General features: G+C 35.8%; 5 protein-coding genes and 1 non-coding gene across 8 annotated transcripts; 5 read left to right on the top strand and 1 right to left on the bottom strand.

The window, feature by feature from the left end:
• Positions 1-2,250: 2,250 nt before the first annotated feature.
• Positions 2,251-3,333, top strand: LOC139870044 (uncharacterized). The gene is made up of 3 exons (XM_071857897.1): positions 2,251-2,596; positions 2,810-2,880; positions 2,959-3,333. Exons 1-3 carry the CDS (start codon positions 2,251-2,253, stop codon positions 3,331-3,333), a joined length of 792 nt encoding a protein of 263 aa, XP_071713998.1.
• Positions 3,334-7,035: 3,702 nt separating this feature from the next.
• LOC139872527 (probable E3 ubiquitin-protein ligase BAH1-like 1) lies at positions 7,036-10,994 on the top strand. The gene is made up of 6 exons (XM_071860415.1): positions 7,036-7,342; positions 8,278-8,522; positions 9,112-9,366; positions 9,825-9,962; positions 10,047-10,105; positions 10,851-10,994. The coding sequence occupies exons 1-6, from the start codon at positions 7,141-7,143 to the stop codon at positions 10,954-10,956; spliced, it is 1,005 nt and encodes a 334-aa protein (XP_071716516.1). The 5' UTR covers positions 7,036-7,140; the 3' UTR covers positions 10,957-10,994.
• A 1,571-nt stretch (positions 10,995-12,565) lies between these two features.
• LOC139872507 (uncharacterized protein OsI_027940-like) lies at positions 12,566-15,309 on the top strand. The gene is made up of 6 exons (XM_071860398.1): positions 12,566-12,630; positions 13,654-13,834; positions 13,934-14,087; positions 14,191-14,231; positions 14,309-14,513; positions 15,001-15,309. Exons 1-6 carry the CDS (start codon positions 12,626-12,628, stop codon positions 15,075-15,077), a joined length of 663 nt encoding a protein of 220 aa, XP_071716499.1. The 5' UTR covers positions 12,566-12,625; the 3' UTR covers positions 15,078-15,309.
• A 1,004-nt stretch (positions 15,310-16,313) lies between these two features.
• TRNAV-AAC (transfer RNA valine (anticodon AAC)) lies at positions 16,314-16,387 on the top strand. The gene has a single exon. It is a non-coding gene; the product is annotated as a tRNA-Val (tRNA).
• Positions 16,388-17,458: 1,071 nt separating this feature from the next.
• On the bottom strand, positions 17,459-29,279 carry LOC139872569 (uncharacterized). Of its 3 annotated transcripts, XM_071860471.1 has the most exons (28): positions 29,153-29,279; positions 28,835-29,057; positions 28,584-28,714; positions 27,951-28,073; positions 27,716-27,862; positions 26,995-27,608; positions 25,890-26,011; positions 25,646-25,737; positions 24,981-25,203; positions 24,427-24,490; positions 24,179-24,327; positions 24,003-24,073; positions 23,529-23,702; positions 21,917-21,988; positions 21,645-21,749; positions 21,458-21,547; positions 21,251-21,326; positions 21,076-21,172; positions 20,748-20,817; positions 20,487-20,666; positions 20,281-20,403; positions 19,858-19,941; positions 19,496-19,680; positions 18,642-18,780; positions 18,475-18,534; positions 18,148-18,252; positions 17,790-17,926; positions 17,459-17,646 (listed from the first exon to the last, which is right to left on the bottom strand). In XM_071860471.1, exons 1-27 carry the CDS (start codon positions 29,243-29,245, stop codon positions 17,813-17,815), a joined length of 3,726 nt encoding a protein of 1,241 aa, XP_071716572.1. In that variant the 5' UTR covers positions 29,246-29,279; the 3' UTR covers positions 17,459-17,646; positions 17,790-17,812. The 3 variants fall into 3 exon arrangements, with proteins under 3 accessions (XP_071716572.1, XP_071716571.1, XP_071716573.1); XM_071860470.1 differs by having other exon boundaries at positions 17,459-17,926; XM_071860472.1 differs by lacking the exon at positions 21,917-21,988 and having other exon boundaries at positions 17,459-17,926.
• Positions 29,280-53,805: 24,526 nt separating this feature from the next.
• LOC139870043 (uncharacterized) lies at positions 53,806-54,726 on the top strand. Its single transcript, XM_071857896.1, has 2 exons — positions 53,806-53,943; positions 54,106-54,726. Exons 1-2 carry the CDS (start codon positions 53,806-53,808, stop codon positions 54,724-54,726), a joined length of 759 nt encoding a protein of 252 aa, XP_071713997.1.
• Positions 54,727-72,089: the final 17,363 nt, after the last annotated feature.

Genomic DNA, 72,089 nt, shown 5'->3' with positions numbered 1-72,089 from the left:
AACTTAATGATTTAAAACCTGAAAACACGAAAAACACCGTAAAACCGGATTTACGCAGTCGTAGTAACACCGCGGGCTGTTTTGGGTTAGTTAATTAAAAACTATGATAAACTTTGATTTAAAAGTTTTTATTCTGGGAAAATGAATTTTATTATGAACATGAAACTATATCCAAAAATTATGGTTAAACTCAAAGTGGAAGTATGTTTTCTAAAATGGTCATCTAGACGTCGTTCTTTCGACTGAAATGACTACCTTTACAAAAATGACTTTTAACTTATTTTTCTGACTATAAACCTATACTTTTTCTGTTTAGATTCATAAAATAGAGTTCAATATGAAACCATAGCAATTTGATTCACTCAAAACGGATTTAAAATGAAGACGTTATGGGTAAAACAAGATTGGATAATTTTTTTCATTTTAGCTACGTGAAAATTGGTAACAAATCTATTCCAACCATAACTTAATCAACTTGTATTGTATATTATGTAATCTTGAGATACCATAGACACGTATACAATGTTTCGACCTATCGTGTCGACACATCTATATATATTTCGGAACAACCATAGACATTCTATATGTGAATGTTGGAGTTAGCTATACAGGGTTGAGGTTGATTCCAAAATATATATAGTTTGAGTTGTGATCAATACTGAGATACGTATACACTGGGTCGTGGATTGATTCAAGATAATATTTATCGATTTATTTCTGTACATCTAACTGTGGACAACTAGTTGTAGGTTACTAATGAGGACAGCTGACTTAATAAACTTAAAACATCAAAATATATTAAAAGTGTTGTAAATATATTTTGAACATACTTTGATATATATGTATATATTGTTATAGGTTCGTGAATCAACCAGTGGCCAAGTCTTACTTCCCGACGAATTAAAAATCTGTAAAAGTGAGTTATAGTCCCACTTTTAAAATCTAATATTTTTGGGATGAGAATACATGCAGGTTTTATAAATGATTTACAAAATAGACACAAGTACGTGAAACTACATTCTATGGTTGAATTATCGAAATCGAATATGCCCCTTTTTATAAAGTCTGGTAATCTAAGAATTAGGGAACAGACACCGTAATTGACGCGAATCCTAAAGATAGATCTATTGGGCCTAACAAACCCCATCCAAAGTACCGGATGCTTTAGTACTTCGAAATTTATATCATATCCGAAGGGTGTCCCGGAATGATGGGGATATTCTTATATATATGCATCTTGTTAATGTCGGTTACCAGGTGTTCACCATATGAATGATTTTTATCTCTATGTATGGGATGTGTATTGAAATATGAAATCTTGTGGTCTATTGTTATGATTTGATATATATAGGTTAAACCTATAACTCACCAACATTTTTGTTGACGTTTAAAGCATGTTTATTCTCAGGTGAATACTAAGAGCTTCCGTTGTTGCATACTAAAATAAGGACAAGATTTGGAGTCCATGTTTGTATGATATTGTGTAAAAACTGCATTCAAGAAACTGATTTCGATGTAACATATTTGTATTGTAAACCATTATGTATTGGTCGTGTGTAAACAGGATATTTTAGATTATCATTATTTGATAATCTACGTAAAGCTTTTTAAACCTTTATTTATGAAATAAAGGTTATGGTTTGTTTTAAAAATGAATGCAGTCTTTGAAAAACGTCTCATATAGAGGTCAAAACCTCGCAACGAAATCAATTAATATGGAACGTTTTTAATCAATAAGAACGGGACATTTCACAACAGTCATCCATCAATCAGTTCAACCTACAACAGTCAACCATCAATCAGTACGACCAAGAACACCAAAGTAACAATCAGGTCAACCTACACCACCCATACACTGATCAGTACAACCAACCACATCCATACACAAATAATTCGAACCTACAAAATCAATTTGTAAATCAGTTCAACTTACAAACTCAAACCACAGATGAAATCAACCAACAAATATAATACACCAATTTGTTGAATGATAAACAACCACCGTTTGAAGGTAACGAAGATCCTTACATCGTTGACCTACCTACATCTGATCAAAGCGGATCTGAGCATGATGATATGGAAAATGTGAATCCAATCAAACCAACAAAACACCCTTTTTCTAACTACATAGTTGATGAGGATGATGTTCCTGATAGTGATGATGAATACGAAGATGAACACGTCAACCAAACACAAACTTATGACCAGCCAATTAAGTATAATCCCCAACCAGATGATATATTTTAGAACATGCCACAGTTACTATCGAACACCCAACCCGAAATGAAACCTAGATCAATGACAATATATGAAACCTCAGATCTAGTTAACTTGAATCAGACTTTCGAAAACAAGGAAGATTTTCTTATGCAATTACGTACAAAGTGTGTTACTGAAGGGTTCCAGATAAAACCAAAGTACTCAGACAAGTCAAGGTATACAGCTACATGCATATCACCAAATTGTTCATGGCAAATTACTGCTAGGTGTATACAAGATAGCAACAACTTTCAAGTACGGAAGTTGAATGATCTACACACGTGCTCAAATACCCAAATTCTTCCGAACAATAAGCATGCCACCAAGAAGGTCCTAGGTAATATACTGAAAGAGGTGATGAAACAAGAAGGTCGTGTCTATTGACCGAATGATATAAGGACTGATATGTCGGCGCGATTTAAAATAAGTCTATCATACCACCAAGCATGGAAAGCCAAATGTTACGCAATTGAGATGTTGAGGGGTAGTCTTGAAGATTTCTTTCAAATACTACCTAATTATCTATATGATCTTAGATTGTCTAACCCAGGTAGTGTAACCAACATTCGAACGGACAACAAAGGCAGATTTGTTATGAGTTACATGTCCATTGGTGCAGCGGTATGTTTAATGCTCTCTTTATTTACTTATTAATTTAACTCGTATTTAAAAATAATGTTTCAATACTTTAATATGCAGACACTTTCGTTTGTTAACTATGCACGACCAGTAATCATAGTCGATGGGGCTCATTTAAAAAGTCGTTACTTGGGGAGTAACTTGATTGCTGTCGCTATGGATGCTAACAATGGAATCCTTCCATTAGCCTATGGTATTGGAGCAGGAGAGACCACCAATCATTGGACATGGTTTTTTGGTAATCTAAGAGACTCTCTACAGTCTTCGGGGTGTTGTATTGTTAATCTTACTATTATATCTGACAGGGCACCTGCAATAGCTACTGGCATATCAAACATATTTCCAGAAGTATTTCATGCACTATGTGCTAGACATTTGTTGGGAAACCTCAAAAGTGTGTCTAAAAGGGTTAAAAGTTACGAGTGGCACTACTGAAAAATGTGCAAAGCGTATAGAAAATCTGATTTTGATCACCACTATGCTATACTAGCACGACGTATCCCAGACAGTGCACGTACACTCACTACTGTTGGCCTCAACAGATGGTCTAGACATCATGCAGATCGTGTTCGGTATGCTTACCTAACTTCTAATAGTGCAGAGTCAATGAACGTACTGTCAGTTCATGCGAGGAAACTCCATATTACAATGCTTCTTGAATTCTTTAGAGCTTCAGTTCAACAATGGTTTTGGGAATACCGAAACACTGCTGATGGTTTAACAACACCTGTCACACCATATGCAGAGCGTAAGCTTGGTAAAAGAAATCGTAAGTCTATTAGTTGGACTGTCAAACCGATATCACAAGTTAAGTTTGAGGTATTGGATATGAAAAAGGCGGTAAAGTCAATCTACAAGATAAAACTTGCACATGTAAACAATGGCAGTTTTCCGGTATACCCTGTGGACATGTAATGGCAGTAGCAAGGTATTTTGTCCTACGTAACGTTACTACACACGTTCAGAAGTATTTCCACATTGAAACGTACAAGTCGGCATACATGGAAGATATTAACCCGCTAGATCATATTTCTGAATGGATAGATCCAGGACACCTACAAACCGTCCTACCGCCATTGGTTACAAAGCGACAATCGGGTAGACCGAAGAGTACTGCTCGTATACCGTCCCAAGGAGAGGACAAAGACAATTTCAAATCTAAAAGAAAATGCAGTCGTTGCTTGGAATATGGACATACTAGATCAACTTGCACCGCACATTATGATCTTTCTGAAGGTAAACAAAAGTCCAAGTGTAACTCAAAAACAAAGGCAAAGCCGAAGGGGTTGGTAAATGGCAAGGGTAAAGGAAAACGTGAAGACTCATGCTCAACACAATTTGGCTCCACTTACAATTTGAGTGATGATTAGCTTCTTCTTTGTGTTTAAAATGTGTTTAACAGTCATGAATGTTAGGTATGTGTGTTCGTATATTTTCTGTTTAACTATCGTGTATGTTATATGTCTGTAAGTTGTGTTATTTGTTGTGTAATCCATAAATGTAGTATGAGATAATATATAATATTTGTTGTTCAAATTAAAGTTTATTTCACTAAATTGGATGGTAACACAACACAACACAACACATAATGGTAAATAAATCTCCAAGGTACATTGAAGGTACATTGCTAACACAGTAAACTTAAATAAAAACCTTATCTAAATTCGCAATAATCTTATCTGATATATCTTAGTATGTTTTTATGATTAGTCGACCAACTTATCGGTCGACTTCAAAGCAACTGTGGTCGACTATGTTAGTCGACCGAGTTTAGGCCTACAATTCGGTCGACCCTTAGGTCGACCATATAACTGAAGTAGTCGACCAACAACAATGAAGAATTGAGGTCGACTACCTTGAAAACTAAAGTGGTCGACCGGATAAAGGGGTAGTCGACCCACTTAGTGGTCGACCTAACGGTGTAAATAGACAATTTTTTCCCCGAAAGTATATTTTGGAATAAAAGTTTAAGAAATAGTGTATTTGGACGAATTTCCCTTTCCTTAAACCATAACAATTGTATCTAGCATCTAAGACTAATGAGCCCATTAATCAAGCCCGATAAACCTTTAATCTCAACAGATTCGCCACTGGATTTTTATAAGAGATTTAAACACCCTAAACACTTCAATTCAATAAAGAAATTGAGTACCACTTGTTTTATAAGTTTAATTTATTATTATAAAAAAGCTACGATGTTCATTTGTTCAAAATGGCCACCATCACTGATCAGTGATCACCCATTCACCCCAAGTGGGTTGGTGAAATCATTTTCCCCACGTTTCTTTTTTAGAGTCCCTGTTTTCGTCGCCTACTTCGTAGATTATATAAATACAAATATAAAAGTTGTAAAGATTTACTTTTACTTGTTATAAAAAATAATAAAATTTAATACTTTCAAAAATAAAATCTGATATTTGTATATATTCACATGAATATTGGTATGCATCTAAGGCCACTATAAACTATAGCGTATAGCCCCCTCACGGCCTCACTAAAACACCCACCCACCGTCACCGATCGCCACTCACTGACAACCATAGGCAGCGGATAGCCACTTGGTCCGTCCGTTGGACCTGCAACGGCACTCTCACGAATCATGGTGGGACCCATTGCAATTTCAAATGATTATATTATCGTTTCAAATTTTATTTTATTATTCTTTTTTATATAGATCAATTATTTTACCCTTTAAATATACATATTTTCACATCTATTTTTCTCACTCAATATTCCGACCATTTCATTTCATTTCACTCTACAACTAAAATGTCTTAATCAAACAATAATGACTTTTCCAACCATATGCTCAATAATTCAATCCCGTCACCAAACAATTCGTCATCGAATCAAGCTATCAATTTTTCACCAAGTCAAACTAGTTTTTCACAATTCGCACCAAATCAGAAAGTATTTTATCAACAACAATTCATTCGACCACAACACAACTATCATATCCACCACAACAACAACTATCATTCCCATAGTATTCACAACAACAACAACCATTCTCATACCAACAACGATAAGTCTATTCGCAACAAACACCATATCGGTATTGGCAACCGACGAGGAAAAAACGAAAAGGAATACGAAGACGAAGATACGAGTCAAAATGCTATCCTCCACTTCTCTTCATTTTATTATTATCTCTTGATCCTACCAAAATATATATATATATATATATATCATCCTTTTTGGGGATAAAGGAATAAGTAAATTTATTATTTTTATAACATCAAAATTAGAGTTTAGATTTTTTTTAAACAAAATTCGGGAGTTAATATTTATTGTGTAGATTCGGAAAAAAAATAAAAACATACTTTTTACAACACATTAACATATATTAGATGTATGATAACTGGTTATCATACATCAAATCATAAGTATGAAAACATACATCTGATGTATGTTAACGTTGCAGTAAATTTTTTTTGTTTAATCTAAACAATGAATAATAACTCAAAAATTAAAAAATTTAAATTCTAAACTTTAATTTTAATTTTATAAAAATAACAAATAAAAAGGTATCTCTCATATATATAAATATATAATTAGTTACATAGATACATATGATTAATTTTGTGTATAGCCAACGAAGCATTGCTTCAATGACATCTCCTTCACCTTGTTTATTAGGGCTGGATGTTAGGTCATGGGTTCGAGCCTCACTCTGCTCATCCTATTAATTAATCTGTCTGAAATATAAATGTTCAGATTGACCTCAGGGGGTTTTCTCCCTGATCCATTCAGGATTCGAACCCGGTCCGCCTGCCCCTCAGGATGGTTACATGATCGGGTTCTTGTAATGCGATTCGGGTTCCTTCCGAACGTGTGTGTGTGCAAATGAGTGTCGTTGAAATAAATAATACAATGTGCAAAGCTTGCCGTTCAAACATAAATTAATTCTGTGTATAAAAATGTCTACAATTTGGTTAAATCTTGGTACAAGTTCACAAGAATCACACTTGCCTTTTTGACGAAGCAATATCAAGACAAAATATTGACCATTTCTCAAAGTCTATATTTATCTTGCGAAACGGCAACACACCAGTGCCACGTGTCACCATTGACTATTCACTATACACGTAAAAAAAAAAAACCCCATTCAACACAAACAAACAACAAAGTAATAAAACCACATTCACTTTTTCAATCACCAAGATACGAAAAACAGAGCCTTCATACGTAAATAAATAAAACTCACAAATTACTTCTCAAATAAATTAATTTCATTCAACGATGAAGTTTTGTAAAAAATATGAAGAATATATGCAGATACAAGATCAGAAGAATTACAAATTACCTGGTGTAGGGTTTAAGAATCTCAAGAAGATATTGAAACGATGTCGTAAAGATGATATGATTCGTTCTCAGAACTCATTACTTGTTGATGATACTAATTCTGATAACTCTTCTGCTGCTTGCACCCACCCCTGCCCTGGTATTAATTTTTGTTTATTTATTCTTAATTGTTTATTAACACTTTTAACTAATTCTGTTATTGTATTACGTTGATTGGACGTATGATTATAGCTGTTTGATTCGATGACATTTTTGCTGGGTTTTTACATTCATAAAATTTTCAAATCGATGATTTTTTTATTGGGGTTTTACGTTCATATATTATTTATTTATTGACTTTTTGATTAAGGTGTTTGATATAATGTCACAATTTATTGACTTTGTGATTAAGGTGTTTGATATAATGTCACAAAGAAGCTTGCTTTTATAGCATGGTTCTTTACTTCTTTTGCACAAACAATTTTAAGTTATGTTTTTTATATCAAAAAATGTTGAACTCATAAGTCTTCAACCAAATTCGAAAATCGTTTTTCGATTGACCTAATCATCTAATGCATATATATAAAACCGGATACTGAATTCAATTTTGTTTCTAATTGATACGAAAAATGCTTTCTAAATTAGGTTTGTACCATTGCACGCTTGCCTTACTGGTATCCGAGGCTTGGGTTTAGGTCATGGGTTCGAGTCTCGCTCTGCTCATCTTATTAATCAATCTGCCTTAAATATGGAGCTCCAGATTGACCTCAGGGGGTTTTCTCGCTAGGATCCATTCAGGATTCAAACCCGGTCCACCTGTCCCTCGGGATGGTTTAAGGATTTGGTTCCTGCAATGCGATTCGGGTTTCCTCCCGAAAGCGCGTGCGTGGCATATGATCGCGAAGGTGGTTAAGTCCCTTTGGGTGATGCCGTCAACTTGACTTTAAAAAAAAAATATAGGTTTGTTTTGAATTGGTTTTCATTCGGTTTAATATTTGGATTAAGCGATTTTAAATCTTATAGTTAACATCTCTAATATATTGTGATTAGTTACCAATAATCGATGATTTTATTCTATTTCATGATTTTATGCAGTCTGTGATGGAAGTTTTTTTCCATTACTTATGAAGGAGATGTCTATGGTGGTTGGATGTTTTAACGAACGTGCACAAAAGGTACTTGATGTTCATTTAGCGACCGGGTTTCGCAAGTATTTTGCGTGGTGTAAAGATACATTTAAGGGGAACCATGGTGCTTTTATAGAAGAAGGAAAAGATCTTGTTGGTTATGCTATTATCAATGCCCTTGCTATGCGAAAAATTCTTAAGAAATATGACAAGGTAAAATTCCATTCACAATTAAACACTTGCATTCTTTTTTTTTTTTTTTGCATGCTAATGTGTGTGTTTCGCAACTAAGCTTATTGTTTGGTAGAAAAATTTGTATGACCTCATTGAGAAAATAATCTTTACAAAAATAAGCTAGTTGAAATAATTTCTGAAAAGTAGCTTGAGCTTATGAAAAGTACAATTACCTAAATACCACTTATATCTTTAGTTATCATATTTCTTTTTGTCCTTCTACACCAATTCACATTGTTAAACTCTAGCTCAATCTCTAGCTATTTGCTAAACACTTATAGAAAATAATAAGTTAAAGTACCGGCTAGTACACTCAAACATACCCTTAGACATGAACAACTTTCTAGAATTGGCAATCTCAACTCATTAAGTGCCTAAAAACAGTGCTTAATGTGTAACTGCAACGGCAAGGAGGTTTAAAAATATGTAGAAGTGTTTTGGGTCGATCCAAACCAACATGTTTCGACCCCTACAACAAAATTACATGCCTAAAAACCATGTTGACCTATTACTCAATACGTTCCCTCAAGCCTATTTGGTCACCTCTAACTTTTACTCTTGACCGCAGATACATGACTCTAAACAAGGGCAAGCTTTCAGGTCACAAGTACAGAGTATGCACATGGAGATTCTTCAGTCTCCATGGCTTTGTGAGCTGATTGCTTTCCACATTAACTTAACGGAAACTAAGACAAATTTGGGTAACAATTCCGAGTTATCAAAGGCATGCTCTCTCGTATTTAACGATGGAAAACCTTCGCTACGCTGTGAGCTCTCTGATTCGGTTAAGATTGAGATAGACTTAACATGCTCCATATGCTTGGTCAGTTCTTCATGGTCCATTTTTCTTTTATCATTTTCTTTCCTCCCGTTCAACTATTTTTTGTATAATAAATGGAATATATCGAAGTCACGACCTTCAGATTATCCCAATTGACTTCAACAGCTGGGCCTTATTCTATTCATGTAGATGGTTGAAGAAACTGCACTGGTTAATACTGCATAATAATCTATTTATATTCAATAAAGCATTTGAATACAATTCAGGCAACTTTTAAACCATTTAAAATGTTTGACAAGCTCCATTTCTAGCTTACTTTCTAGTGCTATCCATTTGACCCGTTGAAAATTACTAGTTTAGTTAATAGTTATCCCCAAAATCAACCTATTTTTAGTTAAACGCGTCTAAAATGTCACTTTTATATTTAGTTGTTGGCTTTATGCATACACTGTTTAAGGAAAGATATATTTTTTACACATTCTTTGTAATTGTTTGATCAGGAGACAGTGTTTGACCCTGTGTATTTGACTTGCGGACACATCTTTTGCTTCATGTGTGCTTGCAAGTCCGGATCAGTAACAATTGTAGATGGACTCAAGGCAGCAGACCCTACTGCAAAGTGTCCACTTTGTCGAGAAGTATATACCTTATTTTTTCTATTTATAAAATCTTATTGCATTATAAACATTTGGTGAATGATTTATTTCGGTTGTGTTTTACAGGCAGGGGTCTACGAGGGATCTCTCCATTTGGAAGAGCTTAACATTCTACTAAGTCGAAGGTACATTGTTTCTATGACGAACATGCTCTTACTCATCGCTGTAATGATGAACTGTAGTTGTTAACACGGTGTTTATGTAAAAATGGGTTCATGGTTTATATAATATATCATAAAATGGGTCAAAATGTATTCAATTAGCTGAAGACGAAACGGGTCAAATAAATACAATTAGAGGGGAGCGTTAAAGAGAGAAGCACTCTTTTTGGGAAGCGGGGGACGTTAACATTCATCACGCTAAATCTTAAATTTACCAAACAAAACCAGTAAATATTAATCAACATCAAGGCTATAAATAACATAGTTACGGTTGAGTGTCTTTTTTCAAGACCATTACATTAGTTGATGAACTTTAGTTTAATAAATCATTAACATTCATCATCATGATTGTTAGTTAACATTCATGAGGAAGAATAACAACCCATAACATTAGTTGATATATTATTAATTTTTACATTCATAACCACTAAATTTAACTAACAACCATCGTGATGAATGTTAACGATTTATAACCTAATATTCATCGATTTTTTTTTAACGTCAAAATTTGATTACCACCAGTCTACCACGCTAGTGAGAAACTACGGAGGCGAGAAATAATATTCATCGGTTAATGTTAACATTTACATAAAAAATACATGAATGGATGCATGGAGCTTAACATTCATAGTATCGATCTTGCATGTACTTGTGCAGTTGATACCAGGTTCTCTACTTTTTTGCTGAATTTTTGTGCTTGTATGTGCAGTTGTCCTGAATATTGGGAGGAAAGGCTTCAAACTGAGAGAGCAGAAAGGATTCGACAGACGAAAGAGCACTGGGAATCACAATCGCGTTTATTCTTGGGAATCTAGACACACTCGTTTTCCCTTGCTACCATCGTACTGGTGGAATGTTTGTATACATAGAATATTTATTTACAATCAATTAACAAGTTCCAATAAAGTTTTGGCTTTGTTTTGTAAGACATATTTCTATCAATTCATGATAGTAACATAAATGTCAAGTGATTATGAATTTGGATTGTATATCTAGCTGGTCAAACAGTTAACATCCAAGTAATAAGTGAAAATCGAATTTGCCTGGGATCGTTTAATAGATTTTTGGTTTTCATCGTTGTCTTATGTAGCATTATGGCTTTGTGACTTTGTCACTCTGATGCGGTGGATTCTGCTTGTACTAGCTTCATTGAAGTCCCCTGAGCAGATACTATATCTTTGAAATCGAGTCCATATTCACCTAGTTCATCGTACTTTCCAGATTGGGCGATCATCCCATCTTGCTTCACCTGCGCAAGGTTAAAGCAAGTCACGAATCTTAACTTCATCCAAAACAAAAGCATATGATGATCAACTTAAAAGTACACATAATATAACAAGATCGAATATTTGTTATTATGTTACTTATACTTATTATTTACTTATTATAATTATAATAAGATCGAATCGTTGTTATGAAGAAAGGACTTGGTGAGTAACGAGTAAGATCATCTTGCCTCTAAGGATTTCGAACACAAACCTGCACTGAGATATATGAGAAATTGTAAAACTCACAGTCTGTAGTTTTCTGGTCTTAATACGAACTATGGAGTTAGTTGATTTAAAAACTTAAAAATAATTAACATCAATCAGAAGTCTTTGTTTCTATGTCTTCTACAAGCAAACTGACCATTTTTCAAATCAAGCGATAGATTACTGACAAAAAACGACAATTTTATTTACTTGACTTAAAATTTGTACGAAAATATATTATTGAGTGGAAATTATAGCGAGTTCCCGAAAGGAGAAACTCACACATCCAATGCCGACCCAAAAGATAAAATTCGGCAAGCAATTGTTTGAGTAAGTGCTTACTAAATTTGGCAAAATAAAAACAACAAAATTTTTCGTAACTTGATTTGGACGGCACCAATGATACTTCAGGAAATCCAAACCAGAAGTTATGAGTGGATTGCTAATCGGTCGAGAATTCCCACGTTTGATTGTCAAAGATGGATCACAACGTCAAACACTTTCGATGATCATGGATAGATAACGAAATAAGTTGCAACATATTTCGTTTCTAGTTTTACTTTCCTCTTTTCGTGTTAGTCTGCAATTGTAGGCTTCGATTGTACAGTTTCCTCCATACTACCTCAAGTATGGCAGATGATGTATTCTTCTTTTATATTCAATAAATTAATAAAATCTTTGACTTTTCAAATAAATAAATAAATAAACATACCGATAGCCTTAACTAGCTTCGACACTATACATGTATACACGTGAATAAATAACAGGCCCAATAATGATGGAATCAAAAAGGTCGACCTGACTCGGTTGGAAAAGGCCCATTTCTATAAATGGGCCTAACGTGAAAGCCCAATAAAAACAATACCTTAACCTGTTTTCCGCCTGACTCGGTTGTAAATTTTCAAGGGTTTAAGAACGAAATCATTATCATTTGTTGAGATATCTACTCAACTGCATTTCTAGGGTTTTCTTTACTTACTTTCCTCTCCTCTTCTAAATACAAAAAAAAAATATGAGGTAATCTTCTTCTTATTTTCAGCAGATTTCAATTCAATTTCTCTTTTGATCATCAGCTGCTCTTTATTTTTGTGCGATTCATTCTGTTTGATTCTAACCCTAATTTTATATCTTAATCTGATGATTAATTATTTTGAGGCTGTGCAAAACGTTTGCTGATTGATTTAACAGTTTTGTATTCTCTTGATAATTAGTTAATTTGTTGGTTGGTGTTAGATTTATTACTTGTTTTCTTTTCTTTTTTTTTTTTTTTTTTAGGTTTTATTTTTTGTAATTATGGTTTAGGGTTTCAAATAAATCTCCTGTTTATCTATCATTTGTGCATATTTTTGAAGCGGTAATCTGAGATTTTAAGTGTTGATTTGGAGTGTATACTCAGTTGACTTGTTGTTGAATCTTAGTTTTTATTTTCTTATTTTTCTTTTGTAATTGGGTTTTTGGGTTTAAAAAATAGATTGGCGTTTTTGATTATTTTTATTTGGTTAATAACTTAATATGTTCGATGGTGATTGTGCTGTTTCTATCTGTTTTGTGGTTCTGAAACTTAACTGCTGGATTAGCATTTGTGTGATCCACAAAATTATTGCAGGTTGTTACTAATTACTTTTAAAGTGAATCGGATAAACTTATTTATTTTGGATAATATTTTTCGATTATGATAGAAATCTTTGTTAAGGTTTTGAAAGTTTTTTTCGATTAGCCAATTTTTGGAACTAACTTTGTGCTTTGATTAGCTTATTGGGAGTTAAATGTGAGAGCTTAAGTGTGTTTTTAAGTTGATGAAGGTATCATGGGTCAAAACGACCGGGTGGGACTGAGGTAATGGGTCAATTTTGGTTTGAGGTAATGGGTCAATTTTGGTTTGGGTCAGAAGGGATAATTTTTTAGGATTTAACATGTTTTTTCTGGATTGGGCGGACCATTCACTTTCATAATCGATTAATTTTGCCTGTTTTGCCGTGTTTCATAGTTTTATTAGTATAATATACCAACTAAGTATATAAATGTTTTTGAAAATTGTAGTCGTCATCCTGAGGTTAAGTGGGCCCAGAGAGAGGATAAACTTTTTATTACCGTGGTTTTGGCCGATACTAAAGATGCCAAAGTCGATTTAGCTCCTGAAGGAGTATTTACGTTTACTGCTAAAGCTGGTCAGCATGAGTATGACCTAAAGCTTGAGCTTTTTGACAAAGTTAACGTAGAGGTATGTAGCTTTCTAAACTTCCATCAGAAACATTTTTCTCATTTTTAATTTTATATTTATATATTTATATGTTGACCTTTTTATATTGTTTTTATGTAGGAGAGCAAAATCAGCATAGGTGAGAGAAGTATATTCTGTATTTTGGAGAAAGCAGAGCCTAAATGGTGGAACAAACTTTTGGGCGGAGATGCTAAGACCCCGCATTACGTTAAAGTTGATTGGGACAAATGGGTTGACGAAGATGATGATGCTGGTATTCTATAATTATATATACACACACACACACATACGTACATATAATCACCAATACTCAATATTATTTATTCATTAATTTGATAAATAAATACTTGTTTTAGGTCCTGCTGCGGATCTTGACATGGGAGGAATGGATTTCTCGGTAAGAAATCGTGACCTACATTACCATGTGAACTCATTATCATTTTTTTAACAACTTATTCTATTTATTATTAACAGAAATTTGGAGACATGGGAGGCATGGGTGGTATGGGCGGCATGGGGATGCCTGGCATGGGCGGCATGGGGATGCCTGGCATGGGCGGTATGGGAATGCCTGGAATGGGCGGCATGGGGATGCCTGGCATGGGCGGCATGGGAATGGAAGGTATGCCCGACATGAGTGAATTCATGGGCGGTGATGATGAAGACAGTGATGATGAAGGTAATAAAACTTACTCCGTTTCATTTACTTTCAACTACAATAACTTTGTACGATTATCATTTTCTGATTCTAATACACGACTGCATTTAGAGGATTTGTCAAGATAGAAATAGGTTCATTTGAGGCTAATAAAAACAACTTGAGAAACAAGGAATTAATTTGATTCCTTAGAATTGCAAGTTGACTCTAATAAAGTTTGTTTATGAATGAATTGTACAAGTTTGTAATCTTAATCAAACTCACATGCAAGTACGTTAACATCTCATGTGATTAGACTCGTTAGAATCAATGCAGTTTGATCATATCTCCAGAACTATAGTAAACTTTAAGTATTCATGTTTATAACAGAATTTGGTCAAGAAAAACTAATGTTCTGTATTTTAATGCTTTTGAGCTTTAAAGTTGATTATTCCATTCTGATCATTTAAATTTCAGCGTGAAAGTGCACATTTAAACAATTCGTATTAATTGTTAATCTTGGTTTTAGGTCAAGAAGCGGAAACAAAGCCAGCTGCGACGAGTGAAGCAACCAAAGAAGCTGTTGAAGCTGCACCAAGCAAATAGATTCAGTCTACTCATAAGGCACTTTAAAGTTCATATGATGTTGAGTTTGGATAATATTTGGACACCTTTTACCTAGAACCATTTGTGCTTGCCAGGTTTTGGATGTTGACTTACAAACATGATTTCTACTCCTTTTATGGGTGGAAACCATACTACTATCCCTTTTAATATTTGGACATTTGAGTGTTGTAATCTTAGTAGTGTTTTTATGATACATGCAACTCCTATTGAATTGTTTCGCTTTAAGTTGTGATAATATTTGACACCCTTTTTAAGGCCATCTGTTGAGCTTGCTTCATAAGAGGCTACTATTACCCAACTAACCATCTGTTTTTATAGATCCCAAACCATAAAAGGAGTTGAATCGGATTATTTAAAATATAGGAAGCTTTTTGTTAAGTATTTCTCTCTTATTTCAACTTAATAAAGATTGTATAAAGATTGAGCTCAAGTCTAGATCTCTATTCTACTTTTGGATGGGTAACAAACATCGTGTATGTTCATTAGATCAAGCCATATGTGTTACACTGACAGTTATCGGCTTTGTAGATGCATAAGAATTCGATTAAGGTGAGCGTTTTGTACGATTCCACAATGTATTATGAGACTCAACTTTTGTGCAAATTGTCAATCATATGTTTACAGAAAAGCAACTTTTTCAATGCAATTAGTCTTTAATTCAATTGGTTGGTTATTGACTTAGAATTTTGCATTGATGAACTGTTACTTTCTTATATGGGAATAAAGATAGTTACTTTGTTAACATTATCATTTTTACGTTTACACTATTTATTTATTTTCAAACTCATTAATTAAATAGTATACCGAATGATATATAATTGTTGATATGGATAGACAAGTGGGGACTGAATATCGATACAATGTTGCTTCATGTTTTGTTTGTGACCTGATAATCATGAATCAAAGTGATTTTCATCGATAGATCGGTGAAGAAAAGCGTGATTTTTTATCTAATATTTTCCTTTTGTTTTCTTGGTTTAGGTACATAGACTTTCTAGTTTTGAATTTGAACTTATGGCTTCAAAAGCCGTGTCGTTTTCTTGTTTTGGTTTTTGCTATTCTTGTTCCTTGCTAGATGGTATTTCTAAAAAAAAAATGTCATTCCAAAAAAAATTATACCAAACGATATCTAATGGTCCAAACTCAAATAAATTTATAGTAGTGGATATCCAAATGCTGATTATTAGTCATTAACCAGTCATCATTAACACAAATGGTTTCGTGGTGTAGTTGGTTATCACGTCAGTCTAACACACTGAAGGTCTCCGGTTCGAACCCGGGCGAAGCCACAATTTACTTTGCCAGGTGATTTTATTTTATTAAGCCACATGTTACTATGTTATAGATGTTTGTGTTTATTAGAAACAGAACAAGAATTTCTTCTATAAGTTTCTACAAATTAAGTAGAGTTAAAGCCAAAAATATATCATATATTTTCATTTCTGTTTTATTCTAGTCGGGTATATATATGCCTCAAAAAATACTATTGTATGTCATAAACACACAACTTGTGTATTCATGTAAACAAAATATTACCGGTCACCGAATGAACCGGTTAATATAATTATGTGGCATATATTATTTTTCTAACCGAAAGTTTATGACAGAAATAAGTTATATTTTTAGTTTTATTTCGATGTAGACTATATACTTCAAAAATACCATTGAGGGTAATAAACTTTTATCGTGTGCGTGAATGTAAATAAAATGTGACCGGGTTGCATCCCGTAGGTAAAGTTTTGTTCTACAATGATAATTTTGAAGATACATAACCTGCAATGAAATAAAGATAAAAGTATATAATCTATTTGTAGCTTTTTTAACCTTAGGTTAAATATTTGGGATAGTATCAATTTATTTCTAAAAGCTACAAGTCGCATCAGACTAAACATGATTTATTTACAAAAGCTAGATAAGCACTTGGTGATTCCGTTGTTCTTTTCATTTTAGATTTGATTGTTTGCATGTTGTTTTTGTAGAACCTTTGTACGACTTAATAATAATTGCAATAATAATAAAATACTTTTGAAAATTGCATCCCATGAACTTTCAACAAAAGGAACACTAAAGTCCCAAAGTCCCAATGCATAACACGCATCATATTACAATAACAAAGAGCAGCAATGGAGATTCTTTAGTATGACCAGATTTCTATAAATCCTAACATGTATCATCATGGGGACAAGTCTAGGGCTTCCATCAAGGATACATTTCAGAGCAATCCTAACATGTATCCTCGACGCTTCTTTGTGTTCGAATTAAACCAGTTAACCCCAAGGGTGAAAGAACAACAAATTCAACAAGCGCAAGGTCAAATCTATTACCAAAGAGCAATGCTAAAATGAATAAGGAATAGCAACATTTGTAATAACTAGGTTTAAGGCACGCCCACTATATAAATTAGACAATCGTGGAGTAAATTTGTTAGTCTATACAGTCATAAGAATTTAAGAAAGCGGAATAATTAGGTTCAAAAAACCATCAGACTAAATATACAATGCACATGGGCTCCATGCAAAAAGGTACTAAAAAGCTCTTCGGTGATGACCTGCAACGGAATTTCCATTGATACAGGTCATTCGTATATCAGGACGGGAATTTAAGATAAATAAATAAATAAAACTAATCAGCATCGACACAACTTTAATACGAGATTAATTACTAAAAAGGAAACAAAGGGATGGGCTATACACTTAATAAATACATTGATTGGTCTACATGAAGTAACTGAGAAGTTTTTTCTTCCTGGATCCACCTTCACCGTAGAGTTCATTCCATTGAACGAGCTCGTTCATATTTGCTGACTCAGATGACACACTAGCACATACCTGCATGTGATAACTCATATATCAGCATTTATTATTTGAAAGTTTTTTTGTATCGCTAGAAAAGAAAAAAGTTCTCTAATTAGCAGCAAAATCGACAATTTCAGAGAACTGTATGGGGACTTTTCTGACTTTTACCCTGATTGAAATCTATAGATATGCTGTAGGAATATAAAACTGTAGACAACTATGTGTGAGTGTGTTAATGTTTGCAGATGATATACCTGGTCATGCGCATACTTAAAATCATCTAGACGTAAAGGACGAACATCTGCACTGCTATGCAAAGCTGGAAGTGGTCTGTTTTCTGCCAATGCCAACGTTTTGTCCTGCATATTGAATATGATTAGTATTATAATACAATAATTCCTCTAGGGAAACAACTTAAAATAGTGTAACTTGTATATATATTTGGATACAAGTGACTTTTGACCTGCTTATCCAGTTTGACCATTTAACATATTTCACGTTTTGCTATGTTTCTATGGTTGACCCATTGTAAATATAAAAAAATGAATTAGATATAATTGATAGAAATCAAGGAACCGAACCTTCTTTTCCTTCTCCAAAATTTCTCTTATTGGACAGTGGGCAGCAGTCACGCATAGGTTCTGAGAGTTGAACAGAAGAACAAATTCACAAAACAAATAACAAATGGAGTGCTAGAATAAAACATAAATAACAAATTAATTTAGGAAAAAATGGAAAAAGGAGAGACCTTTAGATCACTTCCTGAATACCCATCAGTCATATTAGCAACTGCCTCAAGATCAATATCAGGTGACAATTCCTCTTTTGCCAATATGACTCTTAGAATTTTCTCCCTGTTTGAGGCATCGGGTAAATTTACCATCAACCTGTGGTCAGCACAGCAAGAATTAATCAGTAAAAGCGCACATAGTAACACTCATATTGTGCTGATATCGATGATACTATGAATGAAATATGTAGGGTTAACTCGACCCATTTTCCTCAAAACATGTTAATTTAAGTTGTATTCTGTCGTTCAAAAAAAATAAATAAATAAATTTAAGTTGTATTCTAACACCAACTAGAGAATGGGTCGAAAGCAAGCATTTTCACATGCTCAAAACCTCAATCGCTTCATACAGAAGATAACTTAGTACTCTAAAAACAAAAAGGTACTCAACTTCATCAAATTTCTCATTACAGCCACTGAACTTTTTTTTTATCAAAATAACGTATCTGAGTTTTTCTTGCCATCAAAAAGAAAACAAATTCACCATTTGAAGCATCACAACACCATAATTATCTATCTTCAACGATTGTGGAAATACAAACATCAGTAAGCAAATCTTATTTTTACTTTTAAAGCATCATGCCACCAAATCAAATGAGATTTTTTGTTATGTTGGCATGCTTTTTGTGCCATCTATCAAAATAAATGACCCATTTCCACTCAAACCAGTTTGAAGTTAGTACCCAATATGTCCAACCAATATGCATTAAATGCTTTCTGACATAAAATAACTACTTGTGTTTGATCCCAATAATATATATAAATTTAAAACCAGAGCGATGGAACAAATAATTTGTAAGAACCGATGATACCTGCGAGGTAGTCTCCTGATTACAGCTTCATCAAGATCAAAAGGCCTATTGGTTGCTCCGAGTACAAGTACACGTTCTTTATCCTTTGTACGTAAACCATCCCAGTTCACCATAAACTCGTTTTTCATTTTACGCATTGCCTCGTGCTCACTTGGATTTTCACGTCTTCCCAACATGCTGTCCACCTATCATAAAGTACATAACTGTCACAAACGGAGATAATCTACTCTTGATCCTCCAAGATTTAAAAAAAATGAGAAAATTAATGTTAAAAATCATCAAGAAAAATCTGATGATCACTCTGTTCAACGACGTAATAGAATGACAAATTATTTCATTAGTACTTTGAAATATACACCAACCTCGTCAACAAAAATAACACTGGGCGAAATTTTACTAGCAAGGCTGAAAACTGCTTTCACATACTTCTCTCCTTCACCAAACCACTACAGACAAATGTATGATGAAAATTAGCGTTCTATTAGAAATCAATGCTTAAACACAGAGGTGGCAGTTTCGACGTATTACTCATGAAAAAGTCTGTTTGGTTGTGTTTTAATAGTGTTAAACCTAGACAGGGTGGTTATACGGGTAATGTGTCAAACAGGTTATAAGGTCGCCAAACGTCTACTTTGAATGCATAAAACCTCAAAACTCACTTTTTGAAAAGTAATATATTAATGTTTTCGTGATCACAACTAACATAGAAAACTATACGTATTAAAATTTAAAGGACTACAATATGTGGAAAAACTGTTTGTAATAAAATTTTTATGTTTTCATACCTTTGAAGTGATGCTTGACATCGATATGTTAATAAAATTTGCACCTGCTTCAGTTGCAACAGCTTTTGCAAGCATTGTTTTACCGGTACCAGGGGGTCCAAATAGCAGAATACCTTTACAAGGCTGAAAAAGATCATCTTTTATTGTCAGATTAATGAGGATCATAATCTATCTATTTTATAACAAGAAACATATTATAGTTATACCTTTGTTAACTGCCCTTTGCAAAACAATTCAGGGCGTTGAAGAGGTAGCATAACCAATTCTTTTAGGGTTTCTTTAACAGATTCTAAAGCACCAATATCCTCAAATGTAACACCGAGCTCGTTAGGAGGAATAACTTCAGCAAGAAGTCTTTTCTCAAACTCGTTTTCAGTAACCACATCCTAAACATCAAAGATTAAGATTAGGACTCATTTAAATTATAACGATAGTAAATGATCAAAAGATTTAAACATCATCTTCACCTTGAGGGTCTTCTTAGAACTTTTATTTTCGTTTTGAGTACCTTGCAGTATGTTGATCCCATACTCGAGACTACAGTCCACAATATGAAACTGTAAGCAAAAAGCACTTGCAATGCATCTAGATTATATGGATTTCTTTTTGAAACTGAATGTCAAATATCAAATTATTAAGACCTCTACAAGCAATAGCTAGTTCTTATGTTGGATGATCAGATTCTGCTTCTTATAATCCAACTATTTAGGGCTCAAATCAAGATCAAGATATAGATTATCACCTAAAAGCTGCAAGCGTAAGTTTGTGTTCACAAGAAACATCAACTACTAATACCTTTCATTAGATATCACTGGTTTAGCATCCTTTATTAAAGCTTCAGAACTCTGCATAAAGTGATGACTCAAAGCCCATCCAATAACTTTCTCGGCACCTAAAATATAAAAGTGAATTATAATCGAAAAGTATACAAATGAAATGAGAACATGTTAAGAATCAATGATGTACTCACTTTCATTAGTTAATGTTTGATCTTTTACGAACAGTGCATCAAGATTGGGGCAATCAAGACCTACACGTTTCAGAACCTGTAATCGTGTAATCAGAATCATTAAAGGTGGAAACTTTCATATACTTATTTATGAACGGGTCCTCGGAATAATGTCACATACATAGGTAAAATCATTAGAAAACGAGATAATGACATGGCAACACTTACCGAACGGATGCTAACAATATTTGACTGTGATTTCATTTTCTCTATATCACGATCCAGCTGTTGCTTCCAGTCTGAAAGTAGCAACTCATCCTACCATAAAAAAAAATAATAAATAAATAAATAAATTAAATAAGGTCCATAAGCACTTATGAAAGACCTCATAAATATAAAATTAATTTTCACTTACTTGAGGCATTTGTATAGTCACTTTGTTTGGGAAAAGACGAATAATTTGTTTCATCGTTTTAGGGGCTTCTTTGCTCTTATCATGCATTCTTCCAAAACTATTATCCTGAATAAATTTCAAAATGTTGATTTAACAATGTGATGTAAATAATTACAATGCAAACATCCTTTAAAACTATGTAGCATCAAAACATCCATAAGTAACCACGTGAAATATATGCATATGAGTGTGTAATATGCATTTCAAGACTGATCAAATTATTCATTGCATACCGGGAAAGCCAAGTCGAGTAAAGTCGTATGATTGCTACCAAACTTTGTAAACAACAATCCTCCAGGATGAGACTGCAAATTATGTGCAACTTAAAACTAGTAAATATCAAATAGACATATAATTATTTTATATGTATGTGTGTGTGTGTATATATATATATATAGATATATAGATGTTATATATATATATATATATATATATATATATATATATATATATATATATATATATATATATATATATATATATATATATATATATATATATAGATGTTCATTTTATGTTCATTTTTAATCTTCATCAACATTTTTACGGGTGATTCAATCTACTCACATGTGAAAATGTTCCTAACTTAAAAGTTCTCGTCTTTTTTGTGGTTCTCGTTTGGCAGGTTCAAACGAGAACCACAAAAAGCGCGAGAACTGTGAGAAATTTTTAATTTGATCGTTTTTATGCATTTAAATGCAACAAATTACATGCAAATGTTAATTAATGCTCATATCACTAACAAACGTATGTTCAATTACCACAAATGACATGTTAAATTGTTAATTATACGAAGTGTTCACATGTTACACAAACAAATATGCACCTGTGAATGGGAAACGATATATTTGATTATATATGTAAAATATAAGTTTTTTCACCTATTTTATGTTCATTTTTAATCTTCATCAACATTTACGGGTGATTCAATCTACTCACGTGTGAAAATGTTCGTAACTTAAAAGTTCTCGCAGTTCTCGTCTTTTTTGTGGTTCTCGTTTATATATATATATATATATATATATATATATATATATATATATATATATATATATATATATACATGGGGTCATAATCAAGAGGGAAGCACTTTTTGGGGGGAAGTAAATTTTTTTTTAAAATTTTGGTTTTTTTCGAATTTTGTTTTTTCAGACATCAAAATTAGGTAAAAATATGAACATTTAAAAAAGACACTTTGCGACGAATATTATTATTTTGGCGGTAAAACGCTCAAAGAAAAAAATGAAAACATGATTCTGAGTTTATTTGCATCGTTTTGTTTTCATCTTGTGTGAAATGTTTTTTTCGAAATTTAGCCCGATTTAGAGTTTAGGGTTTAGGGTTTTGGGTTTAGTAACCTAAAACACTAAACCCTAAACTCTAAACTCTAAACCGTTCGTGTTAAAATATTCAATCTAAACCCTAATTTCTAAATCCTAAACCCTAATTTCTAAACCTAAAACCCTAATTTCTAAACCCTAATAGCTAAACCCTAATTTTTAACCCCCTAATTTCTAAACCCTGATTTCTAAACCCTAATTTCTAACCCCTTAAAAAAACTCGGAATCAAAACATTCAATGCATTGAATGTTTTCATTTTTTTCTTCGAGCATTTTACCGCCAAAATAATAACATTCATCACAATTCATCACAAAGTGTCTTTTTTAAATGTTCATATTTTCATGTGATCTTGATGCCTGAAAAAAAAATCGAAAAAAAAATTGAAAAAAAATTACATCCCCCACTTCCCCCCAAAAAGTGCTTCCCTCTTGATTAAATCTATATATACATGTATATGTACATGTATATCTACATCTACATGTACATGTGTGTGTTACCACTTACCTTCTCCTTACGACTATCCATTTGAGTGTTTGAAGCGATGACAACGACATTCCCAGGTAAACTCTCAAGCTTACTCTTGAAGGAAGCATAGACTTCCGGGTTTCCCAACATCGATTTCTCTATATCTTTCACAAACAAAAGCAACGAACTTTTTTTACTTTCTTCGACAGCAACCTACATAAAGGTGTGCACTATTATAATTAGACGTCAAAATTTTAACCAACTTAAGTATAACAAAAAAAAGTCAACATAATTATTCACGGTTACTTAGCACATTGTTTCAAATTATACTATTTTAATCAATTATCACATCAGGTATACTTTACTGAAGATACAATCACTAGCGACAACTTCAATTGGCCTCTGATTTTTTTTTTTTTAAAGTTTAGAATATAACCATAGAAAGCAACAATGAGTATTCAAACAGATACAGAAACCAAGAAGAAAAGAAATATGTATTGAGTCTAGACTTACCGAAAACAGTTCATTGATGGCGAGCTTTTCGACGTCATCGGCACAAGAAGAATCAAGGCGCAGCGAATCAGCTGTGCATAAAATTCATGACAAAGTATTAAATACATTTACTTTTCAACAGTAACGAACGGAAACCAAATGTACAATATCAAATAGATGCATAGCCAGATCATTACCAGAACAAAAGAAACCATGATCTTCCTCGCAAATTCCTCCAAGATCATTGCCTTCTTGAACTGACCTATCGAATCTAACTCCAATTTTTGAAGAGCCGTTATCTTCAAATGGAAGTAGAACTTTGCCCTTGTACCCATATGTGGGACCCCTGGCAAACACAAGCAGATGAAAGTAGAGTTGACATATTTAAAATACCAAAAAGATAAAAATAATCCGTCAACTATTACAATACCATTTGAAAAATTACCTTAAGGGTGTCTGTAGAGGTGAAAAACCAGATGACAAGGAACCCACATACTTAACTCTATCGCCTGATGCATTGACAAAATATTACTCTGTATTACTTTATGAAAGTATATGTATGCTTGTATGTATGCATGCATGCATGTATATATACAGAAAGAGAGGGAGAGAGAGATATAGAGAGAGAGACTTGGGTTCTAGCAAAAACAAGGAACTAAAAGAGTGAAAACGCATCTCAACCATTAATTTGATCTTGGTCAAATTAGGTCAAAAGTTCAAGTTTGATATAAAAATGTGAAAGGGGTGATGTGTGTGTGCGCGCGAGTGTGCAAAATTTTAAGTTATTCATACACGTATTAATTGAACTAAAGGTATATTAACACTATCAAAAAGTATTTACACAAAAAAAAAAAAAAACACAAACTTGAAGAATTTATAAAAATGAAACACTGAAAATATTATACGTATGTTATATTAAACATTAAAATGAAGATGATAGGTTATATCATGGCGAAATATATCTACGATAACTTAATACCGAACACAATAACACTATACCTTTCTTGAAAGTGTACGACTTTGATGATGCAGTAGATGCCTCCTGTTTTGGCTGAGCATAAGAGCAAGTAGTGGATCCACCAATTATGTCAGCCTCGACACTCGATGTTTGTTTCTTAGAGTGCATAACTCCTGATTGTGAAGCACGTTTAGCAAACACGCTTGCTCTTTCAGGCCTACTACTCTCCTTCGTAGACGTGTCTGTTTCCTTAGCCCCTGATCCCTGGTATCAGAAAATGGAGGTGACAAACCGAGCAGGCCAGATTGTTCAAAGCAAAAATTCTGTGTAGCTTAGAACAGTTCGAGCCGGATTGAATTAACCCATCTTGTCCATTACTAAATTTCAAAATATATTTGGTATGTTTTGTACGAGTCTAATCAATTTGGGTTGACCCAAAACACATTTGTCCATTAATAAACTTTCGGACTTCAATACACTTTGGGACCCAAAACATATTTGTCCATTATATTTAGTATAACTTTTTGCAATTTTAATACACTTTGGGACTTTCATCTCATTTGACCCATTTCCTTTTAAGCAATACTTATTCATAAATGAGTAAAATTTGCCACATCTAATTAATCATGGCAGCAGGGTAAAGAGATGATGTATAGTTAGTATTACAAATTACAATAATCTTAAAAGGGTATAATAGAATACTTACACCAGGCAATAAAAGAGAATCAACCACGAGCAGTCTAGCACCAAAATTCTTTGCTACAGCCATGGCCAATGTTTCCTGGTAAATTTCTGAACCTGTGTTGTACAAGTATGCTTGCATTAAAAGTGTAGCTATAATAAATATATATGTGAACCAATAAGGAAATGTTGTACGAGTTAGGGCACACAAAAAAAAAAAAAAAAATTGACAGTTGGGTCTTTTTTAATATTCAGATTGAAGAACAGACCTGCTGGGCCAGAGAGAAGGATCCTCGGGCACAAAGTAGGTAGATCGGATGCATACTTCAGAAACTCGTTACGTTTTAGATGCAAATATGTGGAAGCAATAAGCACTCCTTTTGTGGTTTCACTGTCGGTTTCAAAAATAGCATAGCATAGTAACTTAAAATGTGTACTGAATGCATATGTATAGAAGAAAATATGAACAGAACTATATAAGGTTCATATTATTACTTTCTTTTATGTCCCCGTATGATAAAAAAGATTCTAAGGGTACAACTATTTGCTTAATAAGATACAGTGGTCAGTATAGAGATTGAAAAAAAAAAAAAAAAAATTGAAGTAATTGTCATTTACACACACACAGACACAAATGTTCACATTTATTTTTATACTAGAAAAACAATCAAACAAGCTCCATATTTTACATATTGTAGTTGGATCATTCACTCTCATTAAAAAAGATACAATTTGAGCAGTAAAATTTTATAGCATTATTACTTCAAAGGTTCCATCACATTTAGCATAGATAGAAAATACTAAACTAATGTAACAATTATCCTATCAAAAGACGTTAACTGCGACTGCTAGCCTTTAAATCAATGCATAATTACGTCAACGGGTGGCTAAAAAGCTTAATCCATGATCCCTATTCTAAAAGCATTATAGCAACATCAAATGAACTCAACTGATAGCCTCTAAAAACTACAGCTTAAATACATGGCCCACTAAACCAGAAGACAAATACAATGACTTTCTAAAATCAATGAACACATCCTAACAAAATTAGAGCCAGAATTGCGACAAAAATTCATATTTTCAAAAATCCAATCACTATTTTCAACATTCTTACAAAAGTTCATATTTTTTTTAAATCCAATCACAATTTTCAAAATTTTTGGGCGAGGATAGTATGATCATGTAGGGCCCAAAGGCCGAAAGTAGCCACAGATCAATGTGTGTGAAAACGAGTATTTTGACATATATAATTCAGATGTATTTTAATATGTGTGCTGTAATTGAGAATTCACGGTAACTAGGTTTGAAAAAACTAAACAAAAACGGCAAGGACAATTAGCATGATATAGGTAGAAAGGGAGTCAATAAACGCACCTTAAATAATAAGGAAATTCATCAAATGTAACTTCAATATTCTCAGGATCAATAATTCCTTGTTGTAAGTTATCTTTATATGTTTGACGCCTTGCAGATAACGAGACAGGAGGATCAATATCTTTAATCAATCCTCGAATTTCTCTACCCTCATCAAGAACTTTCAAAATATCAAACTCAGAAGAAGCAGATGATCCCGCAAGCATACGCAACAACGGTCTTAATTCACGTGTTGCTGCAGGAACGTTTCCATTTTCAGTTTCTGTTTCATTTACACCTTTATCACTCGAAGGTGCCACGTCAGCAGCAACATTATCATTACCAACAGAAGCATCCTTCATTTCAGTATCGATTACATGATTATCATCACAAACAGAAGGCTGTTTTGTAAGTCGAGTAGGTACACTTTTGCCTTTACGAGAAGCAGGTGGAAGATGAGATAATTCTTTCTGAATATTCGATAACGATGCTAATATTGAAGCTCCTGCAACTGCAGATTGATCTCTAGATCTTGCCTCTAACTGTAATCCTTTTAATGAATCATGTGCTTCTAATATGCTTACAGAGGGCGCCACGTCAGCAGCAACATTATCGTTCGATAGCTGCTGGAATATCTGGCCATTTGTTAAGAAAAATACATACTTTATCATCATAACAATTTTCAAACACTGAATAGAACAACTAAGAAAATTGTATGCAATAAAAATTAAATTTTGGATACGTAAGCATGTCGTCCGGAAGAGCTAAATATGACTTCATCTCCAGCTCTAATTGGTAAAGTTGACCTTTTGGAGCAAGCCTTGCCATTGACTTTGACCACACCTTTGCCCCCGGTAATTTCAAGTAAAGTAACTGGGGCACCTCCTTGCTATGTATAATAAGAAATTTATATTAATTTGACTTGTCACAAACAACATTAAAGGAGTTACAATAAATAGTAAACGTAATGAGAGTACCTGTGACTCAATGTGCTTCAAGCTACACAATGATTTACTGACGGATTTATCACTAAGCCACAAGTCACATTGTTGGCCTTGACCAACCGTAAAAATCGGATGATCCATAACAATATGAGGATTCTGTACATCAAGCAAGATACAAATTTAAAATGGGCACAAACCATATATCAATCTTTCACCCACGTATAGCACGAGAGTCTAGTGTACACTAGTTGTTACAACTTAAATCAAAGCACAAACTAACACAATCTCTTCAATCTTGTATGACCTTTTGATACTTCCAATTATCGAGAGCTAGTTGTTCAATATCGCACAATAACGCACAATAACGCCCAGATAACACATTCAAGAACCACAGAATTAACAAGTCTAATCATTTTGGGTGCTACTACTACTTAATACTTATAATAACACATTTAACATTCACACACCCAATCACTACATCTTCCACGGCGTGTATTAGTTTCATACTCTGATCAATATCAAAAATCATCATCCAAACCACCTAATGGCTTAGAAATTTAAACTTTAGCCACTAATGGCTTAAAAATCAAGACTTTAGCCACTAATGGGTTAAAAAATAAGAGTTGGATGCAGTACTAAATTCTTCTCTTATAAAAAAAGACTCACCTGAGGACACTGGGAGAGAAGTTTTCCCCAAGCAACCTCAACATTGGATTTCGACTGCCGTATTTTCGTTCTATTCAAAACAGTCGAACTCCCATTCGGCTTCGTCTTCTCAACATCAATCAATGAATCACCTAAAAAAACATATCAATCAAAACATAAAAGATCAATAAACTTCACAAACAAGTACAAATAAATACACACATCTATGATAAAAATATCAATATTTTAACAAGAAATGAAATTGAGCAAACCTAAAGACATAGGCGAAACTAACGGCTGACCGTCCACCTGAACAACCGGTGACTTTTCCGGTACATCAACACCTGCAATTTCTTCACAATCATTTTTACACAACTGATCAGATGATCGGGCCTCCTGTTCTTGCGACTCACATCCACCTGATTCTTTGACCACCGTTTCTATTGGCTCCGGCGGCGTACCGGTAGTCGACGACGATGCCGCAGTTTCCGACGCCTGTAACAACCGATCACCGTAATTGAAAAAATTAGGTTTTTTTTTTTTAAGAAAAAAAAAAAAAGAGGTTTTTAGAAATTCTTGATTGATAATACCTTAGATCTTTTGCCTGTGGAAATTGGAGATGAACACGGTGATGATAAGGTGCGTTTTGATGATGATGATGAACTCCGTCGTGTTTCAACCATGGTTGATTTGTTGTGGAATTCGGGTGTGGAGGAGGATTATATTATTATTATTATGAAGAAGAAAAAGGGCAAAATCTGGTGACGAAACTGTAATTTATAGATTTATAGCTGTAGATATAAGATATGTATACGTATGTATGTATATTTATTTATAAATATCAATTTTGTAAAATGAAATGAAATAATGAGAAATGATCGAAGAAAAGTTATACCAGTAGATTTTTAACACAGTAGATTTTGTTAAGCTTTGGGAATGTTAAAGTTATAAAAAAAGTTATTATTATTATTAGTGTTAAGCTTTGGGAATGTTAAAGTTATAAAAAAAGTTATTATTATTATTAGGGTTAGGCTAATGAGTGCCCTAAGGGCACAAGTTATGGATGATTAATTACATTCGAATTTTTTTTTTTAGGGCGAAAATAATTTAAATATCATTGAAGTCAAATGTTATTTAATAAACTCATTCATTTCCATTTACACATGAAGTATTAATTACAAGTCATGTTAATTTTGGAAAATAATACATCATTAATAATGGTTAACGTGTGCCCTTAGGGCACTCATTAGCTTTTCCCTTATTATTATAAGGTTCATTTGAGAAATCCTTATAGAAAAAATGACGCATGAACCCAAAAACAATATGGATCACTTGGAGTCCAAGGATGGTGCAGTTAAAAATAAACAAAAAGCAATTCACGATCATGCTACTGTCGATGGAGTTCCTGATTTTTTAGGTTTTAATTCCAACATTCGGAATACAACTAGCGTTTCGTCGAGATATAGTAACAAGTCGGTCGAAGTCTCATTATACAACGGGTACTATTGGAACGCGATGGGTAATTGGAAGGCTTCCTCTAGGTTGATGCGGGTTAAAAATTTGGCTAGAAGTGGGGTTAACCTTAACAAAGAAAATCGTCACAATTGTAGAATGTGTAATAAAAAAGCGAAGCAAAGTGTGCATACAAAAGGGTATTCAATGGGTGGTTCTACGGAACAATCGTTCAATAGCATAGCCCTAAAAGATTTCGGGGAACAAATCGGATTGAAGTGGCTCGACCACAATCCCTTGTAAGTGATATCCAAATCCTTTCGTCTCATTATCTTATTTTATGAAGATAGTATCTTTAAATGTGCGTGGGTTCGGTGTGAAAGGCAAGTTCGGGTGGGTTAAGGGTATTTGTAGTAAAGAAAGACAGGATGTTATTGCGATTCAAGAGACTAAGTGTAGACTACTTGAGGATAGCTGGTTTCACAATTTGTGGGGTAACGAACATTGCGGTTTTATTTAAAAGGAAGCCATTGATAATTCGGGTGGCATGTTATTAATTTGGGATAGTAGTAGATTTGTAGTGGAAAGTGCGGTTAAAGACGATTATTTTTTAGCCATTAGGGGTAAATGGTGAGGTTCCGGGCACGACTCTATTATTGTGAATGTTTATGGACCGCACAACGATGCTAAGAAAAAGGAAATGTGGTGCTCTCTAGATAATCTTATTAGGAGTGTTGATTCAGCGTGGGTTCTTTGCGGTGACTTCAATGAGGTTAGAAATCACTCGGATATACTAAATTGTGTGTTTCATCAATCTAGAGCTACTCGATTTAATGATTTTATTTCAATGAACAATTTAGTTGAGATCCCCAATAATGGGAAAAAAATTCACTCGTATTAGTGATGATGGGACTAAATTTAGTAAATTAGATCGGTTCCTCGTGAATGATGCTTTCATTAGCCTTTGGAAAGATCCCTTGATCGTTCCCTTGGATCGGAGAGAATCGAACAGTTGCCCGCTAATTCATAGAGATATAACCATTGATTTTGGGCCCAAGCCATTTAAGATCTTCGATGAGTGGCTCAATACAGATGGTGTGGACAAAGTGATTCAAGACTCGTGGGGAAAAAGCTTAGTTAGCTCAAGAAAGGATTGTCGATTTAGAGATCGCCTTAAAAATGTGAAAAATGAGTTAAAAAGTTGGAGTAAAAAAGAATTCGAGGGTGTGGATAAAGAAATTTTGGAGTTTAAAAATGAAGCAAATAACCTCGAATTACTTGCCGAAGCCGGTACTATTAGTGATTGATGATGCAGCGGAAGGGTACGAAATATATTATATTTTTTTACTATGAAATACGGTGCAAATTACACAAGTTTTAATTATTTATTTACATATAGGATATACCTAAACTCTGCTACAACACTATAGGCAGTGTACCTAATCGTAGAGTAGTATAGATTTTAGTAAGTCCGGTTCGTTCCACAGGGAGACGGCTTATTTTACACTATATTTTAAATAACTATATTTGTACAAAATATAAATATATATATTACAATTATTATTATAAAAGGGGGTTTTACCGTTTAATGAATGGTTTGTCGATCTTATATTTTAAGTTTAAAGATAAATGACGATAATTAAAGTGCGTAAAATAAATAACAATATTTAAATGACGATATATAAACTTGCGATAATAAAATATGAAATAAAATAATTATGCTTATTTAAACTTCCGTAATCATGATGTTTGACGTTTTGATTTTAATTTATTACTCTGGGTTAATTGTCCTTTGTCCTGGTTTATTTGATACGTCTATCTGGTTTTTGTCCATAATAGTCCATCGGTCATAAATATAAAGTGCGAGTGTCCTCGTCAAATTACCCTTATACCCGAAGTCAAATATTCCAACTAATTACGGATTTAGACTATAACGCAGTTATCACTTCTGTCAACAATTACACCAGTTATCACTGTATGTAATCCACCCCTGTTTTAATTAGTTTATGAATATTAATTCATCCACTTGATCAGAATGAATAATCAATTACCCAACCCAATTGATTAATTAAATGATTATAACATATTCCATATGAACCTCACTAAATAGGACAACCATAATCATTATTAATTATTAGGTTAATTAATTTGAAGATAGGTTCGACAGACTCCAATGAGTTGTCACTCAATTAGACAATACCCCCCATCTATTAATAGTCAATAGTCCAATTTCCACAAGTATCGATCTTTTGCCCAAACCTTAATTACGGTCCAAAGTTCAATAACTCCGTCTTAATATTTAGTCCAACATCACGATTACTTCGGCTCGAATAAGCATAATGATAACTTAGTTACGATACATAAATTTAAAAAGGAGAATTTAACTTACAATGATTATTTATCGCGTAGTGTTACACGGACAGAACTTCGACTTCAAAACCCGTAAATTAATCGTTACATTACCTAAACTAATCTAATATAAAACTAAAGTATTATATATATTTTATATATATATATATATATATATATATATATATATATATATATATATATAAAATATATATATATATATATATATATATATATATATATATATATATATATATATATATATATATATATATATATATATATATATATTACAGAGGGAGAGATATATTGTGGATGGTGTAGTTTTTTCGTCGAGCAGAAGCCTGGTATTTATAGGCATATTTCCTGAATTTGATCCCCATGCAAGTGCATGAGGATTTAGTGTATTTGTCATGCACTTGCACGGGCTTGGTTTCCAGCTCATGATGCATTTAACTCCTAGCTCGTCGACATGTATATATATATATATATATATATATATACATATATATATATACACACATATATATATATATATAATTTACATAATTATATAAATATTATATTATATTCTTGTGCATAGTTGACTTGTATTTTTAGGTCCGTTGTCTCGTACATTTACGCCCGATTTATGTCTCTGTTCCGGTTTCTCGATCGTTTTTTCGTATGCTTTAATATCTTGTACTTTACGTTTCGCGGCTTGTACTCTTGTCAATTTTTAGACGTTATTCATTAATAAATTAAACCACTTGGAGTGTAACTGTAGCGACCCGACAAAATCGTCATTGACGGCGCCGTCTACTTAGGTCCCGTTACGTGGTCATAAGTCTTTAAAACAACGTTTGACCAAAAGATATGTCGCATTCATTTCAAATGTAAAGATTGTTCAAAGTTTATAAGAATTGTTCCACCACAAGTTACGTTACAAAGTTATAAGTACAAGTGAAACTTATGCGACACAATTTAAAAGTAGCCAAAAGACGCTCCATGTATGCATATATATACTCGACATCCAATGCAAGTATCAAAATAATGAGCGGAAGCATGTATCATGTATCGTTCAAGGACCTGAGAAAAACATAGTAATCTGTCAACGAAAACGTTGGTGAAATCATAGGTTTAAGTAAGTAAGTACAAGTGAACCACAAGATTTGTAACATTGGCATAATAGTAATACATTCCAAAAGTTTGTTTCACGAGCACCCAATTATCAATGCTTAACATTCCTTCCATAGAACCCCATCACAATAGTGTTTGAACATACACTGTTTCTCGAAAATATATTTCATTCGTAAACGGTAGCGAACCGTTTGAATGAGGGTTTGTCAAACCCATATGGCCATATAACATAAGTTCTCGCTTACACCCGGCAAGTGTAACTAATGATAATCGAATTGAGGATTTTTGTTCAAACTCGTATGTAGAATGTTTGTTTTCCTGTACTTGTGTTCACTTAGTTAAAAAGGAACGTTTATGTTTTCTCATCCCAAATGTAAGTTTCAAAAGAGTAAAAGTGGGACTATGATCTCACCTTGAGTGCACGAGTAGTAAAGTACTTCAACAAGTAAACGTGTGCAAAGAACAATGCTAGTCTTGACCTAAGCAATAGGTTGTATCAATAACGGTAAACACGATAGGTCAAAGATGTTCAATTAGTCCTATGGCTCGTTAAGACTCGATCATAATAGCATGTGAATTAAATCGTCATGTTTCATGCAAGGTACAAGTATAAAAGCATGTTAGAACGATTGCACAAATATTTGGTTAAGTTTGATTAAAAGTCAACTTAGGCCGGGTCAAAGTCAACGAAAAAGTCAACACGTTCGGGTCGGGTCCCGAACTATTTTTCTGAGGTTTTTAATCATATATGAGCATGTTAGAACAAGTTACATGTGAATCGGAGGCCCATAGCATAGCAAACATTTTCCGTAAAATGACCAACGAGGACAGTAGCCTGTCAGTGCATCTGGACGGCGTCCAGATTTTTTGGACGGCGTCCAGCTTTGAAGGCTGGGACGATGTCCAGACTTTCTGGACGGCGTCCAGCTTTGAATACCTGGACGGCGTCCAAGTATCTGGACGGCGTCCAGGTTGGATTTCAAGTCTGATGCAGAACTCCTAAGTGCACGAACCAAAAACCAAATAAACACAATTTATGATCCGCAACAATCAAGTCAAGTATTTTATACCGTTGGGAAGGTAATTTGGCGAGGAAGACAACTAAACACATTTCATCAATCAATCTACCTATTATAACAACCAAAACCGCATCTAATGCTCAACATTAATCGTATACAAGTTCATAAATGCAATTCAATGATTCGGGCAACCAATTTACATGAATGACATGCCGTTTCGAAGGTAACCAAGCATACAATCCAACTAAACACTTACCAACCATAATCCATGGCATTCAATGTATCAAAAATCCATTTCAACTTCATCAAACCCTAACCCAAATTCACCAAAATCATAAATCAAGTTCATGAACTTTTCTAAAGCAACCTACACATCAAATTGAAGCTAGTGATACTAGGAACACAATTAGAACATGAACTTTTAACATCTAACAACATATGATCATCCAAAATTCAAGAACAACACACCAAAATTCAAGTTCATGCTAGTTGCACTAAAACAACGAGATCGAGCATATAAATTACACACACGACATCACAATGAGCCATAGACACTAACTAACACCATTTCAAGTAAAAAAAACACGAATTTATAGAAATCTAGAGTTTTAGAAATGTTACCCAAACGAGATGAAGTTGGTACCAAAATGAAGAGGATGAAGAGAGGATCACGAATATGTAATTTATTTTGTTGTAAGCCTCCTAGATCGAATTTAGATGATGATTGAATGAATTTGGTAAATGTGTGTGTGTTCTTGCTAGAGAGAAAGAGAGAGAGAGGGAGATGGTTGAATGGTGGTGATTAGGGTGGACTAGTTGACCTAGTCAACTAGTTTGCCCCGTGTCAATTTTAGTCCCTCGAGTTTGTAGTCGGGTGCGGAAAATATCTAAACGGAATATTTTAAAACGCGTATTAACGGGAGATGTTATAAACATATAACGGAGTTTAAATTAGTATAACGGAAAAGTAAATGGAAAAAGGCGGGATGTTACATTACCTACTCCTTAAAAGAAATTTCGTCCCGAAATTTAAGTAGGCGTAGTAGTCGTTGTTTCTTCCTCGAGATCTTGCGTTTCTGAATTCACGAATAGATGAGGATACTTCCTTTGCATTTGATCTTGTCTTTCCCAAGTAAACTCGGGTCCCCTTTTGGCGTTCCAACGGACTTTAACAATCGGGATTCGGCTTTGTTTCAATGTCTTGACGGAGGTGTCCACAATTTCAACCGGTTCCTCCACAAAATGAAGTTTGTCATCAATAGTAAGTTCCTCGAGAGGGATGACGATATCGGGTTCGGCAAGACACTTTTTCAAGTTAGATACATGGAAGGTAGGATGAACGGAAATCAGTTGAGGCGGAAGATCTAAACGATAAGCAACGGTTCCAATACGCTCCAAGATTTCGAAAGGACCAATATACCGCGGATTTAGCTTCCCGCGTTTCCCAAAATGGATTACACCCTTCCAAGGTGCGACTTTTAACATTACTCGGTCACCGACTTGAAATTCAAGATCGTTGCGTCGTTTGTCGGTATAGCTCTTTTGACGACTTCGGGCCGTCCTAAGCCTATCTCGGATTTGAACGATTTTCTCGGTGGTTTCGTGAATGAGTTCGGGTCCGGTGATTTGCACGTCGCCTACCTCGGCCCAACAAGTAGTGAACGACATTTGCGGCCATATAGCGCTTCAAAAGGTGCGGCTTTAATACTCGCGTGATAACTATTGTTATAAGAGAACTCGGCGAGAGGTAAGTGCTTGTCCCAAGCTTTTCCGAAATCAACCACGCAAGCTCGTAACATGTCTTCCAAGGTTTGAATTATCCGTTCGCTTTGTCCGTCGGTTTGTGGATGATATGCGGTGCTCATGTCTAAATGCGTTCCCAACGCTTCTTGCAATGTACGCCAAAATCTAGAAACGAAACGGCCATCTCGGTCGGAGATAATCGATAAAGGTACACCGTGTCGGGTTACGATCTCCTTAATGTAAAGTTGTGCAAGTTTCTCCATTTTGTCCGTTTCTTTCATGGCAAGGAAGTGTGCGGATTTGGTGAGACGATCAACAATAACCCAAATGGCATCATAACCGCCCGTCGTTTTTGGTAGCTTGGTGATAAAATCCATCGTTATCCTTTCCCATTTCCATTGAGGAATCTCGGGTTGTTGAAGTAGTCCGGACAGTCTTTGGTGTTCGGCTTTGACTTTGGAACATGTCAAACACTTGGAAACATAAGTAGCTACGTCCCTTTTGATGTTCGGCCACCAATATTGTTGTTTAAGGTCGTGGTACATCTTATTGGCAACGGGGTGAATCGAGTATCGTGACTTATGGGCTTCATCTAAAATAAGACTTCGTAGGTCCCCATAACTAGGCACCCAAATCCTTCCGGCGTAATATCGGAGTCCGGTTTCTTTAACTTCGAATCGAGAGGTGAGGACGTTCAAGTGTTCATGAGAGATGTTTTCATCCTTGAGAGCTTCGTCTTGGGCTACACGAATTTGACTATTAAGGTTTGTGTGGATGGTGATGTTTAAGGCTCGGACACGAAGAGGCACCGCTCTTTCTTTTCGACTTAAGGCATCGGCTACTACATTTGCCTTTCCGGGATGGTAACGAAGCTCGCAATCGTAATCGTTTAAGGTTTCAATCCACCTTCGTTGTCTCATGTTTAGTTGCTTTTGATCGAAAATGTGTTGGAGACTTTTGTGGTCGGTAAAGATAGTACTCTTGGTTCCATAAAGATAGTGTCTCAACATTTTAAGTGCAAAGACAACGGCTCCGAGTTCGAGATCATGCGTCGTGTAATTCCGTTCATGAATTTTTAGTTGTCGAGAGGCATAAGCAATGACTTTCTTCCGTTGCATCAATACACATCCAAAACCATGTTTCGAGGCATCGCAATATACAACAAAATCATCATTGCCTTCGGGAAGTGACAAGATAGGAGCGGTGGTTAGCTTTGTCTTCAAGATTTGAAACGCGGATTCTTGCTCGGTCGCCCAAATGAATTTTTTTCCCTTGTGAGTTAAAGCGGTTAGAGGACGAGCAACCAAAGAAAAATCCTTGATGAATCTACGGTAGTACCCGGCGAGACCCAAGAATTGACGAATGTGAGTAGGAGTAGTAGGAGTCTCCCATTTACTAATGGCTTCGATTTTCGTGGGATCGACTTTAATACCTTGATCACTTACAACATGACCAAGAAATTGAACTTCCTTCAACCAAAATTCACACTTGGAGAATTTGGCATAAAGTCGTTCTTGTCTCAAGAGTTCAAGTTCAAGTCGAAGATGTTGTTCGTGCTCTTCTTCATTTTTAGAATAGATCAATATGTCATCGATGAACACAATAACGGATTTATCGAGATATGGTTTGCACACGCGGTTTATAAGACCCATGAACACCGCCGGTGCGTTAGTGAGACCAAATGGCATGACGAGGAATTCATAACTACCATAACGAGTCCGGAAAGCGGTTTTGGAGACATCTTCCCCCTTAACCCTTAATTGATGATAACCCGAGCGGAGATCGATTTTCGAATATACACAAGACCCTTGTAGTTGGTCAAAGAGGTCATCGATGCGAGGAAGAGGATATCGGTTCTTAACCGTCAATTTATTTAGTTCACGATAATCAATGCACATTCGTAGGGATCCGTCTTTCTTTTTAACAAACAAAATCGGAGCGCCCCATGGTGAATGGCTAGGTTGGATAAAACCACGGTCAAGTAGTTCTTGGATTTGACTTTGCAATTCTTGCATTTCGGATGGAGCAAGTCTATACGGTGCACGTGCTACGGGTGCGGCTCCCGGAATAAGATCGATTTGGAATTCAACCGGTCGATGAGGTGGAAGACCCGGCAATTCGTCGGGAAATACATCAGAAAAGTCACTAACAATTGGCACATCATCGATATGCTTTTCATCGGACTCGACTTTCTTAACGTGGGCAAGGATCGCAAAACAACCCTTACGGAGTAGTTTTCTAACTTTAAGGCACGAAACGAGGTTGAGTCTGGTGCAACTCTTATCGCCTTAAACAATCAAAGGTTCACCATTCTCGATAGGAATTCGGATTGCGTTAAGATCACAAAGGATGTGAGATTTCGTTTTGACTAACCAATTCATACCGATTATTACATCAAAGCTTCCTAGTTCCATGGGTATCAAGTCAATTTCAAATTCCTTACCCAAAATGTTTAACGTACACCCCCGATAATATGTGTCGGCACTTAATAGTTTCCCATTAGCCACTTCAATGGTATAAGTGGTATCTAATGGAAGAGGTGGAGTGTTAAAAGAATGAGTCAAAGTCTTGGATACAAAACTCTTATCGGCACCCGAATCGAATAAACAAGTAACATAAGTGTTGTTGAGAAGAAACGTACCCGTGACCAATTCATTATCATCTCGGGCTTCCTCGGTGTTGATGTTGAAAGCTCGGCTGCGCGTATTGGGGTTATCTTTCCTCTTCGGGCATGCATTTCTATAATGGCCCGTTTGGCCACATTCGTAACAAGTGCCCGTCTTTGGTGCATTGGGCCACTTTCGAGCGACGGGAGTGGCACTTTTACAATCGTTGGCCTTATGACCAATTCCTTGGCACCGATGGCAAATTAGCTTACTACATTCGCCAAAGTGATGTTTGTTGCATTTGTTGCAAAGAGGTAGATTTTCGGCATAACCCTTCTTGCCGTCGGAGGTGAAAGATTTCTTGGCAAAGTTGTTGTTGCTTGATTGGGGAGCTTCCCATTTTCTTTTGTTGTTACCCGACTTGTCCTCGGCTTTAGGTGCCGGTACTACGATTTCGTCAACCGTTTCTATCAATTTGCGGGCCATGTTCAAAGCTTCTTGATGATTAGTGGGTTTGGATGACATTACTCCGTGTTTGATACTCTTTGGAAGACCATCCATGTAAAGTTCAACCCTTAAAGCTTCGGGGTTCACAAGATTTGGGCACATCAAGGCTAGTTCGGAAAATCGTTGATTATAAGCCTTGAGATCGTTTCCGATCGCCTTTAAAGTTCTTAGCTCTTGTTCGAGCCTTCGGGTTTCTTCACGAGGGAAATATTCGACAATCATCTTTTCCCTCAAGTCGGCCCAAGAGAGGGCGTGAGCTTCATCGGTACCCACCGATTGTACATAAGTATTCCACCATGTAAGAGCGACACCGGCGAAGGTGTGAGTGGAGTATTTGACCTTGTCTTGGTCTCGACAACCGCTTATGCTAAAGACGGCTTCCGTTTGCTCAAACCATCGGGTGAGCACGACCGGTCCCCCGGTTCCATCAAAAGTGTGAGGTTTGCACCCCATGAAAGCTTTATAGGAGCATCCCTCGTTTGAGTTACCGGCTCCATTGTTGTTGTTGTTGTGGTTGTTGTAACATCCCGCCTTTTTCCGTCAACTTTTCCGTTTAACTATTTATGTTCCGTTATATGTTTATAACACGTCTCGTTGATACGTGTTTGAATTATCTTGTTTAGGTAATTCCCACACCCGTTTTAAAGTTAAGGGACCAAACTTGCCAAGGGTTGAAACTTTTGACTAGGTCAAAGAGTCAACCCTCATCCTCATCCATTCAATCCCATCTCTTTCACTCTTACTACTTCAACTTTTCTCTCAACTTCCATACAAAGATTCATCATCCAAAATCGAGCTAGCGGTCATCTTGCCAAACAAATTACATATTTGAACTCCTCGTGATCTCCTCTTCAATTCCATACCAACTTCATCTCATTTGGGTAACTTTCTAAAATCACTAGATTTTGTGTTCTTGATGTTTTTAACTTATAAAAGTGTTAATTAGTGTCTATGGCTCAAGTCTAACATGAATATATGATTTATATGCTCGATCTCGTTGTTTTAGTGTAACTAGCATGAACTTGAATTTTGGTGTGTTGTTCTTGAATTTTGGATGATCATATGTTGTTTGATGATGAAAGTTCATGTTTAAATTGTGTTCCTAACATCACTAGCTTCAAATTGGTATGTAGGTTGACATGGATTAGTTTCATAATCATGATTGTTGAATTTGTGATTTTGGGTTAGGGTTTGATAGAAGTAAATTGAATCTTGATGCATTAAATGCTTGATAATGTTAATTGTAAGTGTTAGGTTGTGTTGTATGCTTAATTACCTTCGAAACGGCATACCGTTCATGTAATTTGGTTGCCAAATCATTAAATTGCATTTATGACTTGTATGCATTGAATGAGGAACATTAATTGCGGTTTTTGGTTGTTGCAAGTGGAAGTTTGATTGATGATATGTGTTTAGTTGTTTTACTCGTCAAAATACCTTTCCAACGATGTATGATAGGCGTTATAAGTGTTTGCGGGTCAAGAGTTGTGTTAGAAAAGGTTTTGGTTCGTGCACACTTTGAAAAACTGACCAGGATTCTCTGCCCAGGTAGTGGCGCGGCGCGCCCCATCCCCGCGCGGCGCGCAGAATCACCTGGCCAGATTCTGTCCAACTTGGTCAATTTTTGAATAATGTTTGCTATGCTACGCACCTCCGATTCACATGTAACTTGTCCTAACATGCTCATACATGATTAAAAACCTCAGAAAAATAGTTCGGGACACGACCCGAACGTGTTGACTTTTTCGTTGACTTTGACCGACCAAGTTTGACTTTTTGTCAAACTTAACCAATAAATTATGCAATCTTTCTAACATGCTTTTATACTTGTGTCTTGCATGAAACTTGATGATTTGATTCACATGCTATATTAATCGAGTCGTATTGAGCCATAGGACTAATTGAACATCTTTGACCCTTCGTGACTATCGTTATTAATACAACCTATTTGTTTAGGTCAAGACTAGCATTGTTCTTTGCACACGTTACTTGTCGAAGTACTTTTTGGTTCGTGCATACAAGGTGAGATCATAGTCCCACTTTACTCTTTTAAACTTACTTTTGGGATGAGAAAACATAAACGATTCTTTTGAACTAAGTGAACACAAGAACGGGAAAACAAACATTCTACATACGAGTTTAGAACGAAAATCCTCAATCCGATTATCATTAGTTACATCAGATGGTGTAAGCGAGAACTTATGTTATATGGCCATATGGGTTTGACAAACCCTCATTCAAACGGTTCGCTACCGTTTACGAATGAAATATATTTTCGGGAACAGTGTTGTTCTAGCACTAATTGATGGGGTATTCAACGGACGGAACATTAAGCTTTGATAATTGGGTGCTCGTGAATATTAACTTTTAGAATGTACTATGGCTTTATCGATGTTGCAAATCTTGTGGTTCAACTTACTACTACTCATTTACTTATTTAAACCTACGATTTCACCAACGTTTTCGTTGACAGTTTCTCTATGTTTTTCTCAGGTCCTTGAACTTAGGTGATACATGCTTCCGCTCATACTATTTGATACTTGCATTGGATGTCGAGTATACTTGCATACGTGGAGCGTCTTTTTGACTACTTTTAATCGTGTCGCATGTGTTTCATACAAACTTTAAACATTGTTATGTACTTGTTATGGAAACTACTTTTGTAAACTTTGAAACACCCTTATTTATGAAATGAATGCGACATACTTTTCGGTCAAACTTTGTTATAAAGACTTACGACCATGTAATGGGACCATACGTAGATGACGCCGTCATTTGACGATTTGTCGGGGTCGCTACAAGTGGTATCAGAGCTTTGGTTGTAGGGATTTAGAGTTCATTGGTGTCAACCCCGAGTCTTAGGGTACATTGGTGAGTCTAGACTACAACCGGCATATAGACTTGACGTAGGAATTACTTGACTATTTGTGCATTTATACTCGAACTCTCTTACTCATATCTACTCTTATCCTATCTAAATCTTGCGTTGTATAATTTAATTGACACGCCACCTTGACTATATGATGTAATGTCGAATGCACATATGAATTAGGGTAATATAATTCCCGGAAATTATATTACGGTGACTCATATGAACATACCGACATTATGACATAAAGAATTTAAGGCGGGTCAAGGATAATTTTCTCTCTATCTTTATCCCATATCACGGTTAGTATCATTTAGAATACTAACCAACGGTATTCTTTTGTTTTGAAGGAACAATGGCTCCTCGTCGTGTACGCCGCAATGAAACTCCCGAACAAGCTCTCGAACGGATGATAGCTACCGCCGTAGATGCGGCCATGGCCGGTCACTCTTCCAACAACAATAACAATAACAACAACCACAACAACAACAACAACAATGGGGCCGGTAACTCAAACGAGGGATGCTCCTACAAAGCTTTCATGGGGTGCAAACCTCACACTTATGATGGAACCGGTGGACCGGTTGTGCTTACTCGTTGGTTTGAACAAACCGAGGCCGTCTTTAGCATAAGCGGTTATCGGGATCAAGACAAGGTCAAATACTCCACCCACACGTTCTCCGGTGTTGCTCTCACTTGGTGGAACACCTATGTTCAATCGGTGGGTACCGATGAAGCTCATGCCCTCTCTTGGACCGATTTGAAGGAAAAGATGATTGTCGAATATTTTCCGCGCGAAGAAACCCGAAAGCTTGAAGAAGAACTAAGAGCTTTGAAAGCGGTCGGAAACGATCTTAAAGCTTATAATCAACGCTTCGCCGAACTATCCTTGATGTGTCCTAATCTTGTTAACCCCGAATCTCAAAGGATTGAGCTCTACATGCTCGGTCTTCCAAAAAGCATCAAACAAGGGGTGATGTCATCCAAACCCACTACTCATCAAGCCGCTATGAACATGGCTCGCCAACTAATTGAAACGGTTGACGAAATCGTAGTGCCGGCTCCTAAGGCCGAGGACAAGTCGGGTGGCAACAAAAGGAAATGGGAAGCCACTCCATCAACCAACTACAACAACAACACCTTCACCAAAAAGCCCTTCAACAACGACGGCAAGAAGGGTTATGTCGGAAACTTACCTTTGTGCAACAAGTGCCACAAACATCATTACGGCGAATGTAACAAGCTAATTTGTCACCGTTGCCAAGGAGTTGGTCATAGGGCCAACAATTGCACAAGCACCGCCCCCGTCGCTCGAAAGGGGCCCAATCCTCCAAGGACGGTCACTTGTTATGAATGTGGCCAAACGGGCCATTATAAGAACGAATGCCCGAAAAAGAAAGCCAACCCCAAAAACTGAGGCCGAGCCTTTAACATCAACACCGAGGAAGCCCGAGATGACAATGAACTAGTCACGGGTACGTTTCTTCTCAACAACTCTCATGTTACTTGCTTATTCGATTCGGGTGCCGATAAATGTTTTGTGTCCAAGACTTTAGCTCCTACCCTTTGCACTCCACCACACCCTTTAGATACTACTTATTCCATCGAAGTGGCCGACGGAAAACTCTTAAGTGCCGACACATATTACCGGGGGTGTACTTTGAACATTTTGGGTAAGGAATTTGAAATTGACTTGATACCCATGGAACTAGGAAGCTTTGATGTAATAATCGGTATGAATTGGTTAGTCAAAACGAAATCTCACATTCTTTGTGATCTTAACGCAATCCGAATTCCTATCGAGAATGGTGAACCTTTGATCGTCTATGGCGATAAGAGTTGCACCGGACTCAACCTCGTTTCGAGTATTAAAGTTAGAAAACTACTCCGTAAGGGTTGTTTTGCGATCCTTGCTCACGTTAAGAAAGTCGAGTCCGATGAGAAGCACATCGATGATGTGCCAATTGTTAGTGACTATTCCGATGTATTTCCCGACGAATTACCGGGTCTTCCACCTCATCGACCGGTTGAATTTCAAATCGATCTTATTCCAGGAGCCGCACCCGTAGCGCGTGCACCATATAGACTCGCTCCATCTGAAATGCAAGAATTGCAAAGTCAAATCCAAGAACTACTTGATCGTGGTTTTATCCAACCTAGCCATTCACCTTGGGGCGCTCCGATTTTGTTTGTTAAAAAGAAAGACGGATCCCTACGAATGTGCATTGATTATCGTGAACTAAATAAATTGACGGTTAAGAACCGATATCCTCTTCCTCGCATCGATGACCTCTTTGATCAACTACAAGGGTCTTGTGTATATTCGAAAATCGATCTCCGCTCGGGTTATCATCAATTGAGGGTTAAGGGGGAAGATGTCTCCAAAACCGCTTTCCGAACTCGTTATGGTAGTTATGAATTCCTTGTCATGCCATTTGGTCTCACTAACGCACCGGCGGTGTTCATGGATCTTATGAACCGCGTGTGCAAACCGTATCTCGATAAATTCGTTATTGTGTTCATCGATGACATATTGATCTATTCTAAAAATGAAGAAGAGCACGAACAACATCTCCGACTTGTGCTTGAACTTTTAAGACAAGAACAACTCTATGCCAAATTCTCCAAGTGTGAATTTTGGTTAAAGGAAGTTCAATTTCTTGGTCATGTTGTAAGTGACCAAGGTATTAAAGTCGATCCAACGAAAATCGAAGCCATTAGCAAATGGGAGACTCCTACTACTCCTACTCACATTCGTCAATTTTTGGGTCTCGCCGGGTACTATCGTAGATTCATCGAAAACTTCTCTTTGGTTGCACGTCCTCTAACCGCATTGACTCACAAGGGAAAGAAATTCATTTGGGCGACCGAACATGAATCCGCATTCCAAATCTTGAAAACAAAGCTAACCACCGCTCCTATCTTGTCACTTCCCGAAGGCAATGATGACTTTGTTGTATATTGTGATGCCTCGAAACATGGTTTTGGGTGTGTATTGATGCAACGAACGAAAGTCATTGCTTATGCTTCTCGACAACTCAAAATTCATGAACGAAACTATACGACACATGATCTCGAACTCGGAGCCGTTGTCTTTGCACTTAAAATGTGGAGACACTATCTTTATGGGACCAAGAGTACTATCTTTACCGACCACAAAAGCCTCCAACACATTTTCGATCAAAAGCAACTAAACATGAGACAACGAAGGTGGATTGAAACCTTAAACGATTACGATTGCGAGCTTCGTTACCATCCCGGGAAGGCAAATGTAGTAGCCGATGCTTTAAGTCGAAAAGAAAGAGCGGTGCCTCTTCGTGTCCGAGCCTTAAACATCACCATCCACACAAACCTTAATAGCCAAATTCGGGTAGCCCAAGATGAGGCTCTCAAGGATGAAAACCTTTCACACGAGCTCTTGAACATTCTCGTCTCTCGATTCGAAATTAGGGAGACCGGACTCCGATATTACGCCGGAAGGATTTGGGTGCCTAGTTATGGGGACCTACGAAGCCTTATTTTAGATGAAGCCCATAAGTCACGATACTCGATTCACCCCGGTACCAATAAGATGTACCACGACCTTAAACAACTATATTGGTGGCCGAACATCAAAAGGGACGTAGCTACTTATGTTTCCAAGTGTTTGACATGTTCCAAAGTCAAAGCCGAACACCAAAGACCGTCCGGACTACTTCAACAACCCGAGATCCCGCAATGGAAGTGGGAAAGGATAACGATGGATTTTATCACCAAGCTACCAAAAACGACGGGCGGTTATGATACCATTTGGGTTATTGTTGACCGTCTCACCAAATCCGCACACTTCCTTGCCATGAAAGAAACGGACAAAATGGAGAAACTTGCACAACTTTACATTAAGGAGATCGTAGCCCGACACGGTGTACCTTTATCGATTATCTCCGACCGAGATGGCCGTTTCGTTTCTAGATTTTGGCGTACATTGCAAGAAGCGTTGGGAACGCGTTTAGACATGAGCACCGCATATCATCCTCAAACCGATGGACAAAGCGAACGTACAATTCAAACCTTAGAGGACATGTTACGAGCTTGCGTGGTTGATTTCGGAAAAGCTTGGGACAAGCACTTACCTCTCGCCGAGTTCTCTTACAACAATAGTTATCACGCGAGTATTAAAGCCGCACCTTTTGAAGCGCTATATGGCCGCAAATGTCGTTCACCTCTTTGTTGGGCCGAGGTAGGCGACGTGCAAATCACCGAACCCGAACTCATTCACGAAACCACCGAGAAAATCGTTCAAATCCGAGATAGGCTTAGGACGGCCCGAAGTCGTCAAAAGAGCTATACCGACAAACGACGCAACGATCTTGAATTTCAAGTCGGTGACCGAGTAATGTTAAAAGTCGCACCTTGGAAGGGTGTAATCCGTTTTGGGAAACGCGGGAAGCTAAATCCGCGGTATATTGGTCCTTTCGAAATCTTGGAGCGTATTGGAACCGTTGCTTATCGTTTAGATCTTCCGCCTCAATTGAACTCCGTTCATCCTACCTTCCATGTATCTAACTTGAAAAAGTGTCTTGCCGAACCCGATATCGTCATCCCTCTCAAAGAACTTACTATCGATGACAAACTTCATTTTGTGGAGGAACCGGTTGAAATTGTGGACACCTCCGTCAAGACATTGAAACAAAGCCGAATCCCGATTGTTAAGGTTCGTTGGAATGCCAAAAGAGGACCCGAGTTTACTTGGGAAAGACAAGATCAAATGCAAAGGAAGTATCCTCATCTATTCGTGAATTCGGAAACGCAAGATCTTTAGGAAGAAACAACGACTACTACGCCTACTTAAATTTCGGGACGAAATTTCTTTTAAGGTGTAGGTAATGTAACATCCCGCCTTTTTCCGTCAACTTTTCCGTTTAACTATTTATGTTCCGTTATATGTTTATAACACGTCTCGTTGATACGTGTTTGAATTATCTTGTTTAGGTAATTCCCACACCCGTTTTAAAGTTAAGGGACCAAACTTGCCAAGGGTTGAAACTTTTGACTAGGTCAAAGAGTCAACCCTCATCCTCATCCATTCAATCCCATCTCTTTCACTCTTACTACTTCAACTTTTCTCTCAACTTCCATACAAAGATTCATCATCCAAAATCGAGCTAGCGGTCATCTTGCCAAACAAATTACATATTTGAACTCCTCGTGATCTCCTCTTCAATTCCATACCAACTTCATCTCATTTGGGTAACTTTCTAAAATCACTAGATTTTGTGTTCTTGATGTTTTTAACTTATAAAAGTGTTAATTAGTGTCTATGGCTCAAGTCTAACATGAATATATGATTTATATGCTCGATCTCGTTGTTTTAGTGTAACTAGCATGAACTTGAATTTTGGTGTGTTGTTCTTGAATTTTGGATGATCATATGTTGTTTGATGATGAAAGTTCATGTTTAAATTGTGTTCCTAACATCACTAGCTTCAAATTGGTATGTAGGTTGACATGGATTAGTTTCATAATCATGATTGTTGAATTTGTGATTTTGGGTTAGGGTTTGATAGAAGTAAATTGAATCTTGATGCATTAAATGCTTGATAATGTTAATTGTAAGTGTTAGGTTGTGTTGTATGCTTAATTACCTTCGAAACGGCATACCGTTCATGTAATTTGGTTGCCAAATCATTAAATTGCATTTATGACTTGTATGCATTGAATGAGGAACATTAATTGCGGTTTTTGGTTGTTGCAAGTGGAAGTTTGATTGATGATATGTGTTTAGTTGTTTTACTCGTCAAAATACCTTTTTAACGATGTATGATAGGCGTTATAAGTGTTTGCGGGTCAAGAGTTGTGTTAGAAAAGGTTTTGGTTCGTGCACACTTTGAAAAACTGACCAGGATTCTCTGCCCAGGTAGTGGCGCGGCGCGCCCCATCCCCGCGCGGCGCGCAGAATCACCTGGCCAGATTCTGTCCAACTTGGTCAATTTTTGAATAATGTTTGCTATGCTACGCACCTCTGATTCACATGTAACTTGTCCTAACATGCTCATACATGATTAAAAACCTCAGAAAAATAGTTCGGGACACGACCCGAACGTGTTGACTTTTTCGTTGATTTTGACCGACCAAGTTTGACTTTTTGTCAAACTTAACCAATAAATTATGCAATCTTTCTAACATGCTTTTATACTTGTGTCTTGCATGAAACTTGATGATTTGATTCACATGCTATATTAATCGAGTCGTATTGAGCCATAGGACTAATTGAACATCTTTGACCCTTCGTGACTATCGTTATTAATACAACCTATTTGTTTAGGTCAAGACTAGCATTGTTCTTTGCACACGTTACTTGTCGAAGTACTTTTTGGTTCGTGCATACAAGGTGAGATCATAGTCCCACTTTACTCTTTTAAACTTACTTTTGGGATGAGAAAACATAAACGATTCTTTTGAACTAAGTGAACACAAGAACGGGAAAACAAACATTCTACATACGAGTTTAGAACGAAAATCCTCAATCCAATTATCATTAGTTACATCAGATGGTGTAAGCGAGAACTTATGTTATATGGCCATATGGGTTTGACAAACCCTCATTCAAACGGTTCGCTACCGTTTACGAATGAAATATATTTTCGGGAACAGTGTTGTTCTAGCACTAATTGATGGGGTATTCAACGGACGGAACGTTAAGCTTTGATAATTGGGTGCTCGTGAATATTAACTTTTAGAATGTACTATGGCTTTATCGATGTTGCAAATCTTGTGGTTCAACTTACTACTACTCATTTACTTATTTAAACCTACGATTTCACCAACGTTTTCGTTGACAGTTTCTCTATGTTTTTCTCAGGTCCTTGAACTTAGGTGATACATGCTTCCGCTCATACTATTTGATACTTGCATTGGATGTCGAGTATACTTGCATACGTGGAGCGTCTTTTTGACTACTTTTAATCGTGTCGCATGTGTTTCATACAAACTTTAAACATTGTTATGTACTTGTTATGGAAACTACTTTTGTAAACTTTGAAACACCCTTATTTATGAAATGAATGCGACATACTTTTCGGTCAAACTTTGTTATAAAGACTTACGACCATGTAATGGGACCATACGTAGATGACGCCGTCATTTGACGATTTGTCGGGGTCGCTACAGTTGTTGTTATTATTGTTGTTGTTGTTGGATGAGTGACCGGCCATGGCCGCATCTACGGCGGTAGCTATCATCCGTTCGAGAGCTTGTTCGGGAGTTTCATTGCGGCGTACACGACGAGGAGCCATTGTTCCTTCAAGACACAAGATTATCATTGATTAGTATTATCAATAATACTAACCGTGATATAGAATAAAGATAAAGAGAAGTTTTTCCTTGACTCGCCTTAAATTCTTTATGCCATAATGTCGGAACGTTCATATGAGTCACCGTAATATAATCCCGGCAATTATATTACCCTGATTCATATGTGCATTCGACATTATTCTATAAAGTCAAGGTGGCGTGTCAATCAAATTAAACAACGTGAGATTAAGATGAACTAAGAGTAGATATGAGTAGAAGCGTTCGAGTATAAATGCACAAGTAGTCAAGTAATTCCTACTTCAAGTCTATATGCCGGTTGTAGTCTAGACTCACCAATGTACCCTATGACTCGAGGTTGACACCAATGAACTCTAAATCCCTACAACCAACGCTCTGATACCATCTGTAGCGACCCGACAAAATCGTCATTGACGGCGCCGTCTACTTAGGTCCCGTTACGTGGTCATAAGCCTTTAAAACAACGTTTGACCAAAAGATATGTCGCATTCATTTCAAATGTAAAGATTGTTCAAAGTTTATAAGAATTGTTCCACCACAAGTTACGTTACAAAGTTATAAGTACAAGTGAAACTTATGCGACACAATTTAAAAGTAGCCAAAAGACGCTCCATGTATGCATATATATACTCGACATCCAATGCAAGTATCAAAATAATGAGCGGAAGCATGTATCATGTATCGTTCAAGGACCTGAGAAAAACATAGAAATCTGTCAACGAAAACGTTGGTGAAATCATAGGTTTAAGTAAGTAAGTACAAGTGAACCACAAGATTTGTAACATTGGCATAATAGTAATACATTCCAAAAGTTTGTTTCACGAGCACCCAATTATCAATGCTTAACATTCCTTCCATAGAACCCCATCACAATAGTGTTTGAACATACACTGTTTCTCGAAAATATATTTCATTCGTAAACGGTAGCGAACCGTTTGAATGAGGGTTTGTCAAACCCATATGGCCATATAACATAAGTTCTCGCTTACACTCGGCAAGTGTAACTAATGATAATCGAATTGAGGATTTTTGTTCAAACTCGTATGTAGAATGTTTGTTTTCCTGTACTTGTGTTCACTTAGTTAAAAAGGAACGTTTATGTTTTCTCATCCCAAATGTAAGTTTCAAAAGAGTAAAAGTGGGACTATGATCTCACCTTGAGTGCACGAGTAGTAAAGTACTTCAACAAGTAAACGTGTGCAAAGAACAATGCTAGTCTTGACCTAAACAATAGGTTGTATCAATAACGGTAAACACGATAGGTCAAAGATGTTCAATTAGTCCTATGGCTCGTTAAGACTCGATCATAATAGCATGTGAATTAAATCGTCATGTTTCATGCAAGGTACAAGTATAAAAGCATGTTAGAACGATTGCAAAAATATTTGGTTAAGTTTGATTAAAAGTCAACTTAGGCCGGGTCAAAGTCAACGAAAAAGTCAACACGTTCGGGTCGGGTCCCGAACTATTTTTCTGAGGTTTTTAATCATATATGAGCATGTTAGAACAAGTTACATATGAATCGGAGGCCCATAGCATAGCAAACATTTTCCGTAAAATGACCAACGAGGACAGTAGCCTGTCAGTGCATCTGGACGGCGTCCAGATTTTCTGGACGGCGTCCAGCTTTGAAGGCTGGGACGACGTCCAGACTTTCTGGACGGCGTCCAGCTTTGAATACCTAGACGGCGTCCAAGTATCTGGACGGCGTCCAGGTTGGATTTCAAGTCTGATGCAGAACTCCTAAGTGCACGAACCAAAAACCAAATAAACACAATTTATGATCCGCAACAATCAAGTCAAGTATTTTATACCGTTGGGAAGGTAATTTGACGAGGAAGACAACTAAACACATTTCATCAATCAATCTACCTATTATAACAACCAAAACCGCATCTAATGCTCAACATTAATCGCATACAAGTTCATAAATGCAATTCAATGATTCGGGCAACCAATTTACATGAATGACATGCCGTTTCGAAGTTAACCAAGCATACAATCCAACTAAACACTTACCAACCATAATCCATGGCATTCAATGTATCAAAAATCCATTTCAACTTCATCAAACCCTAACCCAAATTCACCAAAATCATAAATCAAGTTCATGAACTTTTCTAAAGCAACCTACACATCAAATTGAAGCTAGTGATACTAGGAACACAATTAGAACATGAACTTTTAACATCTAACAACATATGATCATCCAAAATTCAAGAACAACACACCAAAATTCAAGTTCATGCTAGTTACACTAAAACAACGAGATCGAGCATATAAATTACACACACGACATCACAATGAGCCATAGACACTAACTAACACCATTTCAAGTAAAAAAAAACACGAATTTAGAGAAATCTAGAGTTTTAGAAATGTTACCCAAACGAGATGAAGTTGGTACCAAAATGAAGAGGATGAAGAGAGGATCACGAATATGTAATTTATTTTGTTGTAAGCCTCCTAGATCGAATTTAGATGATGATTGAATGAATTTGGTAAATGTGTGTGTGTTCTTGCTAGAGAGAGAGAGAGGGAGATGGTTGAATGGTGGTGATTGGGGTGGACTAGTTGACCTAGTCAACTAGTTTGCCCCGTGTCAATTTTAGTCCCTCGAGTTTGTAGTCGGGTGCGGAAAATACCTAAACGGAATATTTTAAAACGCGTATTAACGGGAGATGTTATAAACATATAACGGAGTTTAAATTAGTATAACGGAAAAGTAAATGGAAAAAGGCGGGATGTTACAGTAACTTGTACGTTTGAGCATTTTGGACGTTTTCGTCTTTCAAATCTTCGTTTTCGTCTTTAAATCTTCATTTTCGAGCGATTTTCGTCTTTCGTCTTCGCACTTATTTATTTAAACGATTACAACTAAAAATAGAACAATTACAACTAAAAACTTTACATATTGGAAAGATATTGCAACTAAATATATGTTCGTTTGGAGTAATATCAGTGATAATGATCGAATGCGATGGTTGAAGGCTCGTAAAAATTGGATTGAAAAGATAAAATCAAAAGCGAGCATGTTGAAGCAAAAGGCCCGTATTAGGTAGATTCTTGAGGGTGACGAAAACTCCAAATACTTTCACTCATCTATACGTAGACGGTACAACAAGTGTAATCTTCGTGGGTTAAACATAAACGGGGCATGGAACGAGGACCCAAAGGTTGTAAAAGAGGCGGTTTTGGATCACTTTCGGGCAAGATTCGGCTCACCAAACATCTCAGGGCCTTATTTTTTCAGGCAAGATTCTTCTTAAAAAGGTAATTCCTAATTTAATCGATTTTGAGCAAAGTGAGTTTATTAAAGGAAGAAATATTCTAGATGGAGCACTTATAGCAAACGAAACTCTTTCTTACTTAAAACATAAACGTCTCAAAAATCTAATCTTCAAGGTAGATTTCGAGAAAGCTTTTGATTGCTTGAATTGGGACTTTCTGGGTGAGGTAATGAAGATTATGGGCTTTGGCAGAAAATGGAGAAGGTGGATACTAGCGTGTCTCAAGTCGGCTTCTATTTCGGTTCTAGTAAATAGATCACCAACAAGCGAATTCTATTTAGAGCGAGGGGTTAGGCAAGGGGATCCACTTTCTCCTTTCCTTTTTATTTTGGCGGTAGAAGGCTTAAATGTCCTTACAAAGAATGAGATGACGAACAATTCTTTCTTAGGGGTGGAAATTGGAAGTGACAAAATCCCGATATCTCACCTTCAATACGCGGACGACACAATTTTTTTGGGGTCATGGAATGAATTTTTTTTTCGAAACCTCATCAAACTCTTAAAGTGTTTTGAGCTCACATCGGGGCTTAAAGTTAATTATCATAAGACTTGCCTTATCGGTGTAGGTGTAGAAAAAAATGTAGTCGAGAGCATGGCTAATTTGTTTGGGTGCAATGTAGGATCAATCATATTTTTATACCTTGGCCTCCCTGTTGGTGGTAATTTGAAAAAAGATTGAAAATTGGAAACCGGTTATTGATAAGTTTGAGAAACGACTTTCGGATTGGAGAGCTAGATCGGTATCGTTTGGTGGGCGTTTGACTCTTGTTAAGTCGGTGTTGAATAGTCTTTCGTTGTACTACTTCTCGCTCTTTCGTGTCCCGCCATGTGTGATAAAAAAGCTTGAGTGTGTAAGGCGTTCTTTTTTTGGGGCAGGTCGGGGGAAATAAATCCAAAATATCGTGGGTCAAATAGAACATTACTCAACTACCTTATGGGGAGGGCGGGTTAAATTTGGGGACTCTAAAGAGAAAAAATATGGCTTTGATTGGCAAGCGGTGGTGGAGATTTAAAACCAAAGCCACCTCCTTGTGGATCAAGGTCATCTCGAGTATTTATGGACCATCGGGCGGGCTTTTACTTGATGATTCATTACATATCGAGACTTACAAATTGGTATGTAATGACATTATCAAAACCGGTAAAAACGTTATTGAGATTGGTATTCCATTTCGAAACTTGTTTGTGAAAGATCTAGGTGATGGCGGCTCTACTTCTTTTTGGAACGACTCGTGGATTGAAAATGACGTACTAAAAGAAAAATTCAAAAGGCTTTAGAGGCTTGAAACCGACACTAATGCTTTGGTTAAAGATCGAATCATTTGGGATGGTTCCAAATGGGTGTGTAATTGGTCTTGGGCAAGAGAACCATCCGGGCGTGTGGGAGGTGATCTTCATAGTTTATCCGCTTTAATCTTGGGTGTGGCTCTAAATCCGGAAAAGAAAGACTCGTGGGGATGGACACCGGGTAACAATGGGATCTTCACAACAAAAGCTCTTACTAGTATGATTAATTCGAGAATTTTAACTTCAAGTGATACAAATTGCGAGACTTTATATAACAAACTTGTTCTAAAAAAAGTCGAGGTATTTGTATGGAGAGCAAGGAAATCACGTCTTCCGGTGTTAGTTGAACTTGACAAAAGAGGGGTTGACCTCAATTCGGTTCGTTTCCCGTTATGTGATGACGACATAGAATCGGTAAATCACTCCTTAATTCATTGTAAACATGCTTTCGAGGTTTGGTGCAAAGTTTTTTATTGGTGGGGGCGCTGTGGAATTCCTTTTATTAACGTCGGGGACCTATTCATTGATTGGGGACAAGCAAGCACATCGGTGAGAAAAGGAATATGGCAAGCGGTTGTGTGGACGTGTTCCTATTTAATTTGGAAGAACTGAAATCAAAAGTTTTTACAAATAAATGTTGGAACACTCCGGTCGCGTTAAGTGAGATACAAGTTGCAAGCTTCGAGTGTATCGCGAAAAGGTGCAAAGACAAAATAATCGATTGACACAATTGGATACACAATCTACAAATCTTCATCTAGTGAGTGTAGCTATCGGACGATACGTTGTCTTCTTGACAATAGTTAGCGTCCTTGTTGTAATGGCCCTATGAGCCTACTCTTCAAATGATGCAACAGTGCCTAGAGTGTGAATCTTATGTATTATTTTGTGAGTTTTGAGTGGGTTATGTACCATATTATGAGTCATGTATTGTAAATTTGATAGTTTTAATAAAATATCTGCATTTCCAAAAAAAAATGACAAATGTCTAAGGTTCATTTGAGAATGAGAAAAAATTATGATGTAATTACAATTTACAATTAAATATTAATTAAATAAAATTTACTCAATACATTATTAATTCGAATTAATAAATTAATATACGGAGTAATAATACACCGAGTATTAAGAAATCGTTCGTTCAAAAACCCCACGCATTCAAAAGATGCCCTAAAATTGCAGCTACAGACTCGAGCTTTCAACTCTGCATCACCACCCCACGTCTCTTTCTACATACATGAACATTGCATTTGGGGTTTGAAATCCTCTTGATTTTGAATTGTAAACCTCTCGTCCATCTCTATAATCACAATCACCAAAATTTACTCATATATATATATTAGTTCATTCACATTTCTTCATCATCCATCTCTTTACGATGATGAACTGAAGCATTTAAGCGAAGGATCTTTTGCAATCATTTTTAAGGTTTATTGTCATATTCCACCGGTAAAACTTTCATGTTCATTTTTTAATTTCTTTTAGATTCGATATTTTTTAGGGTTTAAATCTGTCATATCTATCAGGTCTTTGCATTGTTGGATTATATAAGGTCCTTTTCAGGTTCATTTTTTAGTTTCTATTGGATTTCTATATATTGATTTTGGGATTGGAGTTCTTTGCATTGATTACAAAACCATAAAAGAAAAAAGTGTGAACTGAGCACATTTTTATGGTCTTCAGATTTAGTTTTATTTGAAATTATTAGTGTGTTGGATACTTTATCATTTCAGAATCAAAGTATGCAGATGTATGTTTGATTTTGGTGTTCTTTGTGTTCTACGGTTCGAGATACAATATTGTACTCTAATTATTATGAGTTCTATTAAAGTTAGGTTTACATCTTTTACTTTTGTGCATATCTTTGCTTTTTTGCTTTCGAAAATCATTAGTTTTTCAAACAGAATACGAAGCACAATGGATGATGCAAAGACAAAGATAACGACGCGTTTAGGAAGATTTGAAAGTTTATAAGGTTTTTGGCCATAAGTTGTTAATCTTTTAGAGTTGTTATGATTTGAATAACAGATGACTTAAGATATATATGGAGTTCAATAATGATGATTAATTAGCCTTGTGTATGTATGAAAATGTTTCATGCTCTTTGTGCTTTAATTCTTTGTTAAGTCTTAGTATAATGGGTACATGTATCAATAGCTACTTATGAATATTATCTTTACATTCTAAGTGTGAGTTGCAGTTGCCTTTGGTTTTATCATTGTGTCATGGCTTTATGCTAATATCTCTTTTAATTTTACAATTTTGATAATTTCAGTATGATTTGGTCATGGATATTTCATAAGTGATTTGTGTTTTTGGTTTTATTAACCCTTCCTTGTGTAGCATTGCAAATTGATTTTTTTATTCTTGAATTGTGGTATTTGTGAAGATATGTGTTTAGTATCTGTGTATGTATCACAACAGGGTTGTTCTCCCTTTCTACTTAACTCGTGATTTCTAAAACAACTCATCTCTCACTTCATGAGTTCCTTTCTACAAAAGGACGGTATGGGATTTGATCACACTTTGTACTGCTGCATGATTTCAATGAGATCTATGAATTTGTAATCACTTTACATGTTTCGCTCATCCACCTATATATGATCAATTTATCTATATATGGTTCTATATGTGGACATAGATGCAAATGCAATTCTTTCTGATTTCTATATATCAACTTTAAGCCTTTTTTCTGTAGCGACCCCGACAAATCGTCAAGTGACGGTGTCGTCTACGTGGGTCCCTTTACCTGGTCATAAGTCTTTATGACAACGTTTGACCAAAATATGTCGCCTTCATTTCAAAATAAAGATTGTTTCCAAAGTATACAAGAATTGTTCAACCAAAAGTTAAGTTACAAGGTTATAAGTACAAATGAAATCTAGGCGACACGGTTTAAAGTAAAGTCAAAAGACGCTCCATGAAATGCATGTATACTCGACATCCAATGCAAGTATCAATTAATGAGCGGAAGCATGTATCACATATCGTGCAAGACCTGAGAAAAACATAGAAATCTGTCAACGAAAACGTTGGTGAAATCATAGGTTTAGTAAGTAAATTGTATTGAACCACAAGGTTCTTTAAGAATTGCTCAACCAAAATCGTTCACATTCCAAAATAGTATTTGTATCACGAGCACCCAATTATCAAGGCTTAACCGAATCTTCCCTCTGAATTTTTAATTTAGTGTTAGAACTTACACTATACATTGTTGAAATTATATTTCATTCACTAACGGTAGCGAACCGTCTGAATGAGGGTTTGTTAAACCCGTATGGCCACACAACATAATTACACGCTTACACTTACACCCTGCAAGTGGAACTAATGATAATTGGATTGAGGACTTTTGTTCAAACTCGTATGCATCCTTGTATTCGTATTTGTTCACAATGTAAAAGCATGAAAAGTAAATAAGTGGGAAATGTATGTGTTTCTCAGCCCACGATGTAAAGAATAAAAGTGATTAAAAAGTGGGACTATGATCTCACCTTGAGTACAAGAGTTAATAAAGTACTTCAACAAGTAACCGTGTGCAAGGACAAGGCTAGTCTTGACCTAAACATATAGGTTATATCAATAACGGTAAACACAAACGGTCAAAGATGTTCAATTAGTCCTATGGCTCGTTACGACTCGATTATGAAGCATGTGAGTCAAATTGTCAAGTTTCATGCAAGATACAAGTATAGAATCATGTTAGAAAGATTGCATAATTAATTGGTTAAGTTTGACAAAAAGTCAAACTTGGTCAAAGTCAACGAAAAAGTCAACATGTTCGGGACGGGTCTCGGACAAATTTTCTATGCTAGTTATTCATATATAAGCATGTTAGAACAAGTTGCATGCGAATTGGAAGTCTAAAACATGGCAAACATTTCACGTGAAACGGACATTGGAGACAGAAGCTGGGCACGGCTTATGCCGCGCCGCGGCCAGGCCTGTCGCGCCGCGACAATGGCCGTGGCCTGGTCCCAGGCCTGTTTCACTTGTTCAAGACTTGGTCAATTTTCAAACAAACGCAAAACTCAAACCGTAAACAACTAGAAGACGTATCTTATACCGTTGGAAAGCTCTTTTGACAAGGAACACAACTAAACATGTTTCACCAAACAAAAACATCATTTATAATATCCGAAAACTCATCAAGTGATCATTAAACGTTCATTTTTAAGGTTTCAAGTTCTTCAAATGCAATTTGAGTTTCGGGAAACCAATTCACACATATAATATGCCGTTTTGAAGGTAATGAAACATACATTACAACTAAACACTAATAATTAACATTCCATGGCATTCAAGCATCCAAAAATTCATGTCAAGAACTATCAAACCCTAGTCAAACATCTCAAAATCAATAATCATGTTTTTGGAGTTTCCTTAATCAACCTATACATCAAAATGAAGCTAATGATACTAGTAACACTTTTAAAACATGCACTTTAACAATCTAACAACATTTTTTCATCCAAAATCAAGGATTTAGCAAGTAATTTCATATTGAACTAGTTACACCAAAAATAACGAATCGAGCATACAAATTACATACACGACATCACAATGAGCCATAGACACTAATTAACAACTTTATAACTCAAAAATCTCAAGAACACATAAAATTAGTGATTTTAGAAAGTTACCCAAATGAGATGAAGTTGGTATCAAATTGAAGAGGATGAAGAGAGGATTCCAAATATGTATTTTGTTTTGATTGAAGCTTGCTAGATGTGATTTAGATGATGATTCTTTGATTTGAAGAATTGAAAGAAAATAGAGAAGTATGAAAGAAAAAGAGAAATGAAATGAAAAAGAAGATGGGGAGGTAGTTGACTAGTCAAAGTGCTAGTCACTTCTTTGTCTTTTTGGCAAAATTAGTCCCTCTTGTTCGGGTGCGGGTGCGGGAATTGACCAAACGAATATTTTAAGTTACACGGGAGTACGGGAGATATTAGAATCCGATAACGAGAATATTTAAAATGTTACATAACAGAGGATACGAATCTAGATACGAAGGGTATTATTTAAACAGAAAAAGACGGGCATTAAAATAATTTAACGGAAAAAAATGCGGGATGTTACATTATCCACACCTCAAAAGAAATTTCGTCCCGAAATTTAGTTGGAAGTAATAGTCGATATCTCTTACTCGCGACTTTACGTGGTCAATGGTATGAATAAGTGAAAGTACGTCCTTGAGTGTTCCCATGAATTTGGATAGTCAGGGTTTTACGTTGTATTTGGGTTTAGTCTTACGATCCCCGGTTTCAACTGGTTTTTCCCTATGAAGAGAAGTTGTCATCGATAGTTGATGTATCTAGCAGGATTGCACGCTCCTGTTCCGCAGGACACGTTTCTAAGTTTGTTACTCGAAATGTAAGGTAAACGGAAACTTAATTGAGTCGGAAGTTCTAAACGGTAGGAAGCGGTTCCAATACGCCCCAAGGTTTCATAAAGTTCAATATTGCGGATATATCCTTTTCTCGATTTCCCAAAATGAATTACACCCTTCCAAGGTGCGGTTTCTCAATATTACACTGTTACACACAGGGATTTTGTGAGGTTTTCATCTAAGTTTGGTATAACTCTTCTGGCGACAATGGGTTGCCTCGAGCCCTTCTCGGACTTGAACGATCTCAATTGTTGTTTCTTGATGGAGTTCAGATTTCGGTGGTTGATGCTTTGGTTAAATGAACAGGGGTATGACATTAGCGGTCATATGGGGTTTCGGAAAGTGCGTGTGAACACACGAGTGGTAACTACTGTTGTAAGAGTGATCTACTAAAGGTGACAATACGAGTTTGTGACATGTCTTTCCAAGACATAAATCGTTCGTTTTCTCGGTTCGTCGGTTTGTGGGTGGTACGCGGTACTCATGTCTAAGCGGGTCTCCAAGATTTCTAGAAGTGAAGCGAGTATTTCGATACGGAATAATTGATAAAGATACACCGTGTTGGAATAGAATCTCTTTAAGATGTGCTTGAACAAGATAGTTAGGGTTCGTAAGTGTTCGTTAGGGCTATCCACCCTCGTGGCGAATACTAATGTAATATGAGGAATTTCTCTGTCCATGGAGAAATGTTACAAGGAGTTTCTTTAAACGGAAATGCGAGCGATAAAGATAGGGGTGAAATGAGGACTTAGAATAGGATGAGCTTACATCTCGAGGTTGCCATAACGTGCCTCTAGTTGTCAAAAGTTGAAGTCTGAAATAGAAACGAGATAGTACACGTAGTTGTATAGTTCGGGGTTGAATAATAGTTGGCCGATTATCAGGAACACAATGACATTAAGTCAAAGAAGAGTGAAGTATCATTGGATTGTGTGTTATCTTAAGTTCCAGTAATATCAGACGGTAACGGTGAAATATCAGAGGTGTGTAGTGTGGTACGTGATGACGAGAAAATTGATCGGATCCACAATTTAGTATTCGACTTCTTCGTGCAAAATAACGAATTTTAGTTACGTTAATTTTTGAGTCGAGAGAGTATGCCTTTCGGCGTTCATGTAGAAATATTTCCATGTTTGAGTTCCATCTGTTGCTATACGATTTTAACTATAAATGTTGGTGTGAAGAATCACGCTCAAGGTTCGAACACGGAGAGGTTTAAAGTTTTCCCTTAGTGAGTTAACGAGTTTAAAAGTCGGGTAACACGAGAAAAGTCAGAAATGAATCTTCGGTGATAACAGGCGAGTTCTAAGATTTTACGAATACAAGTCTGAGTTGAGAGAGTTTCATGATCACGTGTGGCTTGATTTCGAGATTTATTGTAATGCCTTGACCATTAACATCATGGTCTAGAAAATTTGACTTCGTTTAACAGAAATTCTCACTCGGAGAATTTGGTATAGAGTTGCTCTTTTCTCAAAGTTCGAGCGTAAGATGATGATGTTGTTCGTTTGCCTTCTTTACTTGAATAAGTTAAGATGTCATCTATAAATGTGATAACAGATTTGTCTAGATAAGTTGCATACGTGGTTTAGGAGGTTCATGAATACGGACGAGCCTTGGATAAATCGAATGGTACTAAGAGGGATTTACAACTAACGTTGCGAGTTCGGAAAAGACTCAGGAGACATCGTCTCCCTTAACCCCCAATTGATGATAACCGGAACGGAGGTCGTTTTGGAATACACACGGGATTCATGCAAGAAATCATGAGGTCATGGATGCGAGGGAGAGGGTATCGGTTTCCAACCGAAAATTACTCAGTTCACGATAATCTATACAAGATGATGGGGAAACAATTTTTTTTTTTTTTTTTTTTTTTTTTTTTTTTTTAACGAATAGGTTCCGAGCTCCCTAGTTCTATAGGTGTCAAGTCAAAAGTCTTAACGTATATCCTCCAATAAAATTTATAGGCACACAATATTTTCCGTTGGTCACTTAAATTGCCTAAGTAATGTCTAGGGGAAAAAAGGTGAAGTGCAAAGAGTATGAGTCAGAGCCTTGTTTATAAAACGTCTAACGGTAACCGAATCGAATAAACATGAAACGTGAGAATTTCGAGAAGAAACATACCCGTGACTAGTCCATCGTCGTCTCGGGCATCCTAGGCGTTGATGTTGAAAGTTTAACGGCGTGCGTTGGGGTTGATTTTCTTATTTGGGCACGCACTCCTAAAATGACCCGGTTGGCCACATTCAAAACAAACACCCGTCTTGGGTGCATTGGGCTCCTTTTGAGCGACGGGAGCGGTATTCCTACAATCGTGGGCTACATGGCCACTTCTTTGACACTTCAAGCAAAAAGGTTTGCCACATTCACCTAAATGATGTTTGTAGCACTCGTTACAATACGGTAGGTGTCCGGTATAACCTTTCTTGTCGTTGGGGATGAAGGGCTTCTTGGCGGGGTTGTTGTAATTGCTTGATTGGGGGGCTTCCCATTTTCTTTTGTTGTCACCCGATTTATCCTCGGCTTTAGGTGCCGGCACTTCAATTTCGTCCACTGTTTCAATCAATTGGCGGGCCATATTCAAAGCCTCTTGGTGGTTAGCGGGTTTGGATGACATTACTCCTTGTTTGATGCTCTTGGGGAGACCATCCATGTAAAGTTCAACCCTTAAAGATTCGGGGTTCACAAGATTTGGGCACATCAAATCAAGTTCGGAGAATCGTTGATTATATGCCTTTAGGTCATTCCCGACCGCTTTTAAAGTTCTTAGTTCGTGTTCGAGCTTACGGGTCTCTTCGCGCGGGAAGTATTCGGTGATCATCTTTTTCTTTAAGTCGGCCCATGAGAGTGTGTGGGCTTTATCGATACCCACCGACAGCACATACGTATTCCACCATGTGAGGGCGATACCGGCAAAAGTGTGGGTGGAATATTTGACTTTGTCTTGGTCCCGACAACCGCTTATGCTAAAAACGGCTTCTGTTTGCTCAAACCATCGGGTGAGCACAACCGGTCCTCCGGTCCCATCGAAGGTGTGAGGTTTGCACCCCATGAAAGTTTTGTAGGAGCAACCCTCGTTTGAATTACCGGCTCCATGGTTGTTGTGGTTGTGGTTGTTATTGTTGTTGTTGGAGGAGTGACCGGCCATGGCCGCATCCACGGCAGTGGCTATCATACGTTGGAGGGCTTGTTCGGGAGTTTCGGGAGGAGCGCGTCGACGAGCCATTGTTCCTTCATGACACAAGAATATCGTTGGTTAGTATTTTCAACAATACTAACCGGAGTATGGAATAAGGATAGAGAGAAAATTTTCCTTGACTCGCCCTAAATTCTTTATGTCATAATGTCGGAACGTCCATGTGAATCACCGTAATATAATCCCGGAAATTATATTACCCTGATTCTCATGTGCATTTAACATTACTTCATAAAGTCAAGGTGGCGCGTCAACAAAATTTATCAACGTAAGATCAAGATCGAATACGAGTTAGATATGATAGAAGAGTTCGAGTATAAATGCACAAATAGTCAAGTAATTCCTACTGCAGTCTATATGCCGGTTGTAGTCTAGATTCACCTATGTACCCTATGACTCGGGGTGGACACAAATGAACTCTAAATCCCTACAACCAAGGCTCTGATACCACTTGTAGCGACCCCGACAAATCGTCAAGTGACGGCGTCGTCTACGTGGGTCCCTTTACCTGGTCATAAGTCTTTATGACAACGTTTGACCAAAATATGTCGCCTTCATTTCAAAATAAAGATTGTTTCCAAAGTATACAAGAATTGTTCAACCAAAAGTTAAGTTACAAGGTTATAAGTACAAATGAAATCTAGGCGACACGGTTTAAAGTAAAGTCAAAAGACGCTCCATGAAATGCATGTATACTCGACATCCAATGCAAGTATCAATTAATGAGCGGAAGCATGTATCACATATCGTGCAAGACCTGAGAAAAACATAGAAATCTGTCAACGAAAACGTTGGTGAAATCATAGGTTTAGTAAGTAAATTGTATTGAACCACAAGGTTCTTTAAGAATTGCTCAACCAAAATCGTTCACATTCCAAAATAGTATTTGTATCACGAGCACCCAATTATCAAGGCTTAACCGAATCTTCCCTCTGAATTTTGAATTTAGTGTTAGAACTTACACTATACATTGTTGAAATTATATTTCATTCACTAACGGTAGCGAACCGTCTGAATGAGGGTTTGTTAAACCCGTATGGCCACACAACATAATTACACGCTTACACTTACACCCTGCAAGTGGAACTAATGATAATTGGATTGAGGACTTTTGTTCAAACTCGTATGCATCCTTGTATTCGTATTTGTTCACAATGTAAAAGCATGAAAAGTAAATAAGTGGAAAATGTATGTGTTTCTCAGCCCACGATGTAAAGAATAAAAGTGATTAAAAAGTGGGACTATGATCTCACCTTGAGTACAAGAGTTAATAAAGTACTTCAACAAGTAACCGTGTGCAAGGACAAGGCTAGTCTTGACCTAAACATATAGGTTATATCAATAACGGTAAACACAAACGGTCAAAGATGTTCAATTAGTCCTATGGCTCGTTACGACTCGATTATGAAGCATGTGAGTCAAATTGTCAAGTTTCATGCAAGATACAAGTATAGAATCATGTTAGAAAGATTGCATAATTAATTGGTTAAGTTTGACAAAAAGTCAAACTTGGTCAAAGTCAACAAAAAAGTCAACATGTTCGGGTCGGGTCTCGGACAAATTTTCTATGCTAGTTATTCATATATAAGCATGTTAGAACAAGTTGCATGCGAATTGGAAGTCTAAAACATGGCAAACATTTCACGTGAAACGGACATTGGAGACAGAAGCTGGGCACGGCTTATGCCGCGCCGCGGCCAGGCCTGTCGCGCCGCGACAATGGCCGTGGCCTGGTCCCAGGCCTGTTTCACTTGTTCAAGACTTGGTCAATTTTCAAACAAACGCAAAACTCAAACCGTAAACAACTAGAAGACGTATCTTATACCGTTGGAAAGCTCTTTTGACAAGGAACACAACTAAACATGTTTCACCAAACAAAAACATCATTTATAATAGCCGAAAACTCATCAAGTGATCATTAAACGTTCATTTTTAAGGTTTCAAGTTCTTCAAATGCAATTTGAGTTTCGGGAAACCAATTCACACATATAATATGCCGTTTTGAAGGTAATGAAACATACATTACAACTAAACACTAATAATTAACATTCCATGGCATTCAAGCATCCAAAAATTCATGTCAAGAACTATCAAACCCTAGTCAAACATCTCAAAATCAATAATCATGTTTTTGGAGTTTCCTTAATCAACCTATACATCAAAATGAAGCTAATGATACTAGTAACACTTTTAAAACATGCACTTTAACAATCTAACAACATTTGTTCATCCAAAATCAAGGATTTAGCAAGTAATTTCATATTGAACTAGTTACACCAAAAATAACGAATCGAGCATACAAATTACATACACGACATCACAATGAGCCATAGACACTAATTAACAACTTTATAACTCAAAAATCTCAAGAACACATAAAATTAGTGATTTTAGAAAGTTACCCAAATGAGATGAAGTTGGTATCAAATTGAAGAGGATGAAGAGAGGATTCCAAATATGTATTTTGTTTTGATTGAAGCTTGCTAGATGTGATTTAGATGATGATTCTTTGATTTGAAGAATTGAAAGAAAATAGAGAAGTATGAAAGAAAAAGAGAAATGAAATGAAAAAGAAGATGGGGAGGTAGTTGACTAGTCAAAGTGCTAGTCACTTCTTTGTCTTTTTGGCAAAATTAGTCCCTCTTGTTCGGGTGCGGGTGCGGGAATTGACCAAACGAATATTTTAAGTTACACGGGAGTACGGGAGATATTAGAATCCGATAACGAGAATATTTAAAATGTTACATAACAGAGGATACGAATCTAGATACGAAGGGTATTATTTAAACAGAAAAAGACGGGCATTAAAATAATTTAACGGAAAAAAATGCGGGATGTTACATTTTCTTAAAAGTGGTAAGGGTCTAACTTTTAAAATTCGATGTTGTAGGAAGGCTTCTACTATGACCATGCCTAACCAAACCAAAACACTTGATGCTTCTGCCAGCGAATGCAAGTCATTGAGCTGGTAGTATTGGTTCTTTCATGAAAAATTAGAAATGAGAGGTATTTCTTAAATAAGTGCATAGTATAATAATGTATTTTTCTTTGGTTTGAATAAATTTGAAAACTACCGACAATATTTCTTGTGTCCGTACATGCTATTTTTGCTAACTTTTTGTTCTTAGGTTGCTCAAAGATCTAATTGGTGTTTTCCTACCAAGGTCATTGATTAAAGAACTTTGCACATGTCACTTTTCTAATGTCGATTATGTTTATCTTGTTTGATCAACATGATTTTCCAAATAGTTTAAGCTATTTGGGTTTTGACCTTGTTTGAGAATCTTGTTCTAATCACCATAAACATCCAAGCTATTTGAATTTAATCACATGTTGCTTTTTAGTCTTGTTTCGATCATTGTAACCATCAAACTACTTTAGTTTGAGAATATTGAGAGGATTTGCCCAATTGGCGTTGATGTCAGTCTTGAGATGGTGTATACATTTGATTACCACAATCGTTCAAGCTATTTGGATTTATTCATATGTTGCTTCTTTGGCCTTTTTCCAACCACGGTAGCCATCCAAACTACTCTAGTTTGAATACATTTAGAAGATTTATCCAATGGCGATATCAGTCTCGGGATACACAAATGATAGTGTATATGAGCAATTAAGTTTAGAGCTGAAAACAATTGAGTTTAAATGTGAACATTATTGAACTTCGTTAATTATTGTTATTTTATTTTGAAAAGTGAAGTCTCAACTATTGATGGTATCAACCATTTTGAAAAAGTTTATATGATTTAGTTTGAACATCAAAATCCAGGGTCGAGTCTCGGCAGAGCCGTGAGTGTGACCATACGTTCCTTAGTCACTATTAGACTAAGAATCATAATTGTAAAGCACGAACAGTTTATCAACAGTTGAACCGTGATATGTTTAATTGAGACATGCGTTCTTTATAAAACGACTCATTCGGATGTATACGCTGTATGTCATGGTCGTTGCTAGAGAAAAGACAGGTTTATGAACTTTCCTTTTTACTTAACATTACTTGTCAAATAATTGTCATCATCAAAACATAGTGTAACATTTGAATATTAACGTTGGATCTTAAACCAACATTGCGTTTGCTTAAGCGCCTTATCTAATGTGTGTGTTATGCTTGAAGTTCATACACTTACCATCCATCTGTAAGAATATTGGTGTCTCCATTTAAGGATATTCTTTTTGCAACATAAGGTAAACTTTCATATCATCTGTTTTTTTTTTTTTTTTTAAGATATTGTTCCATGGTTGGGGTTATAGTAGTGAGTAGTGACTATGCATGGGACTACTAAGGTGAAAAGAAAGAATGTATTTCGACGAAATGCTATTGATTCTAGGAGGACTATACAATGATTCGATATTTATATTTTTATTTATATGTACGGGAATAATATAATTACGGATATATAGATAGTCTTTGTAAGTTACAGCACAAGACACCTTACTAGCTGTTGTTTTATCTGACATTTATAGGGGTTGGGATGTCAAAGTTAATAACTTGAGGGACGTAGTTATGCTATAATATATAATGAAAAGGGGTAACAAAAGAAACAATTTAAAAACGCTCGTCTTCCTTGTATATTGATACCTGCAACTGATTTATTTCTCAAACAAAAACCCTAAGTCTTAAAATTAATTTCTTCTACAATATGCCAAATTCGACATGAAAACTTGACGCCCCCTTGTTGTTTGCTGCCCTGGGCCATCACCCACGCCACCTTGCCCCAGGGCCAACCCTGATACCATGATCTGATTAAATTTTTGTATATACATTCGTATAAACGCTTGCTTTCTAAAGGTCATAAGGATTATGCTGTTGTGGCAGATGTTTGGCCTTCGACTTCTGCGTTTGATGGATTCCTATCTGCACTTAGGCCTTTACAAGTTGTTTAATTGACACCGATCATATTTGGTCATATTCATATTTGGTTAATTGACTCCTCTACATATAGTTTACAATACCCGATGCATGAAAATAATATTTTTTCTTTGTGAATAACGCTTTATGGTACAACTATAACTAGTGCATAAAAAAGCTTACGGCTTTGAGAACATCCCTTGAGTTAATGAAGAGAAGTCATAGTCTTTGGTAGATTGAGAAGGAGATGTAGATGATACTCACATTATAAATAAAAAATTCTAACCACATCAAGTGTTTGTGAGAATAGTCGCTAAACTTTTAGTGTATGACACTAGTAGTCCTTGTGCTTTTATGACTGTATAATGTGGGGGGTTAACCATTAAATTTTGACGGCAGTTAGGTTGGGGTGCCAACCATGATAGTCAAGTAAAACTGAGGTACCAACTACGCAAAAAAGAAAGTTTATGTGTTATGATGCAAATGTAAACAAATCACATGTACTAACGGCATAATTTTTTTTTTGTATATAGTGAGTAACATACTCCATACTGTATAATCTATTCACATTTGCCTTTAATTTGTTCATTACACTTTCAAAGTCCAGGTCATAGTAAAATATTGACCAATAATTTCGAGTTTATGCTGTAATGACAGTTTCAAATAAACCCAACCTAATCCAAATAATCAGGTACTTGTGGTTTATATGTTTTATGATTATTGTACTTTGACTACATTTTATCGACTCAACATTAATGAGGATAAATTTTCGAAACTGACATGCGATGTTGGATCTTAATATATGAGAGGCATGATGTTTTACCGAACACAACAATCAACAAAAACAGTTTAAGCAAATCCATACACGTACTACATCTTCTTCACTCTTTGATCGTGATTTTCTTAAGTTACTACATAAGCATTCAAAAGATTCACGAATAACATGTAAGCAATGGTTAATAAAATTGACTCATTCTTAAGGTATATGTTAAATTAACATAAAATCTTTTGCGTTTATTTCTTTATATAGATTCAACTAGTTGAAGAGCCCTCGTTTCTCGTCGGGATTCCGTTTCAAATATAACTTATTACGTTTCGTTCGTAAAATTATTTCGTGTTTAACGGTTATGTCGGTAAAACATAACTCGAGTCCAACAAAGAGATAAATTCCGTCAAAAATTTAGATGAGTTTAGTGGTAGGTTTTATGACAAATTGAGAAGTTATCTTTTGGCCCCCTGAAGTTAACCTTTGCACCCCTATGAAGTTTCAATTTTTTTTCCCAAAATAATTTACGTTATGGCCCCTGCATTTTTCAATGGTTGTTAAATTTGTAGTGTGAAGTGCTTATATTAAGCGAGAAGATAGTTACTATCATCATCTTTGACTTTTAGATAAAGGGAGAACTCTGGAGATTGAGACGCTTATAGTTTTGTGTGAATTTTCTAAAGAATGTTGCCAATTAGATTGGGACGCTTGTAGTTTTGTGTGAATTTTCTAAAGAATGTTGCCGATTATTCCTCGACTGCTTTAGACCATTTCCAACCGTGCATGTGATATCACGGGCAGTTGTGCGATTTTTGGCCAAAAAGTAAAACTCCATGTGATATGGCACTTACATTTTTTAACTGTTGTGTCAGTTTCTTGTGATAAATGTTGGGAATATATATTTATTAAATCTTGAAAATGTGTGATTGGTTGCATATGAAACTCACAGACACAAAGAAATACGTCACTTTCCCAACTGACGCAGCATGTTCAGCCTAACCAAACGCCTTTAAATTCCGTTACTTTTCGTCAATGCCATCCATGTAATCTAACGGAAGCAAACTCACGAAGGGTTAAAAACATGATCTTAGAGGTAATAATGAAACAACTGAAAATCCCATAAGCCTCTCGTTGAAAGTGTTCAAGAGTAAAATGTTGTGAATTCTTCTACTAAGAAGAGGATGGTTGTGTCAGTGAAGATTGACACCACTTTGTGTTTTTTGAACTACGTATATATTAGCTCTAAGCTTCTCCGCATATAACTTGGTTTGGCATGTTTGTTTCATTGTTGTCAAGTATCATCGCATATTTAGTTTTATGGGTAAACGTTTTTTAACGGCGATATCAAACATCGAATACTCGCATTTGTCACCCACAGACGCGTTACGAGAAAACTCAAGTCGCGACGATATTGGCAGTACCATCGAATATTGGGAAAACCCTCAGAGACCTTCCCAAATCACATTGATGTTGACAATACTATCAAATGTTGGAAAATCCCATTTGAAGTGAAAATCGAACCTGAGTTGACGGTACTCCAAGTTTTATGGATAAATGACTGTTTATTTAATGTAGGAGTAAATGATTGTATATTTTAATTAACGAGTAAATCACTATAATATTTACTCTAGTAATATTTTGAGGTATAATATTGTAATGTAGATCCATTCTTCAAACTCGTAAATTCACAGGTGATTAAACGCGTGTCGTATAAATTTACCTAAACATGTGTAATATATATATATATATATATATATATATATATATATATATATATATATATATATATATATATATATATATATAAAAGTTATTTATGAATTGTTATATGTATGTATTATATAAATACAATTAATCTCTATTTTTTAATTACATATAATTACGATCTAAAACCTATATATGGAAACTATTTGCAATATATATTTCAAAATAAATTGGATTGGAGATATACATTATATGTGGATTGCATCGTGATATATTCCAATTTAATTAATGAAATTAGTTTCGAAAATTAAGGACTAAGAATTTGCGAATTAAATTCAAGGGTCAAATTGATTAATTGATCAAATTGATTAATTAATACAATGATACGCCAGTTCAACGTTATATTTTTTATGTTATTTATTTATCTTAATATGTTTGATGTTTGATAGATAAGTACTTATAGATAATAAAATATTTAATTAACAACTGCTTTTTTTTTTCACTATCATCAAACACTAAAATGTAAGTTTGGTACATATATACTAAAATTATAATCATATGTTATATGTTGGTGGTTTACTTGAGTTTGAATTTATTTTTTTGTCAAGGTTGGATGTTAAAATTTGTCAACATGAACTCAAAAGAATTCTTAAAATTTGTACACGGGCTCTTAAATAATTTTAATATAAACTGTAAATTACATTTTCTTGCACAGTTTTTTATGATTATTTATATACATGTACGTAACATAGTAATATGTATATGTATATTCCATGTATAGATATAGTTACATTTAGATATAAAATATAGTTATTTTAGGATATTATTATGTTTATATATCAATTTTTTTAACAGATTTATCTTTCTGTTCGTCGTGAGTTATGTTCTACCGCCATCAACATTCAACTCGAAATAATTTTACGAACAAAACGCAATAAATTGTATTCGAAACGGAGTTTCGATGCACTACCAATGGAGCATTTATTTTTAGCAATAAATATGGAAGTGATTTAAATTTACAGTTTAAGTCCTTAAAATATTTATCAAAATGCACAAATATAATAACTATTATAATATTATTTATACATGACGACTCCCTCCAGTACCATTATTTTGCTGAAATGATCAACAACTTTTCTTAAATTAATACTCACGGGTTACATATTCAGAAAATAATAATTGTATATAATCATTGTAAAATAATATAAATTATATTTTATTAATGTTACCTTCCATGAAAAATTTTCAATGTACTCTAAAAGTGGACATTAAGTTATAACACCACCCAAAACCACTTTTTAAATTTGTCAACACCACGAGATCTTAAACTCAAAATAACTTTTAAATTCGTCAACACCACGGGCTCTTAAACTCAAAAGGATTTTTTTTTTTAATTTGTCAACAACGCGGGATCTTAAACTCAAAAGAATTTTTAAAATTTGTCAACACCACGGGCTCTTAAATAATTCTTATACTTTTCCTATTTTGTAGTACTAATTACATACCAATATGAACCGCAAATTATATTTTGTGCACGATTTTTTACACATCCGTGCAACGCAAGGGCTCAAAAACTAGTAACTGAAAGGACCCGTTCATACCTATTATAAACGATTCACGATAGTTGATTTCATTGCGAGGTATTTGACCTCTAAATGATACATTTTACAAACATTGCATTCGTTTTTTTATAAGACAAACTTTCATCACATCGAAAGTTGACGGCATGCATACCATTTCATAATATATCTAACTATAAATGACTTAATAATATTCTTGATGAACTCAACAACTCGAATGCAACGTCTTTTGAAATATTCCATGAATGACTCCAAGTAATATCTTTAAAATAAGTAAATGCACAGCGGAAGATTTCTTTCATACCTGAGAATAAACATGCTTAAAAGTGTCAACCAAAAGGTTGGTGAGTTCATAGGTTTATCATAAGCAATAAAATTAATCATTTTGATAGACCACAAGATTTAAATACAGTACACATATCTCGTGTACAATACCATTTTTCATAATGCTTAGCAGAGTAGGTTCGTATCCTTTTCTTCCC

The sequence above is a fragment of the Rutidosis leptorrhynchoides genome, chromosome 10 (assembly GCF_046630445.1).
Source record: "Rutidosis leptorrhynchoides isolate AG116_Rl617_1_P2 chromosome 10, CSIRO_AGI_Rlap_v1, whole genome shotgun sequence".
Classification (NCBI taxonomy): domain Eukaryota; kingdom Viridiplantae; phylum Streptophyta; class Magnoliopsida; order Asterales; family Asteraceae; genus Rutidosis; species Rutidosis leptorrhynchoides.
This window is presented reverse-complemented; position numbering and strand designations above follow the sequence as displayed.

Excerpts from the sequence above, each read along its gene's own strand:
- LOC139870044 (XM_071857897.1), top strand. The coding sequence starts at position 2,251 with ATGCCACAGTTACTATCGAACACCCAACCCGAAATGAAACCTAGATCA. Across the intron at positions 2,597-2,809 it reads TGCCACCAAGAAGGTCCTAG|GTAGTGTAACCAACATTCGA; the intron begins GTAATATACTGA and ends TGTCTAACCCAG. Across the intron at positions 2,881-2,958 it reads ACATGTCCATTGGTGCAGCG|ACACTTTCGTTTGTTAACTA; the intron begins GTATGTTTAATG and ends TTTAATATGCAG.
- LOC139872527 (XM_071860415.1), top strand. The coding sequence starts at position 7,141 with ATGAAGTTTTGTAAAAAATATGAAGAATATATGCAGATACAAGATCAG. Across the intron at positions 9,367-9,824 it reads TAACATGCTCCATATGCTTG|GAGACAGTGTTTGACCCTGT; the intron begins GTCAGTTCTTCA and ends TTGTTTGATCAG. Across the intron at positions 10,106-10,850 it reads AACATTCTACTAAGTCGAAG|TTGTCCTGAATATTGGGAGG; the intron begins GTACATTGTTTC and ends TTGTATGTGCAG.
- LOC139872507 (XM_071860398.1), top strand. Across the intron at positions 13,835-13,933 it reads TTGACAAAGTTAACGTAGAG|GAGAGCAAAATCAGCATAGG; the intron begins GTATGTAGCTTT and ends GTTTTTATGTAG. Across the intron at positions 14,232-14,308 it reads TGGGAGGAATGGATTTCTCG|AAATTTGGAGACATGGGAGG; the intron begins GTAAGAAATCGT and ends TATTATTAACAG.
- LOC139872569 (XM_071860470.1), bottom strand. The coding sequence starts at position 29,245 with ATGGTTGAAACACGACGGAGTTCATCATCATCATCAAAACGCACCTTA. Across the intron at positions 25,204-25,645 it reads ATTCTCTTTTATTGCCTGGT|GGATCAGGGGCTAAGGAAAC; the intron begins GTAAGTATTCTA and ends TTCTGATACCAG. Across the intron at positions 21,327-21,457 it reads ATATTGTTAGCATCCGTTCG|GTTCTGAAACGTGTAGGTCT; the intron begins GTAAGTGTTGCC and ends ACACGATTACAG.
- LOC139870043 (XM_071857896.1), top strand. The coding sequence starts at position 53,806 with ATGGCTTTGATTGGCAAGCGGTGGTGGAGATTTAAAACCAAAGCCACC. Across the intron at positions 53,944-54,105 it reads ATATCGAGACTTACAAATTG|AGGCTTGAAACCGACACTAA; the intron begins GTATGTAATGAC and ends AAAAGGCTTTAG.